Source organism: Jaculus jaculus, chromosome 5 (assembly GCF_020740685.1).
Source record: "Jaculus jaculus isolate mJacJac1 chromosome 5, mJacJac1.mat.Y.cur, whole genome shotgun sequence".
In the NCBI taxonomy this organism is placed as follows: domain Eukaryota; kingdom Metazoa; phylum Chordata; class Mammalia; order Rodentia; family Dipodidae; genus Jaculus; species Jaculus jaculus.
In genome coordinates, this window is record NC_059106.1 from 147,903,968 (window position 1) to 147,976,056 (window position 72,089).

General features: G+C 36.8%; 1 non-coding gene and 1 pseudogene across 1 annotated transcript; both read left to right on the top strand.

The window, feature by feature from the left end:
* Positions 1-20,010: 20,010 nt before the first annotated feature.
* Positions 20,011-20,200, top strand: LOC123461020. Its single transcript, XR_006637351.1, has one exon. It is a non-coding gene; the product is annotated as a U2 spliceosomal RNA (small nuclear RNA).
* A 2,610-nt stretch (positions 20,201-22,810) lies between these two features.
* On the top strand, positions 22,811-24,036 carry LOC101606552 (annotated as a pseudogene).
* Positions 24,037-72,089: the final 48,053 nt, after the last annotated feature.

Here is a 72,089-nt window from a genome sequence, read left to right on the forward strand (position 1 = left end):
CCATTCTTAGACATTTTTGAAATTTTTTTTCATGAAAACCCAAAAATTCAAAACTTGGAAAAACTCAGTCACCATATAAACACATTTACTATACTTTTGTGCAATGCTGCATTGAAATTAATTAAAAAATAAAATTGTTCTTCCTATGACATGCAGTTTCATATTTAATACAAAAAGCTAATTTATTTCTATTTTATATTAATAGTTATTGTGAATACTTTTCATTATCTTTTCCTATATTAGACGCTTTATACTCTATATTAATTTTATTTTAAAAATATTGCTGCTACTCTGGCATTAAAATTTTGTAGAAGGGCACACCCTCCTGTTGCTGTGTCCCACCTTATGTTGGCCAGGGGGTGATGTCCACCCTCTGCTCATGCTATTGATTTCCCCTGCCATCATGGAGCTTCCCCTTGAGCCTGTAAGCCAAAATAAATCTCTTTTTCCCAGAAAAAAAAAAAAATTGTAGAAAAACACAACCAAATTATTGGCTGGAAGCCAGGAGAGAGTCAGTCCCCAGATAGTCAGTGTGTCTAGTGCCAGAAGGTGCTACATAGGCGCTGGGGGAAATGACCAAGATCTGTCCAAGCAACTCATTGTTTAACCTAATTAGCAACAAATAACCTGAGGTGATGCCCACACAAGTGCAATAGTGGTTCACAGCCATAGTGAGGAACCAACTGCTCTAGATTTGGCTAACTTATCCACTCAGTGGTAGTAGACCCTTAGCTGGAGCTGGGAAACAAGTTAGAACCATACCCAAACACAAGCCCACTCTACAATAGCAAGCTACCATTAATCACGGGGTATAAGAGGGCCTACACCTATCAAACTGTCTATCAAAAAAGTAAGTGTTATCTCAATTTTCCGGGTGCTAACTTACTCTCCGTTGGAGAGTCTGCTTCTCTTTTTCAGATAGATGCAGATCCTAAGGAGAGAGCTGCCCCAACATACCTCAAAAGGCGCCCCACTGAAACTGAAACAAGCAAGGGTGATGTTTTCCTGTGAACCAGATACCAGCACAAAGGGGAAGGAGACCAACGCAGAGAAAAATCAACTCCTACCAAATCAGAGAGCCAGAGCCTCAGAGGCCCCCAACACCTCAGCACTGAAGCAGACCACAAATGAACCCAACATGGCTCAGGGAAATTTTGTGGAAGAGGGGGCGGAAAGAATGTCAGAGTCACGTGTTGGGTCATGATTTGCAGAGACATTTATCATACCAATAACTGGGGGCTAACTCCACAATGCACAACCCATTTACATCAACAAGGAGAGTCCAATGGGAGGGGGTAGATCACAGATGAGCCTAAACAATGGTACCAAACTGCCTGTATTTACTGAAAAAGAAAATTAATAAATTAAATTAAAAAAAATTGGTAAATTGAAATAATTGCAAAATTGTAACTTCTTAGGCATCTTGAGATATTAAAATTATATATTCTATATACCTTATAGGCAAAATGCTATTGTTTGTCTAAGTCTACCTTCAGGTACTGTATGGAAGCCTATATTTTATTATCATTACTATAATAGCTTTGTTAAACTATAAATGAGTGATATAGCACTGTATTGCTGTTTTCTCCAGATTGAAACAACTATTCCTGGAGGGAAGTCTGACAAAACTCAGAAAAAAAAATATATATATAAGAGCTAGGCAGCTCACAAAACAGGTAACACACATACCACCCATCCCTCCTTGTAAGTAATTATTGGAGTGTAGAAGATTCTTCTGGGAGTAGTTCCTTACAAGTATTCCACCTTTTGTCAACAGTAACTCTCTCTTGAATCTTCATCGGTACTTGTGTGGAATTTTTTGACAAGGTTGCTCCCTTGAATGCTATAATTAAGTCCAATAAAATCATGGTTCCTCAGGCTGAACATGAATAAAATCATTCATTTTTTTCCCCTGTGGTTTCACCCTCTCTCTGGTGTGAAAAGAAATAGTCTATCCAGAAAAGGAATGCAGCATGCATGGTCCTCAAATAGAGATGGATAGCAGGAAAATTCACTGGAAGTAGTATATTTGTAGCCCATATTATGTGTAAAATGACATGCAACATAGTATTCTGATCTTAGCATGGAACATCTATGGGGGCAATTCCTATATGTTAACCTTTCCCATTTTGTATATTATAGTGTGTCCTGGCTGTAGTCACCGTCATGTGGCCTTATTGGTGATAAGAAATTAAATTAGGATGAATAACATGAAGGTTGACTGTCTTTGATAGGGATGCTAGGTTGGTCATTTTTTCCCACATATGATTCTTGGATGATGTGGTCTGCCGTGTGACTATTGGAATGCAGCCAGTATCTGCTCATGTATGAATGGGAAAGATGTGAGGATGGTATTCACGACATTTAACTTTTATTTGGCAGGAAAATTGAAACAAATGGAGCATGATATTTACTCCTTATACTTTGCGGGATATGTGTGTAGCTGTAGATAGTAGAACTGTAATAAATATATCTTCTTAGGAACCAATCCCTTCTGATTTTATCAGTAATGTAGAATAAAGGAAAAATCCATGATTTAGTATTCTGATAGGAGACTTAATAGTGGCCTAGTATATGATAAATTATGAAAATGTCAATAAACCCCACATATGTTGCCATATGATTTGTATATCTCGATACTGTAACATTAAATTTTATTCTAAAACTATTCTCAAAATTGGCATTTTTGTCAAATTGATGGAAAGGTTTTGAACTTATATTTATGTCGTTAACATGTACATGAGAGATTTTTGTGTTGGGGAGTTAGCATGGATCCATACAAGCATCACTTTCTATTTTATTTGCTTAAAGCATGGCTAATCATCCCCTTTAAGAGCAGCAGACGATCTTCTAGGTATGAATTAATTATTTCCTGAAAGCATGTTAGCATTGCTTGAAAAATACTTAGGATACATGCATGTTGAAACTAAAATAGCACTATGTCTCAAAGAAACAATCTGAAATTTATTATTGCTTTATAACCAAAAATGTCTAACACAGTATTTGCCAGAAAAATTCTTTGCAATTTCATAGAGAAACATAGAATATTAAATAATGTTAAATTACCTCTCAAATGGCAGATTAACTTGATGAAAGTAATCTAGCACCACATACGTTTATTCATTCATTATTCAAAATTATGAATGACCACATATATCAGGCTCTGTGTCAATAGATAAGGATTGAGAGAAATTTAATGGAGTGCTCATTCTTAATTAGCATATTATCTAGTAGAAGAGAGAGATTTATATCTAAATTATAAAAACAGGCAGACCTGAAAATCTAGATAAAATTTAGAAACCCTGTCCATTATTTTCAGAAGGAGACATCTCATGATTGTAAAGATGATAAGAAAATTACATATGAAGATACAAGTCAGGTGTTTACTTCATTTACTTACCTGTTAGTGAGGTATATTTCATGAAATAAATTTTCTAAAACTCACATAATTATAACTAGTTCATAGTTGAAAACCCAGAAATCTTCTCAAATAAAGATATCGCTTTTTAATTTTTTTGTTTATTTTTATTTATTGATTTGAGAGTGACAGACAGAGCAAGAAAGAGGCAGAGAGAGAAGAAGAGAGAGAATGAGTGTGCCAGGGCCTCCAGCCACTGCAAATGAACTCCAGATGTATGTATTACCTTGTGAATTTGGCTTATTTGAGTCCTGGGGAATAGAGCATCCAGCCTAGGTTCTTAGGCTTTACAGGCAAGTGCTTAACAGCTAAGCCATCTCTTCAGCCCCAAGATATAATTTTTTTTGTTATTTATTTATTTATTTATTTGAGAGTGACAGACAGAAAGAGGCCAATAGATAGAGAATGGTCACGCCAGGGCCTCTAGCCACTGCAGAGGACCTCCAGACGCCTGTACCCCTTGTGCATCTGGCTAACATGGGTCCTGGGGAACTGCTCCTCAAACCGGGGTCCTTAGGCTTTACAGGCAAGCTCTTAACTGCTAAGCCATCTCTCCAGCCCAAGATATAGTTTTTTGAAAAAAAAATACATGAGCAATAGCTCTAGTACTACATAGGCTAATTCAATAAACTTATGTCAGTTAAAAGTTATTCAGCTAAAAGTTAGTGCTTAGAACAAGTAACAGAAATACTACTAGATCATAAAACTTTTGATCACTGGGGGAAAGCGGCAGCTTTTTCAGTACTTTGGATCTTGGGTGATTTCTAGCCCTGTAGTCGGTGCAGCCAGATTGGTGGTGGTTAGCACTCAGGTTTGGTCTTACTAGGATTTGTTCTTAAGAACTCTATTGAGTTTTCTGTACCATTAGCTAAGTTCAACTCCCAGCCAGAGAGTTCTGAGATGACAGAGAGGGACAGAGTCCGCTGGTAAGTCTAATTCTTGCAGCTACCCACTCCTAATAAATTGTCTTCGGCCCCTCCATTGGAAATAGGCTACCAGGTGAATGGCATCACTCAGCATAGGTGGGGTGAAAGATTTTCTCAGCTTAGATTCCTAACCTAGAAAATTGTAATACGTAAAAAGTGAATTTTGACATGAGGCTCATTTTATCAATATATCATTTAAAAACAGCTTAACTTGGGGGGGGGGTATCTAAAATTTATATCCAGTGGTGAGGATCAGGTTAGAATACCTTGAAAACTTTTTCTTTTATTAATTAAAAGATAAGCTGCTACAAAATCAGGAGAGTAGGAAAGATAAGCCTGGATGGAAGTTTAATTAGTTTTGGCTTCGCTTGGTGGCCTCAAAAGTTGTGAAAAGGAAAAGGAAAGGGAATGGGAGAAAATAAGAGTAAGATAGCAAAAGTTGCAGACAAGGAGTATCCATTCAGGAAGAAATGTACAGGAAGAACCACAATTAGTTGGAAGGGATCATAGGCAGTTTCCAAAACCACATAAGAATTTTGGCTGGAATATCAGAATGAACAGCAAAGAAGAGGAGAGGTAGAGGGCAGTATCTGTCAAGAGCAGGAAAGAAACAGAGCATAAAGGTGAAACAGGAGATAAAGGGAGTGTGATATCAAATGGACATCCTTGACAAGGTGAGAAGAGACTGCGATGTAGAATTAACTCTACCGATACTCATATCCAGAAAACTTTATTTGCAAATTTGACAAATCTATTTGATGCTATAGAAAAATCTTGTGTGTAGAACTTACACAATGTAGGTGGCCATTTCTGCCCTGAATACCCAGCTCTTTACTTCCCTGAGACTCTGCTACCTTGTAGGTGATGATAGACATTGATTAGGAATCCTGTGGCATATGTGAACCTCAGTGTAGAATTAAAACCTGTCCTATCAGAGCTTGAGCACTGGTGTAAGTAAGCAAAAGGGAAAAATTATACAAAACCAACATCAATCTAAAATGCTGATAATAACATGCTTTTAGTACTTTCATGGCTGGATTTTTTTTTAATTTAATTTATTAGTTTTCTTTTCAGTAAATACAGGCAGTTTGGTACCATTATTTAGGCTCATCTGTGATCTACCCCCTCCCATTAGACCCTCCTTGTTATTGAAAATGGGTCGTGCATTGTGGAGTTAGCCCCCAGTTATTAGTATGATAAATGTCTCTGAAAATCATGACCCAACATGTTTTAATTTGTGGAATGGATTTGTTTAGGGACTGTTCCAAACCTCAGAGTGAGAAAGCAGCTGTGGTGGTGTGATTCAGGTGTCCACTTATATACTAATAGACTTATTTGTTCAGAATGCTGGGTCCCCAGCTGCTGGGGATTTAGGAAATGGAGCCTCCTGAAGGCAGGCTTATGAGTGTTACAGCCTGCTTCCCCCTGCCAGCGTTGGCATGGTTTCGGATGGTTATTGTCCACCTGATGTCGGGCCAGGAGGATGCCCATATTCTGCTCATGCCATCATTTTTTCTTGCCATCATGGAGCTCCCCATAAAGTTTGTAAGCCAAAATAAACCCTTTCCTCCCACAAACTGCTCTTGGTCAGGTGTTTCCTGCCAGCAATATGAAGCTGAAGCTGACTGCAATAGTGACTTTACAAGTGTTTGCAGTCAAAGGCTAAGCTAAACCAATCCTTTCTCACCATTGCCTGCAGTTGCTAGTTCCTCCTCAAATGAGTCAGCGTACAGCACCTGGATCCAGAACAACCAGCATAAAGGTGAAGTAGTGACACTTGGTGGCTTGCTATGACTTAATTCAGAGCTTCTGGTGACCTGTAGTGATTACATGAAAGAGAGAGAGAAACTACTGATGACCTACTTGGATGTATCTTCCTTTTATAAAGCCTGTCTTTAATTTTATTACAGGTCTGGATCAAAATTCATATGTTTCTCTTCTTTGAGTCCTATTTTCTCCTACTCTCTCATTCTTTCATGCTACTTATACTGTTTTTCTCTTTCCCAATGAGACACCAAGAGGTAGGTTATGACATCTGTGTTTCTAAAGGTGGAAATGAAATAGTGTTCATCAATTTAGGCAACCAAAATACCTATTTTGTCACATATGTATATTAAATAGACTTGAAATGTCCTTGCTACATAACTTACTTTCCTAACAACAACAACAAAAAATCCCCAATTTTTTCACATTTTATTTGACCTTCACCTGTGAAATATATTCAGGAAAATTTTTATGCAGTAACTGTGTTCTTAAGTCAGACAAAATTTTAATTAGCTGTCAAAATATCTATAGGAAAATGGAACTAAATTTAATAAAGAAAACAATTGAGTATCACAGTTATTTTTAGCTCATTCTTATTGATGAATGTAAAAATTATGAATTTATTCTCAAGGCATAAAAGGAAATGATACTAATTTAAATGTAATAAATATTGTTCAGTTTTATATTACAGTCCTTAGGACAGATAAATGAAAAATAACTTAGTGACTAAAACCATTTTATTTGTAAGAGAATTTTCAAAAAATTATTTATATCATTTTATTTATTTATAATGATATAATTTGTATAATTTCCACCAGATAGGATTGAGCAAATTTAATTTTAAATAAAATGAAGGAAATCAAATACATCTGGTTTGTAAAATGTATGATTTTTATAACCACATTATCTTCTGGAATGTCCTTGTTATATTTATTGCAATTTGTCAGAGACACTAGGAAGCATTCTGTTCAACACATATAACTATGATGGGGAAGTTTAAAATTGTTATTTTAGTAAAGACATTTAAGCTTCTATTTTGTCAGGTGTAAAACCTTTATCATTGATGACAAATCAGTAAATAAACAGTAACAGAGTACTTAAGCAGTAAACAGTTATAATGTTTCAAAGTAGCAATACATATAAAGTGTATGATAGAGTAAGCCACACTGACTTTGTTCTTGAGGGCTTCTAGAGAGGTTTGAACTTGTTCAATAGGTTTGTATTTTCTTTTGCTTTCTTTCTGCATAGTATGCATCCATATTTCAAGTTCCCTTTTCAGGTCATTTAGACCAATGGAACAGAATTGAGGATCCAGATTTTAGTCAAGTAACTACAGATACTTTATCTTTGACAAAGGCCAAAAACATACACTGGAGAAAAGACAGCATCTTCAAAAAATGGTGAAGGAAAAAAAAAACATATTCAGAAAAATTAAAGTAGATCCACACATCTTGTCATGCACAGAAATCAAATCCAAATGGATCAAAGACCTGAAACTCTACTACTAGAAAAAAAAAAGTAGGAGGAATTCTCTATGTTATAGGAATGAGGAAAGACTTCCTGAACAAATCTCAGTAGCTCAGGAACTTAAACAATCACTGAACCAATGGGATCTCATGAAGCTGATAAAATTTTTCACAGACAAACATACCATAAGCAGAGCCAATAAATCACCCACAGAAAGGGAGAAAATGTTTGCTTGCTATACAACTGACAGAGGCCGAATTTCTAGAATGTACAAAGAATTCCAAAAGCTAAACAATAAAAACCCAAACAAACCACTCACAAATTGGGCAGAGAACTGAATAGGGAGTTTTCAGAGGAAGAAATACAAATAGGATGGCAAATGCACACTTAGGAAAATGTTCAATATCCCTAACCATCAGGGAAATGCAAATTGAAATAACTATGAGATTCCACTTTACTCCAGTAAAACTGACAATCATTGAAAAATGAAATGAGAACTTTAGAGATGAATTAGTGGTTAAGGCACTTGCCTGAAAAGCCAAAGGACCCAGGTTCAATTCCCCAGGATCCACACAAGCCAAATGCACAAGGGGGCAAACACATCTGGAGTTTGCATGCAGTGGCTAGATTTTCTGGCATGTCCTCCTCTCTCTTAAATAAATAAAAAATATAAATATTTTTTTCAATATTCATATGACAACAAATGTTGGCAAGGATGTTGGGAAAGAGGAACCGTTATTCAATGTTCTTGGAAATGACAAAACACTTGATAACCTGCCCGAGATAAAGGTTCTGTTTTTTCATTCTTTATTTTTCTTTTCTTTCCTTTTTCCTTGGTGCTGGTCTGTAATTTCCAGTACCAGGATGTAGTTAACACCTACAATGAGCTGTTGACTAGAGAGATACACAATGCCTTCCAAAACAGTACTTGTGTTAGTGCACTTTATTACCCACCAGAGGTTAACGGTGAGACCCTACTTCTGAAGACACCGTATGCTGTCGGAAAGAAACATGGAGAAACCTGGTTGGAATCTGGATGAGAGTCAGTTGCCAGACAATTATCCCGTCTTGTGCTAGAAGGTGCTACTTGAGCTACTGGGGGAAAGTTGCCCACAATCCCCATTGTAATGACCTGCATCCCCAGTGAAGATGATCCCTTTGGAAAAGGGGGCAGCGATGAGGAAAATAATTATACCAGCATATGCTGTTTACATAATAAGCATTTCCAAAACTAATAAAAATATTGTATACCTCCACACACAGACATACACATGTAAATAAATAAATTACTTGAATTAAAAAATACCTATGCTTTCATAGCAAATATAGTATATAATCATAAATTAAAGTTGTATATATGCAGATCATACATATATTCATGAACACATATATAAGAAACTATTTAACAATTTTCTTGCCACATTAATAATTAATGATTATGCATTGGCTAAAAACTCTTGTGACAATTCGAGAATGTGTGTTGGGAGTTTTATATATATACTAAAGAAATGGAAAATATGATTGTCCCAAAGGCTCTTAAGTGGCTGATAATAAAATATTTTCTACATTAATTGTATATCTCTGTGTGTATACATGTGTATGTTAGCACGTGTGTGTGTAGTAGGCAAAAAACAACAAAACATCAAACTTATTATTTGTTAATAATTTTTTCTTATATTTTTTCTTTTCCTCTGTACTGTGCATGTAAATGATTGTGTACATACATGCTTTATTATTCATTGTTATATAAACTTAAGATATTATAAAACATCTTTTGTAAATTTTTCATCTCCCTTTCAATAGGACAGTACAGCCAATTTCCAAATTATAAAACAATTTTTGTATAGAATAGCAAATTTTGGATATTTTACAGAATATCCAAATGATATTCTGGATGTAAATGAGATTGTTTTTAAGTAGGAAATGATATTTCCTGAGTTATGAGATTATACATCAAGAAAGAAGAGTTTTCTAAATATTAATGTACTACCATCAGAAATACTTCTAATTTTGAGTTGAGTATAATTGGGTTCCATTAAATTATGCAAAGGATATGCATAAAGTACAATTATGTTGCTCATTAACACCATGGCTTGGAATGCTCAGTCTTTGCTCTGCAGCTGACAATGAATTGGAAGGGTGCCTTAGCCATTCCCATATTTAAAGCTGTTACTTCCCTCCATGCTGGCAACTCCACTGTAGGTCTTTATTGCCTGTGCCTGTCCAGATGCATGATGTGATCAAGGCCAGCTCAGGCATTTGATTGAAAAATGCAGAGTAGTTGTCATTGCCAAGGTCTTCCATGTTTTACAGATCTCAGCTATGTGATGCACCCACATTGTCCTTTGAGTGTCAAGCTTTTAGACCAATCTCAGGAAGTGTTTATTGTCTACATAGCAAGAAGAATAATGCTATATTAAGATAAAAGAGAAAATAAATACTAAATTAATTTTAATCAGCAAGCAACACATGTTATGCAACAGATAGCCAGCTGTTATATATTAACAAGATTATAAAATCCCATTTTAGACAATAAAAGTTGTCAGTAAGTATTAGCCAAGACAACTTTGTCAAGGTACCCTGTTTTGTCTTAACTGTGCTATTCTAGAACAAAGCACTGTGCTGCTGTCAAGTAAGAACCATGTTTGTCAGCAGACACTTCCATCCTAGCTTATGCTATGCTAAATAACACACGATAAGGGAGCACAACAATTTGGACTGGGACAGAAATGTTACAAGGTGAAGCTGGCATTTCTGAGCTATGGATATAAGCTTAATCATCACAGCATCTACAAGCATGGTAATACTGGAGATAATATGGTAATTCCCAATTCCTTAGCTGGAGAAGAAACATCAGTTCTCTTTTGCAGTGCCAAGAGCAAATTGATACCTAGATAATATTTGCTATGATAAATAAGTTAACTAGGGGAATTGTAAAATGAACCTCTTTATTGTTTTAAAGAAGTAAAAATAGGGCTAGAGAGATTGCTTAGTGGTTAAGTTGCTTCCTTTCAAAGCCTATGGACCCAAGTTTGATTCCCCAGTACCCAGGTAAAACCAGATGCACAAAGTGGCAAATGTATCTGGAGTTCATCTGCAGTGGCTAAAGGCTCTGGTGCACCTATTATTTTTTTCTCTCTCTCTTTCTTTGTCTGCATCTTTCTATCAAATAAATAAATAAATAAAATATCTTAAAGAAGTAAAAATATTTTCTCTCATCTGATTCATGTCCAGAAATATTAACAATAACCTTTATAACAATTTTGTGAACTTAAATAATATATGAAATGTGAAAATTATGATATAAATATCATAAAATTTACAATTAGAAATTACAAGTTATAGATTTTTGTGTTGTATCAGATAAGTAGCTATGAAGCAAAAAAAGATTATTATTATTATTTTAATACATTATATGAAAATTATATAGCAACAATGCAAACATACTCTTGATACAGTCTAAACAATACAAAAATATACTACTGCAGAAAATTATCAAGTTTATAGGATGATCTCAAAAGATGCAGAATAGAACAACATACTTAAAAAACAGAAACCATTAACAATTAATGGTGCTACTTCTGAGTCCTAACATAACAACAATCACTTTTAATTGAAAGGAATTATATTTTCTAAAAGGAAGATGGGGCTAAAGGGATGGCTTAGCGGTTAAGGTGTTTGCCTACAAAGCCAAAGGACCCAGGTTCTATTCCCCAGGACCCACGTTAGCCAGATGCACAAGGGGGTGCATGTGTCTGGAGTTTGTTTGCAGTGGCTAGAAGTCCTGGTGCACTGATTCTCTCCCTACCCCCTTTTTTCTCTTTCAAATAAATAAATAAAATATTTTAAAAAGAAGATGGAGTTGGTGAACAGATATAAAACAATGGTCATCAAGGTTCAACATTATTCTGCTTATAACAGATTCATTTTCAGGTTAATGATAACACAAAGACTGAAAGTAAATGGAAGGAAACTATTTTTAATTGAAACATAATTAAAAGTGACCACATGTGTTTATAATTACCAGAAACAATAGACGTTAAGATAAAAATTGTCACGAAAAACAGAATATGGCCATTATTTGATATTAATGAACAAATTCATAAAGAGGATATAATAATTACAAGCACATCTATACACAAAATACATGAAAAAAACATGAACATAAGTTAAAGAAAAAAAAAAATCCCACCATGATTTTAACTTGGTACTTAACTTTCACCAGTGCATAGATCTTATAGACATGAAGTTAATAAAATAGCACACTTCAGTAACACTGTAGATAAAATTGTCTCAGCATCAACATAGTATATAGTAATTACTATGGTAAACAGAATAATCTCTAAAATCAATAAATTGTTAGGTCATAAAACAAGTCTTACCATATAAAAAATGAAAATATAATCTACAGAATTGGAGGAAACATTAAGAAATTTTATACTTGATAAGAAAATAATTCCAAAATATGTAAGGAACTCAATACCAATATTGTTAATAATACTAACATTCAAATTACTTCTACTCTGGCTTGTCTTCAGATTGTATTAAAATTTCACTTTTTAAAAATTGGTAAAGGGAGTTGGTCATGGTGGTGCATGCCTTTAATCCCAGCATTTGGGAGGCAGAGGTAGGAGGATCACCAAGAGTTCAAGGCCACCCTGAAACTACATAGTGAATTCTAGGTCATCCTGGGCCAGAGTGAGACCCTACCTTGACAAACCAAAACCAAAAATAAAAAGGGGGGGGGGTGAAACTGGTAAAGGTAAAATTTTAAAGATTAAAATATTTTATAAGATATGAACAGCAGAGAGGGATGAAAGAAATGATAGATATCATTAGTCAGTAGAAAAGTACAAAGTAAAACCACAATGAGATGTTATCACACATTTGTCACAATAGCTATTATCAAAACTACAAAGATAACTATAGGTCAAAAATTGGAGACAAGTCTGCAAAGGTAAATTAGCATTGACATTACGGTAATTGCTATGGAAGACACTCTAGAGTTTCAAAAAGAAGTGAAACCAATGTATTCAGCAATTCAAGGACTAAACACCCAAAGAGGAAGTTGTATAGGCAAACTCATTGTCTTTACTCCTTCAAGTAGTGCAGTATTATTCACAAAAAAAAAAACAATAATCATATCCACCTAAGTGATCACCATGGGATGAATCAACAATGAGCATATTTATACATGTGACTGCTTACATATGTGTGCAAGATGGAATATTGAAGTTATTAAAAATATTGGGTCCATACAAAGCAGATTCTTTTCTAAGCATAAATTATGAGATTTATTTTAGGGACAGTTAAGATCAGGAGAATCAAAGCAGGAAAACTCCACCTAAAGATCACTACCACATTCAGAATTTTGTAAAACGGTTTAAACAAATTGTTAGAATACAATCTGAGACTATAGAAACAGAGTATTATCACCAGGAAAAGTCACAAGACCATTGTCAGTGTTTTTAATGGACTACAAACTGTAGACATGGTTGACCTCAGCCTCCAGTTGAACTAATATTATGTGACATTAAAACCCCACAATATGTCACTGCTTCTTTTTCTGCCTCACAAAACCTTATCCTGGGACTATCTGATATGGGTGCTCCATATAGACAACATGTGTGGCTAGTACCATCTTATATAAAGACACACCTAGATGGCAGGTGAGTTCTTTACTACAGGAAAAGTAAACTAGGTCGGGGGGAGGGTCGTCTGTATTTACTTTTTGTATAGATAGTCCACTTTCCTTTGTTGTAGCAACACACAAGATAACAGGCTTGTTAAAAGGAAAGTTTCTTCTGTCCCGTTGTTTGGAAGATTTGGTACATAATCCAGAAACTTGTTGCTGTTGGGCTGTGGTAACATGGTATATAAAGGGGAGTGCCTGGCAGAGCAATGCAGCTGCTGTCACTTCTGAGAACAAAGGTGTGAAAGAATAAGACACTAGGTTCACATCTCCTTCAAGAGAAGATCCCCAAAAACCTAAAACCTCCCATCTGTTTCCACATTCCAAAAGGTCCAGTACATCCAATAAAAGTCATAGTCTTGGTCACTAGGGTCCCTGATTCCTAATGACATTTGTGGCCATTTTCCCCCAGAAGCTCATGTAGAGGTTTCCAGCATTTTACAGGCTAACCAGCTGGGAACTGGCTTCATTTCATATTCATCTGGATCTCTCAGGCTGTTCTGCATTGGCAATGTGTGATGTCTTCAGCAATAAAGTCTTACCATTTACTTCACATGGGTAATCAAGGGCTCAACAGAAGCCTGTCCTCTTTTGTGAATCTCCTGGGTCTATGTAATTAGCCTTTCCCTGTGGATTGTAGCCACTTGCTTATCTGTGGTTTGTAAACTCTAACAGCTTGAGTTGCAAGTATACCTGACAGACACCTTGAGGGACAGAAAAGAGGGATGGAAGTGTTTGGGGGATAGGGGATGGGAGGGCAGGGGATATACACAAAGCCATATCCAAATAAGTTGGTACCATATAAACCTTGCTCCTGGATAATGAACTTAAAGGTATAATCTTGGTTAGGAGCATGAAGGGATCATCTGGTAAGAAGGGCCCTGGGTAGGGTGGGATGAAGCCTAGCACTAAAATATTTGACTCTAGTTAGCAATTCCTATGACCAAAGTATATTCTTTTTGTAATTTTGTTTTTGTTTTTGTTTTTGGAGGCAAGCCCGACAGACTACCACTTTAGAGAGAGAAGAGAGAATTGGCACACCAGGGCATCCAGCTGTTGCAATTGAATTCCAGATACATACATCCCTTGTGCACATGTGTGAGCTTGCACAACTTGTGTCACTGCATCTGCCTCACATGGGACATGGAGACTTGAACCAACGTATATTCTCAATTAAAAAAAAAATGGAGTTTCATCATTTTTGCCAATATGAATGTTAAGTGGAATTGGCCAGGAATCAAAAGGCAAATGATACTTTGACCTTATTGGCAGAACATAAAGACGTACAGCTCATGGAGTTTATGAGGTAGAATTGAAGTTTTCTGAAGGTCTGGGGCAATGGTTGTTGTGAGATGTTGGTAAAAAAGCAACAAATCTCAGTGAGCCGGAATGGTGAATTCTGGAGATCTACTGTAAAACACAGTGGCTCCTAGACAAAATGAACAAGATTTTAAAATAGCTAAGGGTGGAATCTAAGTGCTATGATTACAAAGTGAATGAATATGCTAATCACTTTAAAGCAATAATTTCACAAGGTACATCTGTGTTGAGCTCTCAGATTCTCTGATTTTCTGTTTGATATGTTTTCAGTTTCTTCTGTGTCAACCACTATCTCTCTAGAGGGGGGTTTTCAACCTGGAAATTAGAGCAGCACTCATACTGAATCTGCCACTTTGTGTGTAATGTTTCCTGGGTCTGGAAGATGTGATATGAAATGATGACTCTCATGCTAAGGGCTGACTTTCTTTGCTTCCTGGGCTGATGGGCCTCATCTCTCCTGGTGTTTGCTGCCATCTGTAACATGCAAATTCTGTAGCCAAGAGTCTGACCAGCATTGATTAAATGGGATATGCATAGATAGAATACAGTTGAGCATAAGCACTCCTTTTAAGCAAAGAGCAGTGGACATTCTCCTTTATGGCCTTGTAGGCCATAGGCTTCTAACTTGGCTGTCAGTATCAAGTATGAATTTTTCTCCCACTGAATGGGGCTCATGTCCAATCAGAAAGCAGTTAATTATACCCATAACCTGTATTCCATGAATGCACCAGTGTTCATATCTTGCCTGGTTAGTTGATTATGTAGCTTGCATGATCCAATACTTGTTCGTGCTGGTATTAACCATTATCTCTCAGCAGCTGATGGAGCTGGCTTCCAAGTCAGTTCCAGGATGATTTCTCAGTGCCCTGTGTGCATTTCATATGAAAAGGTGTTAAGATCCACCTTTAAAAATGCTATCTTTGGCTAAATTTGGAATGATGCACTTACTGTTATTTTTAACATTTAGTATTTAAATAATTTGGAAAGCTTTGTTCTTTACACTCAAGTTAACTTTTAGAGACTTTTAATAAAACCACTGGTTCTCTTCTATGGAATATGATGAGGTTGGGTTAATAGTACACAATTAATTTTGTACATGTATCTGGTCATGAGATGATAATGCACTTTCTCCCACGTGTTTTATTGTAATCTTAATATGTACTTATGGTTTGAACATAAAGAATTCTTCTTTAGTTTAATTTTATTTATTTATTTGAGAGATACAGAAAGAAGCCATTCAAATGAACTGCAGACTCACATACCATCTTGTACATCTGGCTTAGTTGGGTCAAACTTAGCTGGGGAATTGAACTTGGGTCCTTGGGCTTGGCAGGCAAGCACCTTAACCAGTTAGCCATCATTCCATCCTGAAAGTATTCTTAAAGATGACTAACATGCTGGATACTTAGTCCCAACTCTTAGAAATACTGAGAGATGATTAGAATATGCAGGCTCTAACTTCATCAATGAAAATATTGTTGGTTAGTTTATTTGCATGGGCTATTGGGAGGCAGAGTCTTTGGGGAAGTATTTGTCCACTGAAGGCATCCCTTTGAAGTATATATCCTGTCCCTTTAACCTTTCTGTCATTCTCTGCTTCAAGAATACAACAAGGAGAGCAGCTTTGCCCCAGCACTCCCTTTGTTGCTATGAAATTTATTCTCACCACTAGTCTCTACTACTGAAGCCATGGAATCACAGATTAGAACTTCTGAAAGTGTTAGCTCACTTTAGCCAGAAATAGTTTATTACTTTAAAAACATACTTTATATGTCTACATTAAGTGTTGGTACTATCTTCTCCCTCCACCCTGCCACCATTCTGCAGGAGCCCCTCCTCAGTGGAGTTGCTGATTTTCCTCATGGGATTGTGGGTTATGCACTGGGATAGAAGCAGTCAGTTATTGGTGGGAGGCAATCTGTGGGTCTTATAATCTTTCAACACCCTCTTCTGCAAAATTCCTTGCATGGTCGTGAGTGTGTTTTATAGCCAGAAATCTTTTGTGTGGAATTTTGCACATATTTTTTCATACCAGTGAAAACTTGCTAACATATAATGAACTATAGTTCAACATACACTGTTCAACTCTATGCTTATTATCTCAATATCTTGTATACTTAACTTTCGTCCTTTACTTGCACTAATCTCTGACTGTAATGTGCTCATTAATATATTGGGAGAAACCTGGTTAATTTTAAAGAAGCATATTTATTATTGCCATTTCTTTTCTTTTATTCATTTCCTAATTCTTTGGAGGGAGCCTTATGTAGCTCAAGTTGTATGAGCTCATGACCTTTCTACTTTGGCCTTCCACATAATGAACTATCAAACAAAACTTTTCCTATTTATTAGCATCGTTTATAAACGTGTATTTGAAAATTCTATTTTTCATTGAGTGATATAAACATATATATACATGGAGAGTTTGATAATTAATAAAAACCACTGTCTACATGAAGAAATAATGGATGCTGACTACATACTTAGTGGCCCAGTGTATGATCACTTAACTTATGAATTCCTTTGACAGACATTGATAGAATATTAATTATTCATGTACTTGCCACTTTAAGCATATCATAAGACTTGTTGGGAGTGGATTCTGATGGCTTTCCTTCTTCTTCTAAAACAAAATTGCAAAAATGGTCAAGAGGTGCAAGGGTGTTTATTAAAATCTGAGTCAAATCAAAGACATATCAGAGATATTTATAATAATTAGAATTTTTCCTGAGTGGAGAAGCAGGAATTCTAAGGATTGACTTATATATGGCATCATTATTGCTAAATATCATGGCAAGTTCATTCCCATTTCCCTGAAATTAAGAAATTACTTAAGGTGACTAGAAAGAAATTATACTGGTGATTATTTGAAAAAAGGGAAATTATAAGTAAAACATTGCAAGGGATTTGGGCATATTTCCTTCTATATATCAAATAAAAATGCACCTTACTCAGAATAAAAGGGGGTTCAGTGGTTGAAGGCACTTACCTGCAAAGCCTGATGGACCAGGTTCTGTTCCTCAGTACCTATTTAAAGGAGATGAATAAAGATGTCACATAAATCTGGAGGTCATTTGTAGTGGCAAAAATCACTGGAATGCTATTCTCTCCCCTCCCACTCCCCCACTTGCAAATAAAAAAAAATGTATATATTAAAAGCTAAACAAAAAGCTTTAAAAGTATTTTGACAAAATAAAAGTAAAGACTAAAACTCAGGTAAGAAGAATATCTACAGTAGAAATTTTTATTTACATTTGATTTATAGAAGTTTAAACTTTTATTTGATAATGCAGGAAGTTGTTTAGAGCCACTTAAACATTTAGATCCTGAGGGCATCATTTGAACAAACTAATACTTTAGTGCACTAAATGGTGGGAAATGCCTCAAAATTGTAAACTACTTTTGATAAGTACCTAAGGAGCCTCTGGGGATATTGTAACTGTCTGGAGGACCTGGGTTATTAATGTGTTGATTTAAAATACCTCCATTATACTAGGCATGCAAACATCAACCTGTAGAAATTTTATTTAAAGGCATTTGCACATCTTTATTATCTCTTTATTAAATAGAACAAAAGGTTGTATTACTTCATTTTCTACTAAAGATATGGATAAAGTTGCATCTGGGCAGTGACACAAACTTACTGTTGGGAGCTATGACCCATACCTCGGCCATGATGACAGAAACCTCCATATAGCAAGTTAAGTTTCTACTTCCTCACCTAATATTCAACTACCAGAAACAATGGGATCATACGCCTGGCTGAACACTCCCCCATCCTGCTGGTAGCTGATGAAGAAACAAAGGCATTGCCATTTAACCAATAACTCTGTGATCTTTGCCCTGACCTTGTCCCCTTCCCCCTACAACTCCTTGCCCTGACCACATCCCCTTCCCCCTACAACCCTATATAAACCTACATGGAAAAAATAAAATCTCAAGGCCTTGACAAACACCTAGGATGGTCTCCTTCTTGTGTTTGTTTGTCTTTTCCCACTCAGGTTAGCTTCTCCTTGAGTCTTTGTTCAACTCCCCACTGGCTGGGGCAAGTGGCACCCAAACATGAGGCCAAAGGTACGAAGTATGACCTGGGCATCGCTCGAGTGGATGGCCATCCTCGCCATTGGATTGCCACCCCACCAGGGTCAGTGAAGATCCGCATAGTTCACTACAGGAAATACACCTGTAATACGGATCTGCTCTGTGGTCACCACAGAAAAACCCACCTGTGATACAGATCCACTAAGGTAAGACAAGTGACGCAGACTTCTAGGCAAACCAGTTAAAGACTATGTAGTCAGATTTGCAAGACACAAGAACTGCGGGGTTTCTTTTTGCACTTCTTTTCCTCCTTTTACTTTCGGTTGGCGCCATCACGTGGAATTGCAAAATAGCGACAGGGCAACTGAAGCCTCTTGGCCAGGGCTACCCTATGGCATTGGCTGAAGTCCCCTAACTCCCTGTGTGAATCCTGACAGCCCATTTGGGAGTTGGCAAAGACCTCGTATCTAGCCTCTCTTCCTACCAACCAATCTGGTTACACAACAGCCAGTAAATGCTCTTAGAGTGGCTGCCAGTTCTTAAAATTGCAGGCTCACGTCAAGCTCACTGGCAAATCCTCTGTGCTGGTTCTCCAAGCGGGAACGTTAAACTCTGGTCTTGCCATATCTCCTCTTTCCTTTTCTATCATGGGACAGACCCTAAGTAAGCATAAATTGTTGAAGGGCTTAAAACTTCCCTCAAGGCACAAGGAACACCGGTTAAGAAAAAAGATTTAACAAAGAGTAAAAAGGAGCTAATTGTCATAGTAAAAGTTATTTTAAAAACACAAGAAATTGAGATTGCTTCAAGTTCTTTAAGCAAATTTTTTATTTTATCAGGAGGATTTGTTCTTTTTATGTGTGTGTATGCGTTTATGTGTGCTCATTGTGCTTACTAGTCGTGTCGTGTTTGTTACTGTTTGTGACTAAAGAGATGAGACGGATGCAGGTGACACCCCTTTCTTAACTAGAGAACTTTTTCAAGGAAATCAAAGACCTAAGCATAAAAATTAAAAAGGAAAAGTTAAATGTCTTTTTCAGGGGTGAATTTGCCAGATATTTGTTCTAGATCAAGTTCACCTTACATAGAGTATTATTAAAAACAACGAAACTTCCTCTAAAGAGGTAACTTATAATTTGTCAGATATTTTTTTAAAAAGATTGTAATGTCCTGTTACTTAAAAGGAGGAGGAAACTTATATGACTTCAAAGCCAGCCTGCCTCAAGATAACTACACAATTTGCCTTAGTTACTTCTAGTAAAATTATTTCCAAGTGTGTTATTGGTATTAATGACATACAATTGTGTTAAGACTACTTTATTTTAGTAATAGGATTAATCAATTTGGTGTAATTTTTAATAGCCTTATAAGAAAGATAATTAATTGCTTCTTGGCTTTTTGGCTAAGATCAAGTGTAGTATCTGTTGTTATCAGTTTAATATATGATACATCCCCTATCTGAGGACAATATAGTAAATGGAGTTTTGGAGCTCAGAGTTGGAATTGGAACTTGCTCCGTCCTTCCACACACCAACCTGGTATTGCAGTACCTCTAGGAATGGTGCACCCCCTCAGGGGAATAAAAAAAAAAAGAGAGAGAGAGGAAAGATAATTAATGATGGGGTGAGATGAATTGATTGAAAGAACTGGGAAGGAATTTTTCAGTGATTACTTGTTGAAAATGCCTTCTGAGTGGTACTTAGATCAGAATGTTAAAGTATATAAATAAAGGTGTGTGGATGTAAAAAAAGAAGAAGAAGAAGAAGAAAGAAAAAAAAAGAGAAAAAGAAAGAAAAAAAAATTCAGGCTAAACCTAAACACCATGCCTAAAGTTAAAGGTTTTTAAACTGTTTACAAACTTTAAGAAACAAGTTTAAGCCAAAATCATTGGTTGTCGAGTAATGTTTTTTTCTTACAAAAAATTTATCAAGTGTTATATTAATACTTACCTAGCTGTTTTGGCTCAGAAAAGACAAGATTCTATTCTATTGTATGTAAAGTAACTGTATCAATTTTGGCACCATGATAACATTTCGTTATATTTGGTTAACTTACATTCAAAAATTCTAGCTATACAGAACAGTCATCTTGATTTTGATTCTACTAAGGCTGCTAATGATTTATCTACTACAAGTAAGTCTGTGTGGTCTGGTTGGGACTCTCTAAGTTCCTGGATAGGCAGCTTTACAGCTGTGGGAGTTTGCCTTCTGCTTCTCTTATGCCTATTGCCACTTTTCTTCAAGTGTCTAATAAAGTCTATTGTAAATGTTCGCACAGAGGTCCGAGCTATACACTATAGGACATGTCCTTGGCTCTCTCAGACTTTATCTTAGTTCTCCCTGAATGTTTTCCAGCTGGTGGCCAGAGATGGATACAAAGGGAGAAGGAGAATCTAAAACAAAGAAACCAGTTGGGTCAAAAAGCACTGAGGATAAGGTAATCTCCATTGTGATGGGCTAAGCAAACAATGGTACTTTACAACGTTTAAAATGGTACGTTTATCTAAACAGGTGGTTGGAGGCCAGAGGACCCCGCAGTGGAGTGTTTCTGGAATGCCCTTAAAATGGAGATTGCTCCAGGACCTTAGAAAAATTAATAAGGTCATGGTGCCTATGGGAGCCCTACAACCAGGCCTCCCCACTCCAGTAGCAATTCCTGCAGGATATTGTAAAAATCATTATTGACCTTTTTTACAATCCCCTTACACCCCGGGACATTCAACATTTTGCATTTAGTTTACCTGTGATAAATTTTAGAAGCCCTGAAGGTAGTGGAGGCTACAATTCTGAGCCAAAGGGTCACTTTTTTTTCTTATAAAATGCCTCTTCTGGTCATTTGTGCCACCAACGGTGTTCTCGCAGGAGGGGCTCCTCTTCTGGGTCCTTTTAACCTCCAAAAGTTAAAAACAGGGGATTTATATCCCATAAAAGGCTCTCCAAGAAATATCCTTCATCATGCCTTGTTTGTGCCTCACTCTCTGGCCACATAGGCCCTGCCTCTCCTCCCCAAAAGGTACCAAGGGCCAAAGATTGTGGGAAAAAAGACATCCTCACGGGAAGAGTCGGGTACCCACTCCCCCAGTTGGTTAATACCCACAGCTGCAAAGCAGGCCTCCCCTTCTTTTTGTATAAAAGAAGGGAGGAGATGTTGGGAGCTATGAAGCAAACCTTGGCCATGTTAACAGAAACAGCCATATAGCAAGTTAAGTTTCTACTTCCTCACCTAATATTCAACTACCAGAAACAATGGGATCGCACGCCTGGCTGAGCACTCCCCCATCCTGCTGGTAGCTGATGAAGAAACAAAGGCATTGCCATTTAACCAATAACTATGTGATCTTTGCCCTGACCACGACCCCTCCCCACTACAACCATATATAAACCTATGTGGAAAAAATAAAATCTCGAGGCCTTGACAAACACCTAGCATGGTCTCCTTCTTGTGTCTGTATGCCTTTTCCCACTCAGGTTAGCTTCTTCTCAAGTCTTTGTTCAACTCCCCGCTGGCCGGGGCACTTAGATTTACTATAATATAATGCCATTTTTACAAGTTACTACAGATTTGAAAATAATTGTGTCTTCTACTTCCCTAGCTTTCCTCTTCTTTTCTACAAGATAACTCTGAGACTCTTATGGGACAGAAGTTCAATAAGATATTTCTTTAGGGGCTTTTCTATATATGCTATCATTCTTTCAGAAAGTATCTGCCTGCTAAACTTTTCAAAGAGTATAATCTTCAAAGAAATTTGGCAATGTTTATTTTTCATGGTTAATATAATTTTAGTAGAATATGAGTGTTCAAAATTATTTTGGAGTTTCTCATACACATACAAGTGAATTATAATTATTTATATATATATTTTTAAATGTAAGTTAAGACAGGTATGGTGCCACACACCTTAATCCCAACACTCAAGAAGTAAAGGTATAAGGATGGCTGTGAGTTCCAGGCCAGCTTGAGACAACAGAGTGAGTGCAGGTCAGACTGGGCTATAGTGAGACCCTACCTTGAAACAAAACAAAACAAAACAAAACAAAACAAAACAAAACAAAACAAAACAAAACAAAACAAAAAAAAAGCCTCAGTTAGTTATCTTGGCTCTTAGCTTGTCTGCTTGTCTGGGATGGTAACCTGAACTGCATGACTGGTTCTGTCTCCTTTGGTTCTTAATTTGTAGCCATCATGCTTGAGTGCATCTTCATCCTCCTTGGCCTTACTAATGTCCAGATTGGCAATGCCTGCAGGGACCACTACTGCTGAGAACATAGCGTACAGCCTGATGGCCAGACGCCAGGTGACAAGACCATTGGTGGAGGAGATGATTCCTTCCACACCTTCTTTATTGAGACAGGCACTAGCAGGCATGTACCCAGGGTAGTGTTTATAGACCTGGAACCTACTGTTATTGATAAAGTTTGCACTGGTATCTATCCCCAACTCTTCCACTCTGAACAGCTTATCACAGGCGATAAAGATGATTACTATGCCTGTGAATACTACACAACTGGCAAAGAGATTATTGACCTGGTCTTGCACAAAATGCCCAACCTGTCTGACCACTACACAAGCCTTCATGGCTTCTTGGTTTTCCATAGCTTAGGTAGGGGACTGTCTCTGGTTTCACCTCCCTGCTGATGGTATGGATCTCTGTTGATTACCTCAAGAAGTCCATTTATTCAGTCCCCTAGGTTTCCAATGCTGTGGTAAAGCCCTACAATTCCATTCTCAGCACTCACACCTCCCTGCAGTGCTCTGATTGTGCCTTAACAGCAGACAATGACGCTATCTAAGACATTTGTCATAGAAACCTCAATATTCGGCACCCAATATACACTAACCTGTATTGCATTATTAGTAGACAGTGTCTTCCATAACTTTTCCCCTTAAATTTGATGAAGCCCTGAATGTTGATATTCCATAATTCCAGCTTTCTGTAGCAGAGACCACCAATGCCTGCATTGAGGCAGGCAACCAGAGAGTGAAATGTGACCCTCACGATGGTAAATACGTGGCTTGCTGCCAGCTGTACTGTGGCAATGTGATCCCCTAAGATTTCAGTGCTGCCAATGCCACCATCAAGACCAAGCCTAGCATCCAGTTTTTGGACTGGTGCCTCACTGGCTTCAAGGATTAACTACCAGCCTTCCACTGTGGTACCTGGTGAAGATCTGACTGAGGGACAGCAGGCGATGTGCATGTTGAGCAACACCACAGTCATTGCTGAGGCCTGGGTTCACCTAGACCACAAGCTTAACTTTACTTATGCCAAGCACACCTTTGTGCACTTGTTTGTGGGCAAGGGTGTGGGTGAGGGAGTGTTATCTGAGTCCTGTGAGGGCATGAATGTCCTAGGAAAGTGTTATGAGGAGGTTGGTGTGAATTCTGATGAAGGAGAGGGTGAGGAATAAGGAGTACCAATTGTCCATTCCTCAGCTTAAGGATATCACATTCCCAGAACCTCAAATTAAACATTATGTGATGGGCATCAAGGTTTCTGATGGCCTTTTCTCTGATCATGTCTTACCATGTGAACCTGTAAGGTTTTTCTGTGATGTCACCAAAGTAAAAGTTTAAAGAAGAAAAGACTATCTTTTACTCTATGGTTGCTAATAATTTGTCCTATTCTTTTCCTCTTTAGCTTAAAACTAAGCTGTGATTTTTCAGTAGTCTCATTTTGATATCTGTTCTGAAATAATCATTAACACCATAAATACATAAAATATTACTTTTGGCACTCTCAAAATTTAGGTGTGAGTATAAAATATCACATAGTGGATTTTATGCCAAAATAACAAAATCTGTTGAAAGAATTCAAACAAAAAAGTATTCATGTATTTGAGAGAAGGTTTGTTGGTTAAAGGTACTTGCTTGCAAGCCTGCCAACCTCAGTTTGATTACCCAGAACCCATGGAAAACCAGATATACAAAGTGACATACATCTGTGGTTCATATTTACTGGCAAGAGGCTCAAGTACTGCCGGGCTCCCCCAGCAGGTAGTGCTGGGGGAGGACCAGGCCCGCTGGTTCTTCCCAGGGGCTTGAAGAGGAGGGTGGGTGTTGACGGCCAGGAACAAAACCACCTAGCCAGAAGTCTCGTCAAAGCAGGAACTCACTTTATTGTTACCGGCAGGTGTTTATATAATGTTGAGAATGAAGGCGGGGATTTTAGGATTGGATGAGATGTAAGGCCCAATAGCATACCATGACCTCTGAGATGATTGGTTCTAAGTCTAACTTCCTGTGTGGAACTAGCAGGCCAGAGGCCATTTGGCGCCCTGCTGAGTTCTAAGCATGCATGGGCGCGAACTCTAACTTGCTGTGCAGAAGTAGCAAGCCAGAGGCCATTTGGCCCCCTGCTGAGTCATAGCTGGCCAGAGGCAGTTTGCCAAACTTTAGCTAGGCTCAGGAAGTTCCACTAGGCCTCACGTTTGAGCCTCTCAAGGCCCAACATCTCCTCCTTTTGTTTTTGTAAGAACATTAGTCACCATGGCCCTTGTCTTAGGTTGTCCCCCTCTGGGGATCTTACCTGTTACTGGGTACCATGTGTTTAGCTCACTGAGGACCCACTCCATGGCCTGTCTTAGGTTGTCTTAGTCAGTCTGAGATCTGAGATCTTACCCATCATTGGTCACATGGAAGGCAGAAGTGGTGGCAGTGGGTCATATGAGGAACTTAATTCCTGAGTTGCCAGCCTGTGGTAAAGTATCTCAACCTGATAGATTTTTATTGCCTCTAGCTGCTGGTGAATGAATTGTGTAATTTCTTTAATTACACAAGGCTCAACAATGAGGAGAAGGAGAAGGAGGGGCCCAAGTAGGGGGAGAAGGTAGGGTAAGAAGCCATGTAAGCCCATCCACAGTGGGTTGTCTTGAAGGTCCTGCTGTCTCCTCTCCATGTCCTCTTGAAGCCTTTTGATCTTGTCCTGAACGATTCCCAATCTATTGGCATAGAAACAGTATTTTTCCTGTAAAAACAAGCATATGTCTTGCTTTTCGGCTGTTAATAGGTATAGCCCCCTCCTGTTTTGTAGGACTACCATAGCCAGGGAATCTAGCTGTTGTTGGAGATCAAGGATAGAGTTGGACATGGCTTTTATGTCACTGATCAACTGGAGAGAGAGCTTTCTGTGGAGATGGACTGCCATACCCATCCCTGCTGTCCTGGTGGCCATGCCTGTGGTTATTCCCAACCCAACGAGTAGGGTCATATGGGCAACTGTAGTAGTATTATTCGTGATTACTCCAAGCAGCCAGGGAGGCCCAGATCAGAGGCAAAGCCAACAAGGGAGGGAATTGTTCAGTTTAGCAGGGTGAAGACCATTTTAGGAACAGTCCTCAGGGGTGGGACACTCCCTGGAGGGGTGATTATCAGTGTCCCCTTGTTGGAGTAAATATTTTAGGTCCCTTGCTGGTATCCAAATGGATCTTTTCTAATATTCTTTTTTATCTAACAAATCATTATAAGAGGCCTTATGGTCAGTAGTGATGAAAGCCTCAGCATCTGCAAGGATGTCTTGCCCCTATAAGTTAGCAGTGAGCCCAGTCATCACGAGAGGGTGGACTTCTCCCCTGCCCTCACCTGGGTCAGTCCAAGGGAGCCACATGGCAGTCTCCCAGGAGGTGGACTGCCTGCCTACTCCCAGTAGGGGAGGGCTGGTCACAAGCTGTCAGAAGGGGGGCACTTCCTCCTTTCTCCGGACCATTCGGTCTGCTGCAGGGTCAATGAGAAGTTTGAATCTTTTATTGCCAATATTTAAAATAATTTTGGGTCTAAGGCCGGGGATCAGAGGGATGGTCCAATGGGCTTTGATGGTTTCTTTTCCCTTATTTAAAGGGCTGTGGGGAGCTCCAGGAGGAGTTTAAAAGCTTTCCCTGTATGTTAAACTTTGACCAATACTCCGTAGCCCAGTGAAATCTCTTTTTGTATTTAGGACAGCAGGTGTGATGGGCGTTGGTCATCCCCCCAAGTGTGGGGGAGGCTTTGTCTTGTTGGGGCACTCCTTTTTAAAGTTGCCCTTGTCCCTGCACCCAAAACATGTTGACTTTTTTAGGGCTTAACTGTAATGTGTAGATCATAGTGGCCAAATCTGTCTGTTTATTTTCCTGAAGGGTGGCAGCCATGACCCTATCCTGATGGGAGATAGTGCCAACGTCCTTGGTGGCTATAATCCATCTACTCATGGAGTTGTCCTTGAGACCCACACAGGGGGGACAGTGATCGACCATCATCCCTTCCCAGACCAACATTTTAGTAAACTGATTTTGTAATGCCCCTGGGGGAAATTTTCTTTTTTTTTTTTTTTGGAGACTATTTTTCACCTTATCTATAAATGTAGTTAAGTCCTTAGATGGTTTTTGAGTAATACCCATAAAGGGTGGGGGGTAGAAGGTCCCTCATCAAGCCTTTTTCATGTCACCAAGCCCAGTGTCCTGACATGGTCCCTATACAGATCTGATGAGATGTGCTGGACTTTGATAAGATATTGTCAAGCTAGTACACTACCATTTTACTGAGACAGAGAAGGCAACTTTACAGGTAAAATTCTACAGATTATGCTTGCTCAACTACATATTTCAAGCACAAATGTACAATTAATGTCCTGTCACAAAATTTATAATATAGCCCTTATCTTTGAATTATGGAACAAATTTTAAAACAAATATCACAGACAAAGGAGTGTAATATCAAGATGGCATTATCAGTAGGTTTATATTCAAAAGATATTAATCATGTTTCACCTAAACATATTTAATATATTCTAGTACTTCCATTTGTCTGAATAATAGAACAATATCACATTCTCACTGATTCATAACTCATGGGAAAATGAAAATTTGAATGATTACTGTGATATGTAGTACATTCAGTTTTATGCAAATACATAATGCAGTCTTGTGTTATAGCATATATTGTTAGCTGAATCAAAAATACTTCAATAGGAAACATAAGAATGAATGTTACATTAACAGCACATGCCAAGAGTGTTATGTGAGCCATTCCAAATTTAATACTTCCATCATGCTTTGAATTCAGACATTCTTCTCTCTGTTCTTGATATACTTTTATGGCAGTATTAGGTTTCAGATAATAGGCAATTAAAACAGGAAATCATTAATCACTCACCGATTAACTGTCTCAACTTATTTCTATTATTTTTCTAAGCAATGACCATACAGAGTATAAAAGTGAAAAGTCAAATATTTTATCTAAGTACTCATATATAAAACATGAAAATAAAAGCTAGTCTAGCAAAGACTATTAATTTCAATTATATTAAAATTCCACTATCACTGGTATTTTTGATGACAATTTTGTAGTATTATTCACAAAAGAAGTAAAGAGTTAGATACAATAAAAACAAATTGAATCTATCATTTTTCTCCAAACATATTTTCAAAGTGTTGAATGTATTAATATTCATTGGAGTATAAACATAATATATAATGTATTTATTTACATCTCAAATGCATTATGTAAATTACCACACAAAGCACAAGTCATGATACCACATGAATAATTATAAATGTATGTACGTGTGTGTGTACAAATAGATTGGTAAGTAGAAGAAAAAAGGACATAACTATGGCACTATCATAGTACTCATATGGCGTCTTTGAACAGAACTATGATTAACTTGAGGAACTTAGTGAAGTGTGGATAGAAGTGGATCCAAATCTCTGGAGCCACTGTCTTAAAGTCAACATTCTTAAAATTGTGTCACAGTGAAGTTGGTTTAGATTTAAAGAAATAAAGTGTATAATTATTTAACTATTATTAACTATGGATAATTTACATCCTTTATTGAACCAATGTATGATTCTAGCTTAAAATTTTGTTTTTCCTCATCTACTAAGTTCAATGCCACTATAATTGTTTTATGTGTTATACAAATTGGGAATAAAAGTATGAAAGAGAAGGATTTCTTACTTACAATCCTCAATCAGATCACTCTGCTATTTATATCTTTAGATATAAACTGTTCAGAACACTCAAATTGCCATCTTATTTCTAGATTTCTACTGGACTTAGAACAAAGCTCCACTTAATAAAAATGTTCCATTCATCACTCCCATATATGTATATGTGTTATTTATATATGTATATAATATATATATGTATGTATGTGTATATATATGTGTATGTGTTTATATATATATATATATGAACACATACACACACACACACGCACACATACATGCCAAAAATATTGGAAACCCTTGAGTCTTTTTCAGTACCCTACATTATAAACTACTTTATTAGGTAAATACTATCTTTCTATCTTCCAAATGTGTCAACCAGTCAACCATTAATCACTATTCCCAGTACTTATGTTTCTTTGCACCCTGAATCATCTTATATTTCATTTTTATTTTTTAATATTTTATTTTTGTTAATTTATTTGAGAGAGGTAGAGAGAGAGAGAAAGAGAAAGAGAGAGAGAGAGAGAATGGATGCACTAGTGCTTCCTGCCACTGCAAATGAACTCCAGACACATGCGCCACCTTGTACATCTGGCTTATGGGGGTCCTGGGGAATTAAGCCAAGTTCCTTTGGCTTTTCAGGCAAGAATATAACTGCTAAGCCACCTCTCCAGCCCTTACATTTCATTTTTAACTGACCATATATATTCATTTCTTCCCTCAATGTTTGATTATCAGTATTACAAAAAGACTATTCAGTGCCTTCAATGAGATATTTTTTAAGATCTTTAAATGTATTTCATTCTAATAATATAATGTACTTTTAAACAATGGGAGTTAACACTTGTTACAAATCAATTGTTTCAGCAGCCTCAGACATCTCTGCAGAGTTATTAGCCTTGAACGTATTCCTCTTATCTGCTTTTTATATTATTAAAAAGAAAGTTTATATGAACACATCGTATGCTGGTACCATCATTTCCCTCCTCCCTGCCCCAGCTCCACTGAGGGCCCTTGTTAGTGGGATTGCTGATATTCACTATGGAGGTGTGAATTGTGAGAGCAGCAGTCAGTCATTGTGGGGGGAGGGTAACAGCTCTGGATATTCCCGCCTCCTCAGTAGCTCTTATATTCTTTCAGCCCCTTCATCCACAACATTCCCTGAGACTTGGATGGTATGATTTAACTTTACATTTGTGTTGAGCTCTCAGCATCTTTGGTATTTCTTTTTGGTTGTGATTTTAGTATCCTCTGGTTCTCAAGCTTGCCATGGAAGCAGCACTCTTTCTCATCTTGACAATTCCTCTGTGGTTCCACCTGGGTCCTAACTGCTGTCCCAGAGTCAGGTATCTATTCTTGCTTTGTTGATAGATTTTAGTTATCCTTAGATCTCACTGCTTTCTAAAAATGAAAAACAGATTCTCCAATGGAGAGCAAGATCAGGACAGGTAAAAAGGGATAAGCACTGTTAATTTGGAGATATCTTATATGTGTGGCCTAACTTTCAGACAAGCACTTGTGGGAGCTTCTCTTCGAGTTCATAATCTTGGTCTCCATAGAATTCTGACTTGACTCCCAGCTCTAGCTATGTGTTTCTTTCCACTGAACAGATCTCACAGCCAATCAGAGAGCCATTGGTTACTCTCCTAGGCTGTGTGTCCTTATTACACAGGAGTTTGCATCTTGTCAGGATTGTTGCTTACATGTAATTATTTCCCCTGCTTGCTCACAATATTGTTGACCAATATCCCTCATCTGCTTATATAGCACTTTTTATCATTATATGGGCTAACCACTTCCTTCCAGATGCAGCCAGATATCTTGATGATCTGTGCTGCAAGCATGTGGTGCCTTCAGCCATATGGTCTTACCTTTTACCTCAGGTGGATAATCAAGTGCTATGACAGAAGTCTGCCTTGTTTTGGGGACCTTGTAGGTTTCTGGTCTCTCCAATCAAAAGATCATTGTGGGTTGTAACAAATTTCTGGTGTGAGGAGTTACAAGCCAGAGCCAAATGTTTTAGGGTTAGGAATTTTAATAATAATCGGAATTTTAATAATCTTTGACATAACCCTTTTCTAACATTTCATTTGAGAACTCACAAATATAATTGTTGGTATCAGTAAATCACACTTTAAAATATTTATCTTTATCCCTCTTGTTCTTCTGGTTTTCACATAGCATCTTCTTGTTTTCACTATACTTGTTCAATTAAGTCACTTTTATTTATAACACAATCATATATTCCCACATTCCAAAGTCTTACTATAAATCTAGTTTAAAAGTTTAGCATATCACTTAAATATGCTTTAAAAAACTTATTCAAAGATCAACATATACTTTTACTCTATAAGATAGAAGGCCCATAGAACTTCATAAGTACTATGATGAACATTTTCAGGTGTACAGAAGAAATGAAATTAGTAAAGTTTTGCATCATTTGGAGAAATTGAGCAAAAATTTAACATTTGAAAGATGGCATTTAATAGGAGGAAAATATTTTAATAGGCAAATTGATAAAGAGCACTTTGTGTTTTTAGTGTTATTTGATAATTTTATTCTATGAAATTATCCTAAAAATACTGGCTGGAGAGATGGCTAAGTAGTTAAAGTTGCATGTGATTTCCAAAATATAAAGCTAGATGCACAAAAAATGTACATTAATCTGAAGCTTATTTGCCATGAGAAGCAGGCCTGGCATGCCCACCCACACCCTTCTCTCTATCTCACTCTCTCTCTCTCTCTTACTCACTCTTGCTATCTCTCTCTCTCTCTCTTTCCCCTCTCTCTCAAATAAACAAATACTATTTTATAGTCTGCTTTGCATAATTTCTCATATTTTTTTCTAGCTAAAATTGTATGTATGAGCTGTACATTGATGTCAGAGGCACTGAAAATATATATAGTCTAAACAAATATGCTTTAAAATTACCTGCTGTTCATGTTTTAATTTATAGACTTACTGATCACAGAAGAATCACATAACATAGCTAGAGCTACAGAAAGCAAGTGTATAACTTATTGTGGTTTTCAAAAGCACTGATTGTGAACAGAGTCCCAGCAACAGAAGTAAATTAACTCACATTATTTTACTCTATTCTACAATAATAAATTAGCTCCTAATAAATTTACCTTGTTTATAGCATCATTACTGGTAGTAAAATGTTTGGAAGAAATAAAGTGTCCGGATGAAATCTGTCGTATCAGTATATAATTGACTTGAGTGGTAAAAGTTGTAAGAAGTTCTCATACAAAACAATAATCTGTCTTCTAAAATATCTTTAATAGAACTACCCCCAAATACTGAGCTTTGCAGACTTGTTTGTATTTGACTAACTAAGATAAAGCAAACATATACTCTTTTTAACCACATGCATTTAATTTTAAATTCTATTCCAGAATACTTTAAATGAAACCAGGTATAATTATTGTTGTGAGTTTAACAAAAGGCATCCCATTGGTGCTAAAGACCAAGCCATGCTTACCAACTGGCAGGTTCAGGATTTTTTTATGGGGTTCAATTAAGGAGCATGTTAACATACCACTTCAAATATACTGAGTGATTATGAATTTTGTTTAATAATATATGACTTCTATTAAGTGAAAAATAAGAATTACATTAAAATTTCTCATATTTTATACATTTATTTATATATACTTTATCTTGAATTCATTATACACAAACCATATTTTTTATAAAGATTGTAAAAGACCAGTGTATATAAAAATACTGTGGTCTCAAGTTAAAGTAATAAAAATTTAAGCAAATTAATCATAAACTTAGATATAAATGGTCAAACTTGGAACAGATCATTCCCAGCTAACTCACCCAATCACAGAAAGAAAGTCATCACATGTTCTCATTCATCTGTGGTTCCTAACCTAAACCTGCCAGTAATGCTGACTTACCTAATAAATATCTAGAGGACTGGACAATAGGGATGGTGGGGCAGGAGGGGAGGGTAAGGGTGGGAGGGGACAAAAAACTGGACCCAAATGGAAATGGTACCATAAAATTCTACATCCTGAAAGACATACTAAAAAGTCGAACCTTCATCAGGTGCTTAGAGAGAATACCTGATTCACAAGAACCTGGAGAGGGTATGATAAAGACTATCCTCAATCTTCTCTTGTTTCTCTCTCTCTCTCTCTCTTTTCTTTTCTCCCTTTATCTTTTATATTACCTATATTTTTCTTCCTTCTTCTCCCTTAGCACTGACCTATAACTCCCATTACCAGCATGTGGTTAACATCCACAATGAAGTGTTGTTCAGAGATACCTACAAGGTTTCTCAAAATAAGACAGAATTCTGTCACAGTACTTGACCCACCAAAGGTTAATGGTAAAATCCTACTGCCAAAGACACCATATGCTGTTGGGATGGAACATAGAGTGACCCTTCTAGAAACTAGAAGATAGTCAATCCTCAGACAATTAGCTTGTCTAGTGCCAGAAGGTGTTACATGAGCAACTAGGGGAAAATGACCAACATCGGTCTAAGCAACTAGTGGTCTAAGCTACTCAATAGCAATCAATCTGATGCAATACTCACATAAGTGCAATAGTGGCACACAGCCATGGTGGGTTGCCAACTGCTCTTGATTTGGCTAACAGATATTCTCAGTGGAATGGCTAACAGATCTTCTCAGTGGAATGGAACCCATACCTGGAATGGTGAAACAAGTCAGAACTATATCCAAAAATGAGCCTGATCTCCAATATCAAGCTCTCACTAATAGTGGGCTACAAGAGGCCCTACACATACTAAATTCTCTCTAAATAAGAATGGCTATCCATGTATCTTTCACTGACCTCACTCATAGTCAGATAATTTGCTTCTCTTTTTCAAATGGATGCAGAACCTGAGGGAAGTATTAGCCCTTCGTACCCCACCTGGGCACCAGCTGAAGCCATAGAGTTAGTGGGGTAATGAGCAAGAGATACTTCCTTGTCGAACCTGGTAGCAGCACAAGGGTGAAGGAGACAGACATGGAGAACAATCAACTCCTACCAAATCAGATATCCAGAGACACAGAGACTCCCAAGGTCTCCTGTCACTGATATAGACCTAAAATTAACCCAACTTGGATCAGGGAAATTCACAGAGGAGGGGCTGGAAAGATTGTTAAAGCCATAAATTGGCTCATTATGCACAGAGATATTTCCTCTCCCCCATAACTGAAGACCACCCCCACAATGCAACACCAACAATTTGCAAGGGGACAATGACAGAGAGAAGGCTAACAATGGTTCCATCATGGCTGTATACACACTTTATACATAACTGATAAAAAAATGTCTTTAAAAAAGAAAGCTAAGAAAAGATTAATAATCTAAATATCTTGTGATTTACCTTCTTTTCAATAACTTTTTTTATTCTCAAGAGCAAGGCTAGTTTTGCAATGAATTTACTGTACATTATTACAAAGACATTACAGAACTATAGGTTTCCAAGATAGTCTCTGACCACATATGGCTTCCCCCAGTATTCATTTCACCTTCCATTATTGTGGTGACTCAACAAAAAGTGCCCATAGTCTCAAGTTTTAAATATTTGGAACACAGATATTTGGCATTTGGGGGAATATCTTTTGGATATTTAAAATGTCTTACTGGAGGAAGTGGATAACTGAGATTGGGTCTTATGGTAGAAGGCCACGTTCTTGGTTCTGCATAAGCCTTATAAACCAAGATGTGAGATGTACTGGAATTCTCCTATCACCATGGAGCTACCCAACACCATGTCTTCCCCACTGTGATTCATGGCATTCTATCCTCTTCTACCACACACTATAACAAACTCTCCCTCCCTAAAGTTTATTCTTGTAAGATCTCAGCAAGGAGAGAAGTAATACAATTATCACACAAAGTATAAAAAATTTTAAAGTGTCATTCACTCATGGCATCACCTAAAATCCATAGCTAACATTTTTACACCATCATGCTCTTATAGAATATATGAATTTGAAAAAAAAATTACAATAGTATTTCATTGTTTTATGTTGTCATATGCTAAGAATCCCCCACATTCTCACTTTGCATTCCTCTCTTTCTCTAACTGAAATTTACAACAGCAGTAAAAGTTTCTGGCTGCTAGCAGCTTCTGGATTTGGGCTTCAGTATGTTTTGGGTATCCTCAGTGTTGGTCTCCAGCCCCACGTGCAGCTTGTCAGGGTCACTCTCCAATTCCTCTGTGTTTTCAGCTGGGCTCTAGCAGACGTAGGAGGGGTCATTCACTTCCTACCAGAGAGTCAGCTATCTGTTCTTGTCTTAATAGATTTTGGTTGTTCTCAGTTCTTACTTCCTTCTAAAAAAGGGGGAAAAAAAAGCAAATTATCCAACAGAGAATGAGGTTAATATAGAGGCTAAGCATTGTTCAGAAAAATTCTTATGCATGTAGCCTTTGCTTTCACCAAATACTAGTAGGAGCTTCTTATTGGAGTCCATAATGTTGTTCTACATGGGATTCTGACTTGGATCTCAGTTCTAGCTATGGGTTCCTTTCCACTGAGCAGATATCTCAACCAATCAGAGAGCCACTGGCTGCTCATCTAGGCTGGGTGGCACTGTTGCACAGGTGTGTACATCATGTCAGGCTAGCTAACTTTTGTATAGTAGTGTCCTATGCTTGTTTATAATATTGTTGGCCATTTTTCTCCAGCAGCATATTTAGTACTTTCCAGCATTATATGGACTTTAACATCTGGAAACTGGCTCCTCAATGTTTTGTGTCAGCAGTATGTGGTACCATTAGCAATAGGGATTTACATTTTACTTCAGGCAGGTAATCAAGTGCTTTAACTGCAACAAGTCTTGTGTGGGGGACCTCATAAGTCTCTCCAATCAACAAATGAATGTGGGTTCTTCAGGGGCCTTCTTACCAGACAACTCCCAGACTCTTATTGATGGTGATATCTTTTAGTCTCCCATTCAGGAGAAAGGTTTTTATGATACCAATTTATTTTAGATTTAGTGAGTTCAACACTAAAGTAGACTTAAAACATACTCACCAAGGCTCAGAAAAGTTTACAGAAGAAGAAACAGAAACATTGCAAGAGCTACAGGATGGAAGGGAACCACAACCCTGTGGTGAATACCAGCAATACCAATGCGAAGCCACCTCAGTGGAATGGGGACAGGAGGAGGAAATGATGGTAAAAATACATGATGTGTCCATACAAAGTTTCTACATAATAAAATAATAATAAGAAGAAGAAGAAGAGGAAGAGGAGGAGGAGGAGGAGGAGAAGGAGAAGGAGGAGGAAGAAGAAGAGGAAAGTTCCTGACTGCCAGCATTTGGTGGGTTTTGTCACTATCTGGTAATAATGTCTCACTAGTTTCCATGTTGATGTTGTTTGTTTGTTTGTTTTACTAATATATAATCATTATAGAAAGTTAAAGATTTCATAATATTTCTATCAAGTATATGATGTAGTTTAACTGGATTTATACCCCCATTCACCTTTTACTGAGGCCCTCCCCTCTTCTTCTATGTGATAATTATTATATACAACATGTGTAAGTTCAACATATGAAAGAAAACATATTTCCCTGATATTTGTATCTCTGTCTCTCAACTAGGCTTATTTCACTTAATAAAATAATCTCCAGTTCAATCTATTTTTCTACATATAATTTTCATCTTATTGTGACTATTTAAAAATCTCTCTCTCTCTCTCTCTCTCTATATATATATATATATACACACATGTATATATATATATATATATATACACACACACATATATATATATATACATATATATATATATATATATATATATATATATATATATATATATAGTTTTACTTTTAGCTTTTAAAGAACCCTTCATAGAAATATTCATAGAAATCTCACAATGTGTGAGATAACCATCCCACCATATATATTGCCTATATTTGAGAACTCTTTACTCATTTACCCATTTATTGATAAAATAATTTGGAACTTCTGTTGTTTATTTCAGTTCTGTGTATATTCTATCTCTTCTCAGATGTTTAGCTAGCAAACATAGTCTCATCATCTGCGGGCTATTTCTTTATACTACTGTGTTCATAACACAAAACCTTTTTTAATTTGATGCAATTCTTTTTCTGAGTTCTTTTTTTTTCTTTTTATAATTGTGGGAGCCATAGAAATCCATTTCAAAAATCCCTGTCTATCTCTATGTCATGAAATGTTTTATCTACATATTTTATCAGCAGTTTCAACATTTCAGGTCTTACTTACGGCCATTGATACAATTGGAATTATTTTTGGAACTGGGTGTTTCATTAGTTTTAACTTACATTTCATTTAATATGTCCTCTTTAATTTTAAATGACCATTAACTGCTTTTGAAGATTCACATTTTAAAGATTACTCATAGGTCAGGGGAGATGACTTTGTGGATAAAACAATTATCACACAAATAGTAGTATCTGTGTGGAGATATATAGTACCCGGGAGGGGGGCGGGGGGATAGATGCTGGAGGATGTGTCTATAACCCCAGCAAGGCTGCATTGACATGAGAGGTGAAGACAGGAGACTATCATGGAAGCCTGTGGTACCAGCCAACCTGACAAACACAGCTGTGACTAGAGAAAGAACTTGTCTCAAACAAAGTTGGAGGAAAGAACTAACATTTGATGCTGTCTTCTAACTTCCACACAAGTACTTTATTCTCTAGAAATTTCATTATTTTTATGAAATTAGTTTTGTTTTCTTTTTAAAAAAAATGTTTCATTTTTATTAACTTATTTGAGAGAGAGAAAGAGCGGGAGAGAGTGAGAGAGAGAAAGAGTGCATGCCTGGGCTTCCAGCTGCTCCAAACGAACTCCAGATGTATAGGCCACCTTGTGCATCTGGCTTACGTGAGTCCCCGGGGGAATCGAACGGAGGCCCTTTGGCTTTGTAGGCAAGCACTTTAACTGCTAAGCCATCTCTCTAGCAGTATTCTGCTTTCTTTCAAGAAAAAAGTATGAACTCAAATGAACTGATGGAAATTATAACCTCTAACTTGCCCTATTCGTTTGATTGTACAAAGTTACAATTTTCTCAGAATCATGAAAGCAAGAAAGACATTATTATTATTATTATTATTATTATTATTATTATTATTTAGTTTAGGGAGTCATATCTCAGCAGGGTGAATAGTAGTGGAGTTAAGCAGAGCTGCACCTAAAATCTGACTGAGAAATGTAAACAGATTGTCTATTAACCCAGAGGAAATCTCACCACTCTCACTTCTGGTACTGTTGCTCAGAGAAGCAGCAAGAGGTACTCTTTAGGCCTGTAGTAGGTGCAGTGCTAGCAATGGAAAAATGATTCAAGTAACATTCCTACCATGACTATCTACTGTGCCAAGAGACTGTTTGTCTTAATAGAAAAAAATGTATGTTTTTCTTAGTAAGTCAAAAGGAATGAAATGAAAAAAGAAAGCACAGGAAAAGAATTAAAAATGTGTATTGAGTTCCATTCTATGATTTGCCAACATCAACAGACCATGCCAGATTAATTTACCTTAAAATTCTACCTGCCAAACCATAGTTGAACTGAAGCCACACTTAATTCCTACTAGCAAAGACACAATGTGCCTCATGCATTCTAGGACATATGGATAATGCATTCTCAGTGTTCACTACTAAGATTAACTGAAAGAAAAAAAAATATTCATGAGGACATCTACATAAAATAGTGGGGGAGTGATCAAACTGAAAATGGACACCTAATTATACGTGCATGCTTGTATACACAGAGTCCAGTTGAAAGAAGGGACAATAAGTTCCATCAGCGTACACCACACATTATACTACATTTCTTTCTGTCCTTAGAAACCAATCTTGTGTGAATTGCTCTCATATGATTTTAGGTCTCACATAAGGTGCTATGCTGCTAGCTCTCTGCCTAGTGGAGAAGTTGCTTGGAGTTCAAGTGTGGTTTTTGGTTAGAGTTGTATCATTTTTGGAGCTGTTCTCTCACTGTACTCTCTTCATGATAGAGGATGATGACATCCCAACACATGCACTCTCTAGATATTGTTTGGACTTATGGCTGACACTGTCTTATAACTTGAATCGAACCTTAGAATAAGGAGCTGTTAATTTTGAGCAAATTCTTGATCATCTTCATAACTTATTTACCAAAAATGTTTAGGTTAATTTTCAACCTTTCCCACCCAGTGGCCTTATTAATATTTTTCATGACATTATTATTATTTGTATAATCTAATTTTCACACAAGTTGAAAACATTTAACAGAAATTGATAAATATTATTATGATGGAGTTTTCCATTATAAATTTATCATGAAGAGTATATTTATAAATTATGTATATATAGTTTCAAAATACATGGGTTATTATTATATTTTCATTTGGTTTCTAATTCTTCCTCTTGTACTGATTTTCTGCATATCACATAATTGATATGTTTGTGGACTTAATGTTCAATATCTGTTTTGGGCTCTGTCTTCTTACACATGAAGATTCACAAGGAAAGCACGTTGTGCTTCTATTTCAATCTACAACTCTAGGAGAAGATGGTTCGCAATTATTTTAAATGTTTCTCAGTCTAGATGTCAATATGTACTTCCCTGTGCTCTGAGATATTTTGCACATAATAAACAACTATAAACACACACTCATGAAACATCACAGCAGGCAACAGGAAATAGTAAACAGGACAGGGAATTTATAGAAAGCCAGTATGGGGAAAAGAAACATGTCTCTCATAATCAAGTTATTCTTTGTACTTTAAAGAGATGAGAAAATGTAGAATAAAGTAAAATAACAGTGTCATGGGTTTTATTTTAATCACAATGGAAGTTTTCTTAAGTTCTCACACACAGATAAAATAGAAAATTTACTGTACATTTTTAGGTCAACAGATATTGGAATAGAATTTCAAAATGCTTTTAGCAAAACACACAGATGTGGAAAATTATAATATAGATTTGCTTAGGGAAGTAATTTTGAAAAATTATGCAAATGTTAATTTTTGGCATTTTCACAGGACAAAATACTGATTAGTTTCTTGGAATTGTTTTCCACAGGAGCTAGTAGGATACAGTCAGTTTATTTTCTCATATATAGCATTTACAAAGAAAAAGCAAAAGAATTAAAAATAAATATGTAAAACCTCAAAAGTGTTTTAAATTTAAGAGTAATGCTTTTATTATGATAGTATAATTTTTTGGGGGGGGGTTCAAGAATGGGTCTCACTCCAGCCCAGGCTGACCTGGAATTCACTATGGAGTCTCAGGGTGTCCTTGAACTCATAGCGATCCTCCTACCTCTGCCTCCCAGTACTGGGATTAAAGGTGTGTGCCACCACTCCCAGCTGATAGTACCAATTTATTTTACAAAAATATATGGTATGCACATAAGCAGTAAATGAACTGATTCACTATCAAGATTTTTTCTTCACCGGAGTATCAATAAGACTAGGGGACATCGAATAGTTACTTATGAACATGCACTTAAACAAAAAACTATGAAATTAACTTTAAATAAAGACTCAGAAAAAAGTAATTTTATTATAGATGTTAAAATTAAACACACAGTAGATTTTTCAAATCACTTTATTGAAGAGCCATCTACTGAAACTAATGTAAATCTACATTGTGCCTACTTTTAAAGAATAAAAGAAATAGAATGGTAATCTAATACTGAGGTTTCCACTGCCTTCCTATATCCAAAACCATTTACATTTACATGATTAATCTAGACTGTCAACTTAATGAGATCTGTAATCAACTAAGAAACATCCCTCTGGGCAAGTGTAAGATTAACTGAGGGGAGGTGCTTTGCATTTCATAAACTAATGCAGACACACTATCATAGTAGGTGATTTAAAATAATGAACAGGGTAGGAAAATTGTGAAATATATTCTTTATGTAAGGGTTTAAAATTAAAAGAAAAATAGCTCTCCCCTAGAATGAGTAGCCTTCCAAGGGGTGGCTTAAAAGTAATAAAAGGGCTGAGAAAACACAGCAGTTCTGGGGCTAGAGAGATGACTCGGTCATTAAAAACAACAAACAAACAAACAAACTTACATGCAAAGCCTGATAGCCCAGTACCCATGTAAAGCCAAAAGCATAAATTAATCCATGCATCTGGAGTTCCTTTGCAGTGGTAAGAGGCCCTGGCATGCCCATTCTGTCTCTCCCTCACTCTCTCTCTGACCTTGTAAATGAATAATAAAATTTAAAAAATATCTTAACAATAAATAAATGAAGCAGCTCTGCCAGCCTGCCTGCCTTCGCTTCTTGGTAGTTATTGAGATCCTGTTTAAGCTCAGACTAGAACAGTTGAGCACTAAACCTTCTACGCAGAGCAGCTACTGGACTCTCAGCATGTCTATCTATTGTTGAATTGCCTAGCTACTATCATGGAAACCATTCAGCAATCTCCTTTTAACATACATAATTCATATTCTATGTATTCTGTTTCTCTAGAGAGCCCTATGTAATATACACATACGATTATCAAATTCCATTAGGAGGGCAAAAAGTTAAAAAAAAAACTTATTAAAATACATATTTTTTCATGCTTACTAGAAAGATTTTTTCCCTGAAGATTTGGTTTATGTACTTAAAAATACTGAGTGCTTTGATAAGAATATTCATAGTTCATCAGCTGTTCTATTGGCAAGCATATTCATACACACTTCAATCTTTTATTAAGAGACTAATCAGAGGGGGTGGGGAGATGGCTTTAAGGTGAAAGGAAATTTCTTGTAAAGTCTGCTAGCCTAGGTCTGATTACATGGTATACATATAAAGTGAGATACACAAAATGGCACATGCATGTGAAAAATATTTGCAGTGGCAAGAGGTACTGGTATGTCCATATCCTTTGTAGTTACAAGAGGTGTGATTGACCATATGAAATATTTCTCTCCCTTCTTCCCTCTTAAATAATAAATAAAATATTAAAGTATATGAAAGCATTGTATCATGTACATAAATGCTTTGCAAATGTTTAGCATATGTAATGACAAATAAATTTCCTTTTGAGAGAAACAGATCACTTAAAATCATTGTATTTTGAAAAAATATTATCAAATTTTGGCATAGGGCTGGAGAGATGGCTTAGCGGTTAAGTGCTTGCCTGTGAAGCCTAAGGACCCCGGTTCGAGGCTCGGTTCCCCAAGTCCCACGTTAGCCAGATGCACAAGGGGGCGCACGCGTCTGGAGTTCATTTGCAGAGGCTGGAAGCCCTGGCGCGCCCATTCTCTCTCTCCCTCTATCTGTCTTTCTCTCTGTGTCTGTTGCTCTCAAATAAATAAATAATAAATAAATAATAAATAAAAAAAAATTAAAAAAAAATTTTTGGCATAACTTTGATTTTGAGCTAAATTTTACAATGTAATAACAAGACCAAATAAAATAAATCAGTTAATTACAAGTAGATGACAACCTCAGAAGAAAGTAGCCCATCTCCAAACAAATAATTCTCTAAGAAAATTAGTAACTTATGTATAAGTTACTTTTTATAATATTTTTTAAAATTTAAATCTGTCAGTATAAACCATGATATCCCATACTAGTTTATGAATGCCTAGGATAAAAATAAAAATCTAGAATGTACCTGAAATAAAAGATATTTAAATTCATTTTTCCTCCAATATGCAAGAAAAGCATACATGGATGCAAGGATGGAGGAAAGTAACCACTCCAGAGTGTAATAGGCAGCCAGCAATTTGCATGAAAAAGCTACATGGAAAAGAACCACTGAGAGAGAAATAAAAGAAATATTATAAAGATGTGCATTTTAAATAGAGAACATACTTCAATACCATCTTGAGGAATAATTCAAAACCATATTTAAGACTGTAACAAGTTTTAGAAATGCAATTAGAGTACACTGCATGCTGACTATTAATTTTTCTTTATGCTGACTATTCAAGTGGGAAGAAGTGTTCCAAGGAGTTTTTCACATTTCTTCATCCTGACTGAGCTCTTCTATGCTTAGCTGAGTGCTGGACAGCATTCTCAAAAATCCATTACCCTGCTGTATTATTTTCCTCATTCTGTCCATCATTTGCAAGTTACCTTAAGTTATTGCACAGAGAACAATGTGAATATAAGATAACACTTTTTTTGTTGTTGTTATTCTGAGGTAGAGTCTTACTCTAGCCCAGGCTGACCTGGAATTTACTATGCAATCTCAGGGTGGCCTCAAACTCACGTGATCTTCCTACCTCTGTCTCCCAAGTGCTGGGATTAAAGGTGTGTGTTATCACGCCCGGTCCAAGATAACACATTCTTAATCTCATGCTATGGTGCCAAGTATTGTCAGGAATGGAAGTGACAGTGACATGAATTTAGCTTAATGTGAAGAATTCTGGTCATCATACAAGAACTAGTGATTAACATATGACATGTGCAATGGTATATACTCTGTAACCTTTGGGGATGAAGGCCCAGATAAAATTAATGTAACATAGGCAAGTTTTTTTCTTTCTCAAATCATCTCTGTTTCCTCTTTGGTTAACTTCCATGCTAAATGACATGCAAACTAAGAATTTATCTAATAAATTAAATTTAATAGTGATTATTTTGAAAGTATTCCAAATCCTAAGACTGGTCAATTAAAACTGTAATATTGAATGTCATTTAATGTTTGTCTGTATGTCTAAATCATAATCCATACGTCCCTTTCATTTTTCTCTGTACAATATGTATTATTTGAAAGTATAATTGTGAGTGTAAGGAAGTTTGAAACTTTTGTCAGCAAAGAGTTGATTATTTTCAAATTCTTTTTTAAATCTCTTACTGATAATACTCTGCTCATGATGTATTGTACTTACAATACTTGTTTTCACAATATAATCAGTAGTTTTCTATTCTATACATGGTTTGTTTTGTTTAACTTTTTTTTCTTATATAGATACTTTTTAACATAATATGCTATACCATCATTTCTCTCTTCCCTTCCCACACTCCACTGGGGGCCCTTCTTAGTGCAATTGCTGGTATTTACCATGGAGTTGAGGTTCTGAGTTATGAGAGCAGCCATCAATCACTGTTGGAGGGGGAAAACACCTCTGGATATTCCCTCCCACCCTGTGGGTATTACATTTTTTCCATCCCACTTTCAAATAATTCCCTGAGCCTTGGTGGGTGTGCTTTAAGTCTACATTAGTGTTGAGCTCTCAGCAGCTTCTGGACTTCTTCTTTGTGTGTTTTGAGTATCCTCGGTGTCTGTCTCCATCACCCTGACACAGGTTGTCAGGCTCGCCATGGAAGCAGGAGTCTTGCTCATCTCACCAGGTTCTCTGTGGTATCACCTGGGCCGTAGCTACTGTGGTCCATCTGCTGATAAGGAGTCAGCTATCTATTTTTGTCTTGTTGATGTATTTTGATGTTCTCTGTTCTCACTACTTTCTCAAAGAGATTTTCCAAAGGAGAGTGAGAATAGCATAGGTTAAAAGGCACAAGCAGTGTTTATTTAGAATGATTTTAATGGATGTAGCCTAAATTTTGGGCAAAGACTAGAAGGAGCTTCTCTTTGGTGCCGATAATTTTAGTCTCCATAGGATTCTGACTTGGCTCCAAGTTGCAGCTATGGGTTCCTTTCCACTGTGTGGATCTCTCAGCTAACCAGAGAGCCATTGCTTACCCACCTAGACTGGGTGCCACTACTGCATAGGTGTGTACATCTTGTCAGGCTGGTTGCTTACTTGTGGCATTATCCTCTGCTTCCTCACAATGTTGTTGGCCATTTGCCCCCAGCAGTTAATGTGGTGTTTGTCAGGACTATAGTGGCTCACCATATGGGAATTATCTTCCTTCCAAATTGAGCTGTATCTCTTGATGTTCTGCATTGGCATCTGTGGTGTCTTCAACAATAGGGTCTTACATTTACCTCAGGCATGTAATCACGTGCTATGACAGAAACCTGTTTTATTTTGGGAACCTCGTAAGTCTCTCAGATCACCAGTTTTTCTACAGGTTATAACTGATTTCTGTTACTGGCAGTTACCAGACAGAGCTAAATATTTTGGAGTTAGCCTTCACCCCAACCTCTGCAGGGCTCTTCTTACCAGACAATCTCTCTGTACTTCTATTGAGGGGTAGATCATTTAGTCTTCAATTCAGGAGAAATGTTTCTAGGGTACCAATTCATTTTGGATTTGGTTTTGTATATATCTCCCCCCTCCCGACTGTACCCCTACCGACAAACCCTACCATCCCCCTTATCTGTCCCTCAAGTTGTCTCTACGTTATGCCTGCATCTCAAGATTTCAACTTACTCTTTATGAATTTGGTCTTGTCTTCCTTGAACTTCTGAGTTCCTCTTCATTTCTGACAGGGAAAGAATACAAACACCACTGGTATGTCTTCCTTTGAAAGATATGTTGTATCATGTTTAATCAAAAAACATAACTAGTGTGTACATGACTATGAATCTATGGTCCAGTTTCATCTCTGACTTTTGAATATATGCATGCATAATGTTAAGAATCAAAGTGTTAACAAAAAAGGTTAACAAATGGAATCTTTAATACACAGTAAATGGTTGGCACTGCAAGTCCTTAAAGTAATAACTTCATATTGTAAATGCAACTTCCCTTTAAATTATGTCAAGGCAGCAAAAATAAACAAACACATATTTTATGTAGAAAATAAATTAGGACTGGAGAGAAGGCATAGCAGTTAACTTGCTCTCCTGCTGAGATGGTTAAGTTGTTGTCAACTTGATCTATTTACTAATCCACAGACATTCCTTGTGTGTGTGTGTGTATGTGTGTGTGTTTTCTTTTTCTTTTTCCAGGGAGAGATTGCTTCCAGGAAGGATTAACTGAAGGAGAAAGTCCTTACTCCAGGGTGAGCCTTTGCCCCAGAGTGGGCAGAGCCCTCCCAGAGTGGGACTTTATATAAGGAAACTCTGGGTGAATAGAATCCCCTTTTTCCCTTCCATTTGGCTGCTAGAGCTGCTTGCTGCCATCCAGAAAGGACTGAAGACCAGCACTGACTAAACACCAGCATGGATTGAAGACCAGTGGCTCCTCAGGAAGCCTACAGGCCTTCAGTGCTGGATTGGGACTGCTGAGGCATCTAGCCATGTGGACTGAGCAGCTACCGGGTTCCTTGATTCTCAGGTCTATAAACTGCTATTGGACTGCCATGAACTAATCCAATAAATACATTTTTAATATAATTCATTCTATTGGTTATGTTCCTCTAGAGAACCCTGACTAATACACCTGCGACTAATACGCCGGTGAAGTCTAAGCACACAGGTTCTACTCCCAAGAAGCCATGTAAGCCAGATGCATATACCTGGAGTTCATTTGGAGTGGCTAGAGGCCATAGCACACCCATTCTTTCTCCCTCTATCTTTCTTTATTTCTCTTTCTAATACAAAAATAGAAAAGATACATCTGAAGATTTTCTGTCAAATTGGATGAGGAAAAACTTGTAATCATGTAAATTCAAGAAACTGTAAGCTGGGCGTGGTGGAGCACGCCTTTAATCCCAGCACTTGGGAGGCAGAGGTAGGAGGATCACCGTGAGTTCGAGGCTACCCTGAGACTACATAGTGAATTCCAGGTCATCCTGAGCTAGAGTGAGACCCTACCTCGAAAAAAAAAAAAAAAAAAAAAAGAAATTGTAAATCAACAAAATGCTGTATTTCTATTTAGAATATATAAATTGAAGCATTATACTTCTGGGTATCAATCAAATCAATTGAAATATCTGGAATAAATATGAACAATATTTGAAAACTTATTATGAGTGATAAGCTAGTGTCACTCTATTTTGTTTTACTATGATAAATGATTTGAAAATATTGTTATCTATTTTTTAGTATCACTATTTCTATCATTATACTATAGTACTATAACAGTTTCCTATGTTTTAGAGAACTCTCTTTACAAAATTTTAAGTAAATATATAGTAATAGTTCTAATATTGTGTTCTAAACATGACACAAAACGTAGAATGCTATATATGTCTAAATAATAAATGCAAAATGAACTCTTAAATGTCAGACATTACTACATTTATCACATCAGGCAGACAAAGGATCATTTAAAGGGAAAAAAATTAATGCTATGAGAAATAGTATAATAAAAAAGTAACAGCATGTGTTAAATTAAAGGTAAATATGGATTTATATTTCAATCAAAGCAATATATTTTTCTTACTCTAATGAAGGTATTATTTAAAACTTACAAGTTGAAGAATGAAGAGTCTAGCATTCATTTATAGCACAATTATACTCTGAAAATGTTAACAACACCCAGTAAGATCAAATGATAAGAAGGAGGACTTTTTGTGCTTATGAAGCAGTATAAATTAGTTTGAGGAACCCTGCCCAGTCATTTGGGATTTCAGAAAACAACGTGGGTGATAAATATCCATACATAGTCATGGCACACAAGGTATAAACCCCAAGTGCTCTGTGAACAATGCTCCCATGGGATACTGATTTTTACTTTTTTTTTTTTTTTGAGTACCGGTGGGAAGGAGAGTATGCCCTTTGAAGGGAGAATCTGAGAGTCGTATGTGGATATCATTGACACAACCACGGCTGAACAACCCTAACCATTAGAAAAACAGGGGGACTAATACTTCCTTAAGCCTTTGCATTGGAGATAAGCAGGAAATAGTCTCTTTAAAATCATTGCACAAATTCAGGGTTCACAAATCAAAATTTTCCAAGCACCACAGTATTGTACAACTTCAGCAGGCAACAATGTATTCATCTCAACTTCTTTAAAGTGCTCTTTTTTTTTTTTTTTTTGTTTGATTGTTTGTTTTTGTTTTATGAGGTAGGGTCTCACTCTGGCCCAGGCTGACTTGAAATTCACTGTGTAGTCTCAGGGTGGCCTTGAACTCTTGGCAATCCTCCTACCTTTGCCTTCTGAGTGCTGGGATTAAAGGTGTGTGCAACCACGCCCGGCTTTAAAGTGTTCTTTTTTATATGTGTCTTTTTTTTTTTTTACTTCATTTTTCCATGACTTAACAGATAAATTAATTCCTCTGTTTTATGGGTCTACAAAGCACAACAGTTGTAACTAGAAGAGGAAGCTGATTCCATGATATTTACTTGCTCCCTGCTCTCATTCAACATACATAAATGTTTATATGTGTGGAGTTTGTATTTATTAGGAATCAGTGTTTAATCAGTGTTTAGCCTGGTACTTTGTAGTAATAGCTTCTTTTTTTGTTGTTTGTTTTTTGTTTTTCAAGGAAGGGTCTCACTTTAGCCTAGGCTGACCTGAAACTCACTATGTAGTTTCAGGGAGGCCTTGACTGCATGGTGATTCTCCCACCTCTGCCTCCCAAATGCTGGGATTAAAGAAGTGAGCCACCATGCCCAGCTAGTAGTAGCTTTTTATCTATCATTTAGTAAGCCTTGGGACATATCCCAGTGACATATACATCTCTTTAAATTATGAATGTTTTACCAAATATTTTCTTCAATATTATCCTTTAATTAGATAAATTATTATGTCAATTGCCACAAACCAACAGCAACAAAAATGTCAGTCAACATCACCATCAGTTATTGGTTACTAATCTACTTAAAGTCTGAGAAACCTCATGAAATGACATCAATTTTTTTGCAGTATTAACATGCACATTTCAGTGTAGTTTTCCTTGATAGGTGGAAGAGATTAGAGAGATTTGAATTATGTCGTTAGGGAGGCCCTTGAAGGAGGATCTTTATGTTACACCCTTGCTACACCTATCTCAGGTGGCCCAGCATCCTGCTTAGAGATGGATGATTATTCCTCTGAGGGCAGGGTGATTGGCCAACATACCTGGTGAGGGTATACCAATTACTTCTGGGGCAAAACTGTTTTTTGTGTTTTTTTTTAAATTTTTTTTAAATTTTTTATTTATTTATTTGAGAGCAACAGACACAGAGAGAAAGACAGCTAGAGGGAGAGAGAGAGAATGGTCACGCCAGGGCTTCCAGCCTCTGCAAACGAACTCCAGACACGTCCGCCCCCTTGTGCATCTGGCTAACGTGGGACCTGGGGAGCCGAGCCTCGAACTGGGGTTCTTAGGCTTCACAGGCAAGCGCTTAACCGCTAAGCCATCTCTCCAGCCCTTTTGTGGGTTTTTTTGTTGTTGTTTGTTTTGTTTTAAATAATTTATTTATTTATTTATTTGAAAGAGAGAGGCAGATAGAGATAGATATAGGAGAGAGAGAATGGGCACTCCAGAACTTCCAGCCACTGCAAACAAACTCCAGATGCATGTACCACTTTGTGTAGGTGGCTTATGTGGGCCCTGGGAAATTGAACCTAGGGCCTTTGGCTTTGCAGGCAAGTTCTTTAACTGCTTAGCCATTTCTCCAGCCCTAAACAATTTTGGTTCTTCTTCCTGGCCTTTGAGCTGCAGTGAACTCCACAGCTGGGACTTCACATGGGTAAGATTATCTCTCTCTCACCCTGTGTCTCCCTGGGTGGGAAGGGACTTTTAATTACTGATTTTACTTCTTTGGAAGCACAATTTTTTAACTGATTCTCACTTTTATTTTTTCTTTTCATCCAACATCCATGTTCATTTAAATGGGTTCCCAGGCCATGTGGTGTGTTTTCCTGATCTCTTTTGTCACTTTCCCTTCCTACTCAGCCTTAACCCTCCACCCAGGACCCTCTCTTACATTCCTTTCTCTCTGAATAAAGTGAGGTGGTATAGAAATCATTCTCAGTCTGAGTTGCCAATTGTTTAGGTTAATTAACAATAGGAACTTGGGATGTGAGGTTCCAAGAAGCACCCCAGTAACCAAATTGTTCACATCACATTGTTTTCAGAACCTTTGTTGATACCAAAATCCTAGGATGCTCCAATCACCAATATAAAATGACATGATGATGTTTGCACATCATCTCCTGCACTGTGGATAATCTCTGGGTAACATATTACATATTCTATGACATTCTATGAAAATAGATCTTATTAGACATTGCTTGAAAGTAAGTGATTCCAATACTACTTCTACATGCTCAGTAAAAATGCATTGTTTTAAATATACTGCTTCCCAATGATCCTAGTAACTTTCACTTGCTAAGCAAGTACTCTACCACTCAGCTAAGTCCCCATCCTTTTAAAACACTGTTTAAGCTGGAGAAATGGCTTCATAGCTAAGGTGCTTGCCTGTGAGGCCTAAGAACTCATGTTCCACTATCCCAGTCTCATGGACACACACAAGGTGACACAAGCGGACAAGGTTACACATGCACACAGGGGGTACATTCATCAGGGATTCTATTGCAGTGACTGGAGGTCCTGACACACTAATATTCTCTCTCTCTCAAAAAAAAAAAATTGCAAAAAATATGTTTAAATATCAGATTGGATAATTCAATGCATGCAAAATACATGGTTCGGGGGAATATGTCGAGGATATCATCTGCAAGGAATGTTTCAACCTTGCAGTTTTCTAGTACTAAATGTGTCATTTATCACCTCAGAAGAGGAAAAGAGTAAAGTGTTAAAAGCATCATAAAATGATGAAAGCATTGTCTTAAATTTCATTCTTTACCACTGGTATTACCTGTTGCATGGTTATTCCCTTTCTCACATTCCTGGAGTACAATACAAAGAAGTGATGCCAATATTATCCATAGAACACTACACGAAAAAGAGCTGCATCTGGGTGAAATGCAGGTTATACAAACAATGTGGGACCCACAGGGTGGATAAGTTTTATTTTTCTAATTCCACTAGACCCATTCACCAACTTGCCTGTTCTTTAGCCCTAACACTTGCTGTCCTGACCTTTTTAGATTCCTTAATCGTGGTCTTCTGTATATATTTGATATCCACATGATATTACTGTCAAACATTTTCTACCCTGACATTACATTGATGACCTCCTACCAATTTTACACTTTGTGTGAGTGCTCATGCTAGGAGATTGAATGAGCAAAACCTCAGAGCAATGCTTTTAACTCATGACTGGAACCACTCTACCTATCAAACATTTTCTTCTCACTAGGGGGAAACATTTTCTTCACCAACTGTACTTTCCAGTGATTGGTCGCAATGATATAAGTGCAAACTACAGTTGTGTGAGAGTGGCAGAATAATTTCTTCCTCTCATTTTTATTTTGACTCTAACTACAGTACCCAATATGGACAGCACATCAGGCAGCTGAGCTATAGGGTTACAAACAGTAAAGAAATGAGGATTATTAAGATGTACCAATGTGCACAGCAACGTGCCACATGTTATTGTGTTTGCCTGTGGGATATTGAGAGCTGAACTCAGATATAAGCACATTTAAGAATACTATGTAATAAACATTGCTTATTTTTTTATATCTCCTAAATATTATCAATGCAAAGTAATACATTTGGCTTGTTCACACTAGAAACATAAAGAACTATTTACTGCCCATAAAACTCCCCTCAGTTTTATGTAAATAAATTATATTTAATATGGCTATATTATTTATGGTATCAATTGGACATAGCTACATAAAATAATATATATTCAGAATTTAAAAATATTTCTGATATCATGATGCATCAATATTCAACTTGAGTTGTTCTTGTATTTATAAATTTTATTTAAAACTTTTTGTGTTTTAAAATCATCTCCCTGAAAAAAGTGTATTAACTGTGATGAATAAAATAAGCTCACTCTTCTTTATTGGCTCTTCTGAAAATCAACCACTCAAAAGTAACCCAGTTACTATGATTACTGATAGTCATTTACCTAAAAGTCTAATGATCTTTGGTGGCTGGGCATCATTTATATATGTGATGCAGGCAGTAAGATATAAATATATGGCCTTTTTCTATTCTCAAAAACCCCAGTTAGTATTCCCAATGCCCCTCCAACCCACCCACCCCCAAAAAACAGCAGTTAAAGTGAATCTCTGGGAAGAAATACAAGTTAATCCAAGGAAAATTGATAACATTGGAAAAAATGGAAACACTCTATAAACAGTTATGAAAATATCAATATGCAATGGGAATGTTGATACTGTCACCTTCCAGGGACTAAATACACACTGCAAGAGAAATACAGTTAAAAGTATTTAAAAATCATAAATGTATTTGTGACAAAAAAAAATGAAAATGTTTCAGAAATTGTTAAAGTGTTCACATTAAAGGAATATGTAAATTGTTCACAGCACAAGAAGTCCAGAGACAAAATGCACCGTGTAGTGCTCACTTCACAGAGGAATTCGCACCTTACTGGCTAGGGCCTAGGAAGCAAGCACAAGCACTCTGCCCTAGAGGGTCATAATGTGAGAGTGGATACATAATGAAAATTATTCTCAGAACTGAAATTACTTGCCAGTAATTTGTCTACAAGAAAAAAACAAAGCACTTTAATTCTCACTATTGTTTTAAGGCCAGTCCACTGAAGATAACAAATAAGTAGTTGGGTTATAATTTTACAAAAAATAATAATAACAAAATTAAATAAACCTCTAAAATGGGAACTGATTTTATTTTATAATTCTTCCTTGATGAACATATAGGATGATGAGTGTCCATTTAAACCTACACCTACCTTAAATGGAATATAATTCCTTAAATACTTAATTACCACAGTAAAAAATATATAAAACAATAATAACCCAGGTATTTCCATAAACAACCACCAAGAGATCTAACTACCCTCCTTAAATTTTGTATCATTTTTACATTTTTGGATACATTATATTTAATCAGGCAACTTCTCCCTTATTTTGTATTAATTGATTTGAATGTGTGTGTGTGTGTTGTGTGTGTGTGTGTGTGTGTGTGTGTGTTATTCACTTATTCATTTATAAATATGCCCCACACTATTTCTTCTTAGAATTTAATTGATTTGGCTTAAAAATAACTATTAGTAGTGTTTCAAAACTGTTTTTATATTGGTTATTTTCTGTATTGTGTACTCATAAAAGAATGTTTTAACTATTGACTGAGAGGATAAATGTAGAAATAAGCATTTTTAGTACATTGCTAAATCAATGATAAATATGTATGGAGAAATAACCTAATTTTGGATAAAGTACAAAAGTAGACCATGTTCTGTCTCAATGTGTTGTTTCTAAACAAATAAAATAAATCACGTTTAGTTTCTGTGCACAAAACATTTCATCCCAGGCAATTAGAGAAAGATAGTATATTCCTTCTCCATGTTTATTGAAAATTAAATAAAACACAATTAAACACACATATGAAAGGAAATATGATAGATTACCCAGATATTGTGGCAAACTCCTATAATCTCAACACTTAGAAGGTTGAGGCATGGAGAAAGTTAGAGATTGACCTGGGCTACATAGCAGTGTCTAGGTATACATGAGTTTCAATGTCTATTGTGCCTGATTCTTCTTTGTTGGACATGACTATTGTCATCTTTAATTAGAACCGTTGTGATCAATTACATAACATATTGGGCATATGATTATTCCCTCATTAAAGTAAGGGTGACATAATTTATTTCACCAGAGTATAAGCTCCCCCCCACCGCCACTAAAGTTATGTAAGCAATCAATAATTACTTGGAAAGAAGAAACTGGTGGCACAGCTTTCTCTAAGTTATTTAAGGCATTTCCTACTGGTGCAGTTACCTAGAATCACTCAATTCCCTATAAGTATGAACTTGTAGGATGAACTCATGTTGACTTGAATAAAATCCTTACTTGTGTCTGACGGCATCTTCTCTGTTCAGGATTAATGGAAATAGATATGTTTTTATGTCTCTGTAGGAAAAAGCCCATGGCACTTGAGGCTCAAACAGGGACATAGTAAGATCAAAGATGAATCTGCAAAGAGAAGTTGCATAATCCCACTAGGTGTTATAAGACATGTGACATTGGCTGACCAATCTGATGCTGGACTGTCTGTGGGCGCAATCCTAATATTCCTGTATGTGATACTTGCTTCTTATTGGGTAATAAGAGATGGGATTGAAGTTTTCCTTTTAATTTTTTTTTTTTTTTTTTAATTTGAGAGCGACAGACACAGAGAGAAAGACAAGATAGAGGGAGAAAGAGAGAATGGGCGCGCCAGGGCTTCCAGCCTCTGCAAACGAACTCCAGATGCGTGCACCCCCTTGTGCATCTGGCTAACGTGGGACCTGGGGAATCAAGCCTCGAACCGGGGTCCTTAGGCTTCACAGGCAAGCGCTTAACCGCTGAGCCATCTCTCCAGCCCGAAGTTGTCCTTTTAATGGTAGTATTTCACCTAAGGAGAGGGTTCAGTGGTGGCTGTCTTCTTCCATACAGTAGAGTGGCTCCTTTATGAATTTGTTCTACCAAATGTCTTATAGCATAGAGACTATATTGCAAGACTTGAAAGTGTCATGCATTGGATGAGATTTTAAGCAAGCTCTGGGAGCAGTTGTTTAGTCCATACTATGGAAAACAAGTCAGACAAGTGAGGCAGAACTGTCTTTCCGGTAAGAATGTACCCAGGTAGCATGAATTATGTAGAAAAGACGCATACAGCTGTTATCTTACACATCAGCTTCTGATTCAGAAGTAGAAGTTGGGGGCAGGAGAGTGAGGCACATTGTTATTTATTTCAGTATGCAGCATATAAATGAAAGAGTGAAAATTCAAACTGTAATATAGTGTCCCAACTATAATACAAAAGGCTAGAATCCTAAGGAAGATTCAGAAGGTGAGAGGAGACATATGAATATCCTGCCTTTGAGAATCTTTAATTGAGTTTTTTTTTTAATTATTAACTTATTATATTCATTGAGGGAAGTACAGAGCCAAGGAAAGTTACCCACATGGCTAGAGATTTCATGTGGAGGGCCTAGGGAAAAAGTGTTGAAAAAAAAAAAAAAGAAAAAATAATATTCAAGGAGCTCCTGCCACGTGGGGAGCTGGAGGGGATAAAGGAGCCTATGTGGAGATTAAGGGCTAGGGAACCCTCCTGGTTGGACCAGGGCCTGGGCCAAGCCAACACAGGCTAAACTGAGGAAAATCTCACCTACAGCTGGAAGTTCCCATGTGGTCAGACTGAGAGAATTCTTTTACAAGAAAATTTTAGCTTGATTGGTGAGGCTATGGTACATGGGTCAGACAGTATCTGTCTGAGTGCTGATAAAGTTGAGAAACTGAATAATATAGCTGTCCCTCCATGCCTCTTTGAGGCAAAGGCTATGATGAAATCTCTTCAAACCTTTTATACTCTGATCTGTAGATTTTATGTGTCAAATTCATAAGAATCTGGGAACATCCAAAATCTTCATAGATTTGGCATATATTAGATTGATAGGCAGCTCCAAAATTCCTGCATCGGTATGGCCAAGAAGAATCAAAACAACTAGTAGAAAATAATCTATTATTTATGTAGTGGTAAATAGTATTTGTCATGCTGCTTTACCAAACACATCTCCATTTACAGAACCATTAAAAGTTCCCTAATGCTAGCAATCAATCCTTCATTAATGTAAAAGCCCCAGAATACTCTTCTCACATCTCCCTCTACCCCCTACCCCTAATTAGTCATGCTCTAACTTAGCCTGAGGCTCTGAAATACCTCTGATTAGGATAATTGAGATTTCAAAGAGGGTTATCTTCATTCTCTGTATGATCAGACTAACCTTGTATTGTTGTGCCAAGACCCCTGACCAGGAGCCAAGACCCCCGGTCACCCAGGAGTCACCTAGAGGACCGCCACAGAAGCCGAGACACTCGAATGTAAAAGCAACAGGTTTCTTTTAATGTCAAGCTTAAGCAGGGACTCAATCCACACAGACCGCGCAGTGGGAGTGGGAGAGAGCCTCGACCTTCTAAAAGTAGGGGTTTATAAAGGAAAAGAGTGGGAAGGGGAAAAAAAGGGTTACATCACATAGCATCTTTTAAAATGATTGGTTCCAAGAAGGCGCACGCAGGAACATTTCTAGTTGCTCATTTCTGGTCAGCAGACTGCTTGCAGATCCTATCCTTAGCAAGGGGCCAGAGGCCCCCAGAGCTAAGTATTTCTGGAATGTCCTGTTGAGCAAGTGAGCATGAGTTACAGAAGCAAAGGTCAGCACTTTAATCAGTTAGTTCCTTATCTGAGCCAAGCCTGGGATCCTCCTTTGTTCACAATGGTTTGTCCTACAATGGCAGTGTCATTGTTTAATTAGTTACCTGTTATTTCTTTTTGGTCTCCCAGTATCTAAGAATCCCTACCTACTATCATGGTAATTTGAAGAAGCTTTCCTGAGACTGAGCTGAGAGGAAAAACAAGTTCCTATCTACCAAGGCCCGTGGCTGACTTGGGTGGAGAGGAGTCTCACTTCCAAAGCGGAAGAAGACAGTTCAGCAAGGAATCCAGCCAGCCCAACCACACTGCAGGCTCCTCATGGAGCTCCCGCCCATCTTTCTCCGTTAGTTACCTTCTCATTGCTGGGACAGAGCACCAGCCCAAAAGCAGCTGATGGAAGGAAAAAAAAAATGTTATTTTGCTTTACAGTCTTGAGTGGAAGTGTCAAGATGGTGGGGAGAAGCATGGTATGAGCATATGCTGGAAATTGCCATGGCAATAGCATGTGGAAAATGGCAGCAGGAGAGTGAGCCCAGTTCTGAAAGGGGCAGCTGACTATAACACCCCTAAGCCTGCCCCCAGCAACACATCTATTTCAGCAAGACTCCATCTCCAAGTTGCCAGGAGCTGGGGACAAATTGCTCAGGTCACACGAGTTGACTATGACTGTGAACTAAAGTTCCCAGAAAAGCTTGGTATCTGCTGCACCTGCTCCTGTGACCACAGAGATGGAATGCTGCAAGACCTAGGCCTAATGACCTTGGCTATCTTTAGCCCCTCAGTAGCCATTATCAGCCACTGTGTGTCTGACCTAACAACCACATGGCTATCATGATGCAGCCTTCCTGGAATGTACAGATAGACTCCAGCTTCCACCAACCCAAGAGCTAAGAATGCCATCCGGTAGCGTCTAAAGACTATGTTGGAGATTTCCCCACTTTGCTGTAACCAACCTACCTGATGGTCAGCCCATGTATTTGAAAAGTATCATGATTTACGACTTTCTTTGTTCCGTAACTATAAAAGCTTCATGAAATTGTTAACACATTGAAACATGGAATTTTGAGGTAAGCTAAATCTGTCTTCCTAGGCCAGTCACTCATATTTGGCTAAAGAATAAACTATCTCTTATTCCTTGTTGAAGTCAGGTTCACATTGCTGGCAGAAAATACCAGAACAAGAGCAGCTTGTGGAGGGAAAAATGGTTGTTTTGGCTTACAGACTTGAGGGGAAGCCCCATAATGGCAAGGGATAGCAATGACATGATTAGAAGGTGGATATAACCTCCTGCCCAATATCAGATGGACAACAGCAATAGGAGAGTGTGCCAAACACTGGCAAGAGGAAGTTGGCTATAACACTCATAAGCCAGCCCCAACAATACACTGCCTCCAGCAGGATTTAATTCTCAAATTGCTATCAGCTGGGGACCTAGCATTCAGAACACCTAAGCTTATGGGGGACGCTTGAATCAAACAACCACATTCCCTTTGAGGTGAAAGCTCTGTCTTTTGGGTCTGCAGGGCCCTCTGGTTCAAACCACCATTCTCCTTCTCCTCTCCTTCCCACACAGGGTTTAAAATCCTCTCCCCCCCTCATTTAGGTGTTTTTTTTTTTTTTGGGGGGGGGGTGGGGGAGGATTCCTCCTCTGCCTTCTTTGTTCCTGCTTTGGAGTGCCTCTCATCTACCTCACTGAACCAAACCACACTCTTGTCATTAAATTAAATTTGGGGCTCAAGAAGCCATCTAATTTACAGTCTTCTACTCTAAAGCTGACAAGTATGTAAATCTAAACATGACATGTTATGTCCAAACCAAAATAGTAGGGCTTCTTTTTATGGGGCATGTAGAATGCAAAATGAAGGGGATTGAAACACTATTCACACAGAGCACTTGTTTCACTGCATTTCTTCCATTGTGGCCCTGCTATTATATCTGGAGTATCTTGAAATTTTTATTTTCTCAAGTGTAGCTTTTATCAGCCGAAATTAAATTATAGTAATTGCGTTCAAACATATACTTTGGGAAGGAAGCCATATGCATTATATGAAATCAGAATCCCTACATTAATTCACATATATTTTTTTTCCTTTCTGTTGCAGGTATGTTGTGAGATTAGGGGCATAGCTAGAGGTTTTTCCCCTTAGTGTGTAAATCTCAATATTTGATGTATGTCCGTTTCAACAAAGAGCTGAAGAAGTGGACTTTGAAAAGGTTGAATGGGCCAGAGTTTAAAGGAACCTACATATATATTCAAGAAGAAGTGGAGCAAGAGAGTGCAGAGGCTCTCTCCTTCACATTAGGAAAGAAGAGGTAGGGAGACCAGTGAATAAAGTGCAATGATAACATATTTGTTTGATATATATCAAATGAATTAATGGAGCTGGGGGATATGACTCAGTGGTTCAGAGTACTTACTTCCAAAGTCTGCCTGCATAGGTTCAATTCCCCAATGGCAAAATAAAGTCAGATGCACAAGGTGGTACAGGTGTCTGAAGCACAGTTACAACTACAAAAGGCCTTGGCATGCCCATAAACACACACTCTCTCACACAAATAAACAATGAAATATTTTTAAAATGAAGTGTCAATCTTATATGAGAAAATATATTGTCTATAGTTTTTTAAACATTTTTTCTTTATTCCATTAACTCTTCCAATAGGTATGTTACAAAAATTCTACCAAAAACAATTTTAAAAAATGCCTGTTTAAATGATATCAATTAAATAATAAAGTTATTTAAAGTCACCTGACTTTTTTCTTAACACCATGCTAAAATGTAATGATACACTTCTCTGTAATTATGAGCACACCTCAAATTGCTATGTGGGATTTTCCTACCATAGCATATTAACAGTTGGCTGAGTACAACCTATGCATTGTGTATCTTGAATTTTTAGTGCAACAGCATTTGCATTTGAGCAATGAAAATAATCAACTTAATTTGCCCTCCTAGAGAGCATGGAAGTGGCTTTGATTAGCCTATTGAAAGCCTGTGTTGTTTCCCTTGAGTTTGGATGCAGGGGGTAGAATTGCCAACATGATGTGGCCCAGCAGGATGCAAGGTGGCAAGGCTAATGTTGACTATATTAAAGACAAAAGAGAAGGTCATTGACTCTAAACAAGCAAGTTGTTTATGCAGATGCTGTCTCAGTATCTTCTGGCAACAATTTATCTATGTCATTGTGTTTTGATCATTAATGCATAGGTTGTTCCTCTTTACAGTCTAATTCGGACACTTTTGGAAAATTTTATGCAAAATCATAGAAGAACAGTGCCTTGTGTTCAAAAGGCATTATACATGTTCTTTCCAGCCTGGCTGAAAAGAAAAAAAAAAAAAAAGACTCATTTCTAACAGGACATTGGATGGAATACTAATGTTAATCTTATGTAAGCAGTAGAGACTAAAATATACTATCACTAGGGTTATATGTTATCTGCCTAAAAATCATTAGAAAAGAGTACTAGTAAAGGTTATATAATTTCAAAATAAGTTAATTCACCCAAGTAAGCAGGTGTCCTTAACTATACAAAAGCAGCCAGCACAAATTACTTTAAAATCCACAATCTCTTTCATTTGATTAAAGAATATAAGGTATGTGAACAAATGGACAAACAAAAATTAACGAAAATATTCAATAGCAATAACCTTATGGACACATGACATTTGCATTTATCTTGAATTATCTTAAGTCATAATTATATTTATACTCCACATGTTTAAATATATTGTTAATAAGTGTTAATAAGCAAATCTATACATATGGTTATATTTATATTTGCATTGTCATCTAAAACCGCATCCACTAAATAAAGAAAATATTTTATTCAGGACTAAATATGAGTGAATAAGAACTAGTACATTATTGCACTTACACTGAATAAATTGTTCCAAGTCAAGAACCAATGAAAGTCATTCATGACTCAATGTGTTTACCAATTACAATAGTGGAAAGATCTGGTAGAAAAAGTTATAGCATGGTGCTGGAAATCTCTTCTGTAGCTGTTTGATTTTAACAGCATTCTAACCATTGGGATTAATGGAGATTATAGCCTGATTCAAATTTAGCTTAATTTACAAAAACATCATCTAGTAATGGTGAAGATGTCCATATGTTCATGTACACAAGTTTACAGTTAATGGTTATTGAGAGGGACTGATCATTAGGATTCCTGATCTGCGTCTTTCCAGCTGTCCACAGTCATAATGTGCTAACTGGAAAAGTTCCAGATCTCTCTCCTGAATCTCCTACTTTCCCATCTCCCAACTCCCAGAGGAGTTCCACATGGAAGGAGTCCACCCAGCCTTGCTGAAGTTAATCCTGCCCCACACCCCAGGCAGTGCAATACCAATCTCGCCCATTCTCCAAAAAGGCTTAGAAACCTCTCTGTCCTCCTGTGAGTCATTTTGGAGTTTCTGTCCACCTTAGTCTTGGCTCTGGATTTGGAGTTTCTGTCTTCCTTTCACCTTGCTGGTTAATCCCATCTCTCTTGTTACAAACACCAGTACTCTCTGGCTGGCATTATACAAAAATCTGGGCCCAAGAAACCATCTGTTTCAGAGTCCTCTCTTCTGATTCCAACAGTACTCATCTGTCAGGGACATGTTATGAGAGAAGCAGGCTGTCATATTTGTTGTTTTCTACAAAATCCGAATTTACTTAATAACAATAAATTAACAAACTGTCTTCCTTCCCACTTTAATTTTTCAAGTAGTCCTAGTTTCCCTTGATAGAATTTTCATTGTCAGTTATCAATTTATTAATCTCAGTTTTCATTCCAAATTTAATTATTAAATATTAGATCATACATTATACTTCTATGTGTGTGTGTATGTATGTGTGTAAGTGTGTGTGTGTGTCCATATAATATAACCTCTGTTTCTGTTGGTCTGGAGTCTTTGTTAACTTTATGGTCTTGTTTTTCTTTTATTTTTGAGATAAAATTTTAGTGTAGAAAGTAATGCTTACATCACTGTCAATATGCTTTGTCCTTTGATATGATTTTTATAGTGTCTTATACTTGTTTGCTTCTAATTTACTGGTGATAGATAATTTACTGATGAATTCACTCATGGTAAGATATACTGTGAAAGGCACTGGTTCACATAATCTAGAAAATAGCAATAATTCATATCTGGGCACACTGCCTTAGAGAGAGACAGGAACTAAGAACAGATCAGTGACACCGAATAGCCCAAATGATCTCCATATAAGTCCATGTCAAATATTCTGGGTGATTCTATATCCAATCAAACTGATAATGGATATTAGCCATCAACCTAGATAGCCCCAGAACCAAATGTTAAGCAGGACCCACCAGAGCAAAACTGGTTTTCTTTTCAAATGAAATGCAGTTGGATTCTGTAAGTTATTTGCGAGCGACAATTCTTGTTGATAGAGTTGACTCTTTAGCATAAATGTTGCTCTATGATATTTACTTGGCAAAAACAAACATACACAAGAATCTGGACAATACATGAAGACTAATTGTAGATCTATATGAAGGCATAATATATTTCTCATGCATAAAAATTTCTACCTCCTCTCTAGCGCACAGAAGAATGTCTTCTCTCCTAACTCCTCTATTGGGTTATGAATCAAGTTGACATGAAATGAAGAAACACAATTAACAGTGTGTATACACACAGGACTCCTATAAAAATAAGACACTAATGTGATCAGTAAAGTATTCTTAGCTTAAGTCTCGTAGGTGTTAATTGTGATTTCTGAACAATCTTTCACCCGCAACTGTCCTTCAATAACCTAAGCTACTTTTTACCTTAAGGCAAATTTCCATAGCTACCTTTTCCTGCAGACAGTTTCTCAAAGTATCCAACAGTCAACATGCTGAAAGAAGTAATTTTTGGTTTGTTCTGATATCCCAAATTATCCACATATTCAATATAGAAACTGGGAAACCTCAATACAAATAAAACCACCCAAGTATAAAAGGTTTTATTTTACATTTCACTTATGATAAACATAATTGTGATTAGGCCAGGATATATAAAAGTTAAAACTTCATCATCTTATAGTAGGACAGCTATCTAATGAACATGATTAGTGTCCTTATAGAACATCCCACTCTCAAAATGCAAATCCCTTTTATCATATCACACAGTGAGAAAAAAAGTAATTTTATTACCAAAAGCCAGATTCTTATTGGTCATTAACATCTCTGTAGCTTGATTATAGGTTGATGTACTCAACAGTAACAAAGAATTAATTAAAACAGCAAAATGCATGCTGCACAATAACCTGACTTAACGTTTAGGGGTGGGATTTTTAAAAATCCCTTATATGTACCTTATATGTAAAATTAAACATTTCTAAAAATAAACATAATAGAATCTTCTAAGACAGAGTCTAATGAACAATGTCTTCCTTACAAAAAATTGAAATAAAATCTAGGCCAGTGGACAAGCATGTTAAATCTCAGAGACTTCAGAGACATGGTCTATTTCTGCGTGTTTAAAATATAACAACAACAGTGAGTAGTTTATATCTTTGTTATGTTAAAATCATCCTTTTAGAGTATATGTTGTAATTAACCTTTACCTTTATTAGATATGCTCTTTTTTACTTACATAAGAATTTATATGTACAAAACCTAACCATGTGAAAATAATTGCTATGGTAGGCCAGTTTTTGTCTGGTTTTATGTGTGTGATGGGTGTAAAATCATGCCAGTAGATTTTCCAATAATCTCCTTTAACCATTCTCTCCATTCAAATACTTGTATATAGCTTTAAGTAAACTTAACATATTTATTATAGAAGAGAGTTTTCCTTTTACCAATTTTTCCCATGTATTATATTCTTAGATGTATAACATATACTAAGCATGCTAGCTTTGTAAAAGAAAGTAGAAAGTTTGCAATGTTACTTGAAATATTTGAAACATATGCAGAGAGAGGGCTTAGACTAGCAATTATCTTACAGAAAGAAAAGACATTGAAAAAAAAAAAAGAAAGAAAAGAAAAGGTGTGATAATTGAGCAACCTGGAATTCAACTTGGGTCTTGGGAGAGGAAGCCTATTTTTACAAAGAACCATATAGTTCAGAAGAGAGGTCTTAGAAACCACTAATGAGGCCAGTATCTGGAGTAATAATAGCACACCTTGCAAGAAGGTAAGACTGGGAAAAGCACAAAGAACTACTCCCTGGAAGTCTCTGTGGATTCTTCTGCTCAGGCAGGAGTGGAAGTACATTCTTCTCACAATGCTGTGAACCACAGACATGAAACCTGCACCCTACCTCCTTGGGTCAGTGGAGGGGAAAAAAAAAAAAAAACCTAACATTCCTTGATGTTGACTTTGATTTATGGTTCTTCTCTTTGGCCCAAAACTCAAGATGTGTCTTTCAAACAAGCTATCTAATTGAATTTATCCCTGAATTTGGTCAGTATTAGCCCAGGAAGGCACCCCTGGTTGCATTTACAGTTATTTTAAATTTATGGACATTTTAAATCCTAATGTGTCCTTTTGGGTCATTTGTAACTAACTAATGACAAGCAGTTCAAAGTTTGAATGGTAATATGTTAATTTTGAATGTTTTAAATCTTCTTTTTCAGAATCTATCTTCTCTTCTAATTCCCTAAATCCTTGTCCACCCTAACAGTTGTATATGTAGTTGCAATAGTTCTACATAATATTTTAGCCTAATATTTTGGAGGGCTTATTTATAGGCATAGTCCTAGAGTAGCTGGTCAGAAAATGAAGAGATACAACTTTCTTATCTCCCTATGTATTAGTGACTTACATTATTCTGTGAAAAATTCTATGAAAAGAAGTAACTTACAGAAGAAATATTTATTTTGACTTACTGTTCTACTAGATACTTTCCAACACAGTAGGGAAGACATGTTAGCAAGTGCAGGAGATTACACTGATACTCAGTAAGCAGAGTCACATGAATGCTCATGTCCAGCTCACATTCTCTTTTTAATTAATTCTAGGAATTGAGCCTATCGCATACTGAAAACCACAGTTAACATGGCTTTTCCCACCACAATTAAACTAACCTAGGAACTCCCTTACAGACCTTCCAAAAAGCCCAGATTTGCCTTCTGGGTGATTCTATATCCAATCAAACTGATAATGGATATTAGCCATCAACCTAGATAGCCCCGGAACTGAATGTTAAGCAGGACCCACCAGAGCAAAACTGATTTTCTTTTCAAATGAAATGCAGTTGGATTCTGTAAGTTATTTGCAAGAAACAATTCTTGTTGATAGAGTTGGAAAGAATAGATGTAGATAAGGAATGTCTTGATATATTACATGATTCATTATGAGTGGCTGATAAGAAGAGTGACAAATATCACTGGAGAGCACTTGGGAAATGTTAGATGTCATCAGTTCAGGGAATGTAGTGTGAGGTTTAAAATAATCTACAATCTAGGCCAGACATTGGCACTATCCAGGAATTCTTACTCCAAGGGTGATCATCCAGCATTTAATTAAAATGTCACTTTGTGGGAGGCGATAGTAAGGATCTTTCATTTCCACACGAGTCTCAGATAATAGTATCTCCATGTATATTGCGTTGCCATGCTGAAGAACAAAGGAAGGACCGTCAAAGCAGTCTCTTCTTCCTTTCTGATCCATTTCAGCTGATCTTCATTCTTCATCTGTGTTCTTCCTCGGGGCAGACTACAGAAACTAGGAGCTCTCAGGAACTGGAGATGCTTTCTGCAAACAAGGCATCAGATGTGGAAAAATTGTGACTTTGGCTCACTTCTCAGCATAGGAGCTAGCCATTAACTAACTTTCATTATGATGCTTTGAAAGTAAATGTCCCCCATGGCCTCAGGAGTCTGTGATTAAGCTTTCTACTTAGGCCCCAGCTGGGGGAGTCTTTGGGCCATAGAGCCTTGCTGCTTGCAGTAGGAAGCGTGTTGCTGGGGGTCAATGAGCCTAGACTACTGGGCAACTACTAGAGCCAGCTTTCTCTCTCTCTCTCCCTCTCTCTCTCTCTCTCTCTCTCTCTCTCTCTCTCTCTCTCTCTCTCTCTCTCTCTCACTTTCTCTCTATATATATGGTGTGTGGTTAAGTGGGCCAGCTTTCTCTGCCATAGTGAAGCTGTCCGTTGATACCACAAGCCGAAAATAAATCCTTTTATCATATAAGCTCCCCTTGGACAAACGATTTGTTACCATACATACTTTGACACTAGGTTACAGGACCATTATTTCAGAAGTGGTCTTGGGCAGCATATAGGAGGAAGGAAGAGCACAGACAGAGGTCCCGGGGAATTGGAGCAGGTGGACATTGCTGAGATTACCCTCACTCTATGATTATTATTATGTGACATGATTTTTGTTCAATATCATTTAAAAAATGAATCAATTTCATGCACATATGAAATGTATTTTGATCATATTCCCTTTTATTACATTCTCTTACCCTCCCTTCCATCCCCCTTAAACTTCTTCCCAAACAACCCTCTTCATGTTCTCATCTTTTGTAATGAATATATTTTTGTATTTTATGTATGCATTATGTATGTATTTTTTATCATCCACTCGGTTAAATTCCGGTTGCATATATGAAAGTGGACAGGGGTTTATTTACTGGAATTTGGAGAGCTTAATTTACCAGTGGCTTTTACTACTAACAAGGCTGATTCTCTCCACTAGCAAACATTAACTGTCAATAATTCCTTAGAGCAGATTGGGGTATCATGAACCCCTACCACCTACTTGAAGGAATGTTGACTGGATCTATACTGTGCAGGAAACAACATCTATGACATCATGAGTATAACAGTCACATCATGTTCAGAAGATAGCATTCCATAGCACTCCTCCCTATCCTCCAGCTCTCAAAATATGTGTGGCCTTTCTACCACTATGTCACCTGAACCATGGAGGTGGTGGTATAGATGTCCTGTTTTGGGCTAAGCATACCAAAGTCTTTTTTTTTTTTTTTTTAAGCAACATTGGCAGCAGTGAGTCCCTACCTTAACCACTGAATACTGCAAAATATTCTGTGACCAAGGTCAAGAGCAGCACTAATAAACAGGGTTAGACATAGTCATGCAGAAGGAAGTTTGGCAACTATTTAGGATAACAGCAGGAATGAATTCTCTTCTTTTAGGGGCCTCAAACCCTATCAGGAAGTGTTTGTTATTCCCAGTACAGTCATGTCACTGTTACACCAGTGAGCACATCTTGCCTGGCAGTATGGTTGCATAGCACACAATATCCACAGCTGGGAAAGACTGTCGATAATTTTTCTTCCCCGCCACCCTTCAAAGCACCTTAAAGAATTATGAAAGCTAGACAACCATAGATAAGGCTTTCAGCTCTGTTTCAGCTTAGTTTCTATGCATCCTGCAACTAAAGCAGGCGGCACCATCTGCAATAGGGACATTTAAATGGGGTGGGAAACCAATTCCAATGACAATAGGCTACATTGTTGAACGGCCTGCTTTGCCTCTCTACCAACAAGGCAAAAGGAGGTATCTCACCACTGATACTTATATTTTCCATTAGTGAAGTATGGCTGCTAAGATGAGTTTTATCTATACATGTAAGATATTTCTGTTCAAACTCTTTTAATTTTTTTTTTAATATATTTGCTTAGCTTTCTAGTGGATTTTCATATGACTTCTTCATTTATTAATTTGGACACTCTCCTCCATGTTCTCCCTCCCTCAACTCTCACCTCTGCTTAAACCCAGTCTCAACACACAAAACTTGAGTAGTTTTTTCTTTTTCTTTTTTTCCATTCAGAAAAGAAATAATGACTCCTGCCATTGACTAACAGTCCTTCCTTTTCATCACAGTAAAGAATGAAATAAACAATCAATAAATAAGTGCAGAATATATGTGTTTTTGAATGCTATCCAATGAATTCAGAACCTAACAATTTCTTGCAAAGGATACTAATGAGTGTCATTCAAATATGTAAGTGTGACACTGATCACATCAATTGGCCATATGCCTGAGATCATGGAGTATTTAATGACCCATTTAATTAGTTATTAAAATATCTTCCATATATACAACATGACACAGTAACTTTTTATAGAGTAAATGAATTGGAAATAGCATATTTAAGTGAGTTGTACAAAAGGAAATGTAGAATATGTAATGAAAACCATATGACTCTAAAGGCCTGAAAAAATTCATCTCAGGGAAGGAAATTCTTAACTGAAATATAATTATTATACTATCTATATATCTGTTTAAGAGTATACATGTGCATTTTCATCTGTTTTTAGTGGGCTATATCGTGAAGTGAGCAAAAAATCTTCGTGGTGGTTTGAATAGAATAGATGGCCCCCACTACATACAGTTGTTTCTTTGTAGTTTGCATCTGTAGCCACCTGGTGGAGGCAATGTCACTGGGTGATCTTAAGGTGTGGTGGTGGGTTTCAGATTTCAATCTAAAGATATGCAAAGTGTGCCTAGCTGGAGTTCCTGAAGTGTACTATGTCTATTGACCTTTTGGCTTGTGCTTCTTTCTCTCTCTGCTGTGAAAGCAGGCCAGCTTCTTCTGCCATTTATGGAACTTCCCCTGAATCTGTAAGCTTCAATAAATCCCTTCCTCCATAACTGTGTCTGGTCTGGAAGTTCTTCTCAGCGAACCTGAATCGGACTGCTACAATCCTCTAATATATAGTTTAATAAGATCATTAAATAATACTTTTAACTGTGGATTTAAGATGAAAATATTTCAAATTAAAAACAAAACAATGTTGATCTTGCCAGCAATGTAAGGGAATTCATAGCATGCAGGTGAAAGCATTTAATTAAATCTTAGCTTTATGTAGAAAACTTTGAATTCCACAATAGTCTAAGTAGACATGATTTTCTTGTTAGTTCGTGGGAACAAGTACCCTAGTTACTGTCACCAGAAATCAGAGAAAATAATTCAAGGCTTCTAATTTCATTTCATACTGACTTTATCAAAATATAAAAGGACACTACTAGACTGAGTTATAGTCTCCAATGCTTAATGTCTTAGAAGCAGGTTAATTACTGTTATGGTCCATCAAAATAGTTCATTTACTTAAACTTATGCAACCACTTCTTCAAGCTTACATGGCTTTCTCTGGCATTATGTTTCTGATGTTCAGTATATGCTTTAAAATTTATGTCCTGAAACTTTGTACTCATGACATATTTTCATCTATTATGCAAATAACTATTAATTACTTTCAGAGACATTACTTGGTGCAAAATAAGTATGCAATTTAGAATGTTCTGTTTGTCCTTATACCTTATGAAGTGCTAAGAAGAAAAACAAAATCCTTCATTATTCTGCCTTGTGACAAGGACCTCTGTATCCATACATCTGTATTTATTCATGTACATTAAATGCCTCTCTCTCTCTCTTTCTTTGCTTCTATCTCTCTGGGGAACTCAGAATAGTATAACTACTTGCAGATTTATATTTCAAATATGGCATTGTACTGAAATTCAATTGTCCTTCAATTGCTTTTGATTTTTTTTCCCCTTAAGTGAGACAGTGGAAGGTGACTACTTGTAATAGGGATGAAGATGGAAAGAGCATAGAGCAAGTGGAAAGCTATCACATCAATGAGTCAGACACTGATGGGAATGTAGTTGCATTTCATTATAATCCTTAGACAGAACTCCTTCAACTTTAACTACTTTTTAAGACACCCAGGAATTCAATTATCACAAAGCTTTAAGTCATATAAAAATTTAATATATCGCTTCTCAGCCTTTTGGCTAATATCAAGTGTAAATTTTTCAATAGAAAGATGTCAATTCTTTAAATGACAAGTTTCTATTATGCTCACTAGAATGTCCTTTTCACAAGTGATCACACTGAGTTAACTCATGAAGTGAAGCACTAAATTTAAAGTCACAAAGGAATCAAACATCAACTCTTCTAGGTCACTTGGAAATAAAATTAGGATGTTGAATCTTAGTTGAATTTGAATGAGAATGTATTTGGTAAATAACCTGTTAAGTAGACAGAAAATGTTTCCCTACTAAAGACATGTGGATACACTGAGTTTGTGTACATGACCATTTAATTAAATGAAAGTATCAACAAGTTTCTTTAAAATGTTTTCTGTTTGAAAAGGAAATGAAAAATTTAAAGTCAATTTTATGTACCAACTCTGAATTTAGTCATATTTCTATAATATCTTCAGCTAATTAATTTTTATAAATTATACTTTTCAAACATATTGTATTTTTTCCTATAACCCCTGGTTTCAAAGATTCAGTTCCTTTTAAGTGTAACTTAGCAATGGTCCTAAATGTGTAATACCTATGATTTTACCAACTTTGTCTTCACCTCCTACACCTCTTCTGGGTAAAGTCAGTATAGCAGTGTGCAAAGAAAAATATACTTTTTCTCTCATAAATGATTTTTTTTTTAGCTTTCAGCATTTATGACAAAAGCAAATCATCCACAGACTCATTAATACTCCTGCTTAATGATTATGCCCTTCATGTCCATGTTACATTCGTGATTCCTATTGATACACTGCCACATGATTGACTGATGTTCCTCTTTGACATAGAGATGAAGATTTGTGGCAGGAAATGTTTGCAGAATGTAAACCAGATCTTCAGATCCAGGAAGAGCAGTGATTTCAAATTCCTTCTCCCTGCTGTGAGGTATCTTCTGTAAGAGGAACAATAAAATATTGACACTGACCTCAAATTACAAATGGAAAATACTACTATCCATGACAGAAGTGAGCAAGAAACAAAACTGAACACATATGTCTCCTTCCCTATTGGTTTAATTTTATTGGTGTCTTGTTTTATTCATTACTCTTCATTTCAGTGGAATGTTATAGAAGATTCTGATCTTCTGGTTTGGAGCTGCACATCCCAACACAACCCACATGCACCTATTTTAATAATATTCCTTACATACTTTTATTTTTATTTTTTCTAGAGAGAGCAAGACACAGAGAGCAAGAATAGATACATTTTACAAAAGAGCTTAGGCTTATGCCATGAAAGTATTTTTGGTTATCCTTCTCATATCTGAAGATTCCTAAGCCATTGTCATTATAGGAGACTATAAATGTGTTAGCTCTCATAACTTTCAGCTCTGTCTATAACTACAGTTTCATCCTTGCACATCAACTACCTTAATTCACATCATGTGATTAACCTGGACCATTGGAACTACGGTAATCAAGTTGCAGCAGAAGTTCTGCAAGTTCTATCATTTATCACCTCCCTCATTCTGTGCCTGTTCCTGAGTGTGTGAGGAAAAAACAGGCTAAAGTGTACTTTGTCAACACATTTCTGACTCAAGAAAGAAAAACAAAACAAAATAAAATCTGTCAATGTCCACCAACCAGGACAGGATTCTGAGATCAAAGGAAGAAGGCAGGACCTTTTTATTCAGTCATTGAACTTTGGAAAACAGCTGAAATTTTGGGTCTTCTGAGATGGGAATTAAAAAAAAATAAATAAACTGACAGAAAAAAAAAAAAAACATATCTTAGAGCCTAATTTAGAATTTTTATTTAAAACTGACAAATGAGAAAACAAATGTTATGTAGTTTGTTACTATTTCTATTGTTTCCTTTGTTTAAAGAATTATGCTAAAGCGGGATGAAGAGCTGGCTCAGTAGCTAAGGCTCTTGCCTATAAAACCAAATGACCCAAGTTCAGTTCCCCAGTACCCAGGCAAAGAAAGATGCATACAGCTGCACATGCATCTGGAATTTATTTGCAAAGACAAAAGTTCCTGGTGTGCCCATTCTCTCTTTTTCTCTCTGAGTTTGTCTCTGCTTGCAAATAAATAAAAATATTTTTATTGTTTTAGGTTGCTAAATGGTAGCCATTTACAGTTGAAACAGTAATTAGTTTAACAGAAGAGTAGGAGAAACAAAAAGGCCTTGGAAATTATGGACAAAGTTGTCAGAGAAGATCAAGAGCCCAATTTAAAGAGGCTACAAACATACACCTTTTTATTGTCCATGAATTGTTATTGTTACAAGAGTCAAGAAAGGCAAACAGCAAATAGGTGGTGGTGATAGGCTTTGTTTTAATGTTACTTTGTCTTGAAATTTAAGACTTTGATTCAAAATTACTCTTATTTAAATACAGATCATACCAATATTGGCAGGGAATTATTCTATTGTTTTATCCTATTCATTATTCTGCTTATTCTTTTACCTTTTCTAGTCTATTCTTTCTACTCAACTGTACCATAGTCTAATTCTATCCAATCCTATCCCATTAATTCCATTCTGTATTCTATTCTGTTTCCATGTCCTATCAAGAGGAAGAAAGAATGTATTCCTATAAGGGACATGAGATTATCTGGGATATTTGTCATAAGTATAAAAAGTGAAAAACATTTAAAATGGGCTAATATACTTCAACATGTTTTTTTCTTCTTTAGTGTTTACCAGTAATAACAAATAGAATCAGAAATTTCAAGGTGCTAAGATTATAAAAATATGTATGCAAGCGGTTGCCTAGAAAAAATAAAAATATATTTGTGGTAATCATGAAATAAAGGAATGAATAAATCTATGTCAAATTATATTAATAGGAAAATGTATAATTTCTGTTCCACATACTGAAAAACATAAATCACAAACTCAGAGCTAATGGAATAAGATAAGATTGTATCATATGCAAGACCCTTTCAAGTAGAGCATTTGATATTATTTCCTTTTCTGTGAAAATTGTGTTAAGTGACTTGAGGCTAAATGGTAACAATTATAGAGAAAGCTTAAGTCTATGAATAAAGTTGACATGTAATTCCACTGTTACTAAGTATGACTGCCAGGAAAGAGGAGTGAATTTAATGCTTGGTTTATGGAATTTATACTGTGGGAATGAAGTATAAGTACAAACTGTGAGAGAAATTGTAAGAATAAAATATAGAGATGAACTATGGGAAAGAAGTGTGGGATTTTTTTTTTTTTTGAACTTTGCAAATAACTTTTCTGAGATTATTTCTGTGACATGATCTCTTTGTTAAATTCTTGACTTGTAACTTGACCTAAAGTGAGTCTTACAACCCTGTAATCTACGCTCTTAAAACAGTATGACTATGTTTACTCTGTCTTGGTTTACCTTTGATCTTAACCTTTCAAATGACCAATTTTGACAAGGAAGGTTTGGTTAGAGATGCTGACTGATATTGAATTATGCTCTTTGCCGAACTTGCTCAGTGCCTGGTTGCCCTGTTGACCCAAAACAAATGTTCATGTTTTAAAGGTGTTGACAATTGTGTTGGAAACAATGTAGTGAACAAACAATTGGCCACAGGACTGCCATGGATCTGTTAAAGATAACAAGAGGGAGTAATGTGATTGTATTTGTGAAGTGTGTGTGTGTGTGTGTGTGTGTGTGTGTGTGTTCTGGATGAGCAAAGCTTAAAAGGTCATATCCCTAAATCCTTCCCTCAATAAATGTATAATAATTATTCAAAATCCCTTGCCCTTCACTTACTTGTCACCTGTATTTTGCTCGTGTAATACTAATTATTTCCTTTTTCATTTATTTAATTGCATATAGACACATTTAGTATGTAAACAACATATGTTGGTACAATCAATTCCTGACTCCTTGCCCCATTTCTGAAGAGGCCTTTCTCATTGGGATGCAGGTCACTCCC